General features: G+C 40.0%; 2 protein-coding genes and 1 long non-coding RNA gene across 3 annotated transcripts; 2 read left to right on the forward strand and 1 right to left on the reverse strand.

Moving 5' to 3' along the window:
• Positions 1-1,297: 1,297 nt before the first annotated feature.
• LOC122129042 (tenascin-N-like) lies at positions 1,298-18,886 on the forward strand. The gene is made up of 12 exons (XM_042704062.1): positions 1,298-1,429; positions 3,843-4,117; positions 6,170-6,436; positions 7,872-7,928; positions 8,433-8,702; positions 10,269-10,331; positions 12,148-12,234; positions 13,745-13,801; positions 15,879-15,953; positions 16,431-16,619; positions 17,321-17,514; positions 17,771-18,886. Exons 1-12 carry the CDS (start codon positions 1,326-1,328, stop codon positions 17,840-17,842), a joined length of 1,710 nt encoding a protein of 569 aa, XP_042559996.1. The 5' UTR covers positions 1,298-1,325; the 3' UTR covers positions 17,843-18,886.
• Positions 18,887-23,640: 4,754 nt separating this feature from the next.
• On the forward strand, positions 23,641-33,442 carry LOC122129045 (fibronectin-like). The gene is made up of 7 exons (XM_042704066.1): positions 23,641-23,763; positions 24,144-24,329; positions 25,001-25,275; positions 30,456-30,719; positions 31,858-31,911; positions 32,751-33,020; positions 33,426-33,442. The coding sequence occupies exons 2-7, from the start codon at positions 24,193-24,195 to the stop codon at positions 33,440-33,442; spliced, it is 1,017 nt and encodes a 338-aa protein (XP_042560000.1). The 5' UTR covers positions 23,641-23,763; positions 24,144-24,192.
• Positions 33,443-62,992: 29,550 nt separating this feature from the next.
• On the reverse strand, positions 62,993-63,879 carry LOC116221599. Its single transcript, XR_004164202.2, has 2 exons — positions 63,543-63,879; positions 62,993-63,069 (listed from the first exon to the last, which is right to left on the reverse strand). It is a non-coding gene; the product is annotated as an uncharacterized LOC116221599 (long non-coding RNA).
• Between the last annotated feature and the right edge of the window lie 8,210 nt (positions 63,880-72,089).

Below are 72,089 nucleotides of genomic sequence, written 5' to 3' on the forward strand. Positions count from 1 at the left end.
AATATATATGCTACAGTGGGTTAGTTGTTCAGTAGTGAGACGGCGAGGGGGAAGAAACTGTTTTTGTGTCTGGAGGTTTTGGCGAACAATGATCTGTAGCGTCTACCAGAGGGGAGGAGTTTGAATAATTTGTGTCCGGGGTGTGAGGGGTCTGCAGTGATTTTTCCTGCCCGTTTCCTGACTCTGGAGGTGTACAGGTCTTGGATGGTGGGCAGGTTGGCACCGATGATCTTTTCTGCAGACCTGACTGTCCGTTGGAGTCTGTTCTTGTCCAGTTTGGTGGCCGATCCAAACCAGACAGTGATTGAAGTGCACAGAACAGACTCTATGACTGCGGTGTAGAACATGATCAGCAGATCCTGAGGCAGGTTGTACTTCCTAAGCTGGCGCAGGAAGTACATCCTCTGCTGGGCCTTCTTGATGATAGTGTTGATGTTGGGTTCCCACTTCAGATTTCGGGAGATTGTGGATCCCAGAAACCTGAAGGATTCCACAGCCAACACAGTACTGTTGTGTATGATGAGGGGGGGCAGTGCTGGGGGGCTCCTCCTGAAGTCCACTGTCATCTCCACGGTTTTAAGCGTGTTCAGCTCTAGGTTGTTGCGACCGCACCACAGGACCAGCTGTTCAACTTCCCGCCTATATGCAGACTCATCATCAACATAATAACAAATATATGCATAATTTGTCATGGTATTCGCGTGCGCAGGTCGTGGAAGTTGATCTAAAGTTGGTTGGAAAATCGATAGAGTCGTGCCTGAATGTCGAATAACGAATGTTGAATATAAAACTAACTTCACCACTGTGACGTCATCAAACTGAAAGTGGAAGTGTTTGTATAGGCTTGGGATTGACGGCGTAGCTAATATTTAGATCCTAGCGACCAATACTGCGATCAAGGAGGTAAGTTTCGGCCATTCAGTTTTATTCCGTAAATTATTTGTTGATGGTTGTTACATAACAACCAAGAACACTCGTAACTTCCAAATCGGGTGATTGCCGACTAGAAGGCTATTTAGACCATCCGGACAATCTCTTTCGGCTACGTTGTCAGCTAGTTCTGAATGCTGTGGGTAAAGCAACGATAGTTCCGAATTTCCAGCAAAAGGGAATATTTCTCAGTTGAAGACATAACAATCTTAATATTACTGTTACTGATTTTTTTGAGTTTTTAAACTTAAAGTAGGCCCCTATGCTTGACGAAGCTATCTATAAACCTGTGAACTTATCTGTGTATCGTAGCCTGTGTGCGTGTCTCGTGAATATTGAATCATCTCCACTTTTGTTCAGGTGAAAGGCAACCGGCACCAGATAAACGATTTATCATGAGTGACAGTCAGAACACAGGAGGTACTGCTAAACATCAACAGGGAGACCGTAATGACTGCCAGGCGGAGTGTTTGGACGTTGGGCCACACATAACAAAACAGTGAGTAAACCACAGCCAATGCACAGCACATTAAAGGGGAACTAAGGGATGTTTTTAACCTGTTCCCGGTTTCCCCATATGTTTAGGTCCATATTTTCAATTGGGACAAAAACGATCAAAATCGGTTCAGCATTTAGTTAGAACGTTATAACCGGTGTTCCAGTTTAACAGGTGGCCATGTCAGGTGAGATTTGTATGCGTATTCCATCGCCAGATGTCGTTCGCAGATTCGTAATTTTCACGAATAGTAGCTAGGCCTATCTGTGTGTCCGTGACGACAAGATGTTTAAGACCTCGCCGAAAAAAGAAACATCACCAGTTAATGTAAAATGCATATCCGTCTCAATATCATCTACAGACAACAATACAAAACATATTGGACATATAATAATGACGTGATTAGAAACGATGACGAATGTAACGCTCTTGTTTACTCTGTCAGCTGTTTACTCTACCTGTGTCCGTTTAGCTCAGGGGTACTCAATTAGAAACCCAAAAGGTCGCCAAATTTCCATTCAGTCCAGGGTCCGGAACAGTGACGGTCAAAATCCAAAAACATAACTCCAACAAAAACGTTCAAACTAACGTATGCACAAACGGTTATGTGGTCTGGCCTTATTTGTGTGAAAGGTGACACTTTTTTGTGGTTTAAACTTGGGCATAAAAGGTGTGACGGCCAGGCGGAGGCACTGATGTAAGTGTTCATTGGGTGTGCTCCTGTATTTGTTTTTCACCATATTCATGGTTGAAAAGGCAGACTCACAACAGTATCTCTATCCTAAACTGTTGTGTTATACTGCATATTTTCAGTTTAAGTACATTGAGAGCAACTAAACCCAGAAAAAATTCCTTGTATATGAAAATGTACTTGGCCAATAAACATGATTCTGATTCTGATATATGTTGAGGTATGCACGCTCTTGTTGTGTGGCTGATCTAACTATTACACTGCATGTTGCTTGGTATGATTGCAGATGGTTTATTTTTCTGCCCCTTACCTCAGAGTTCTGCGGGTATTTTTGTTCGAAGTGTGCATGCTTTGTTTCATAGTGACGTTTCACGTTACCACTTTTGACAAGGGCAACCGTCTCGTTACAGATTAAACACATCGGTTTTGTGCTCCACACAGGCAGCACAAATGCATAGTTGTCAGTCCACTCTGTCTTAAATTTGCGATTTTTGGAATCAACTTTTCTCTTTTTGTCGGGTTTAAAGCACGCCATGATTTTCGTTCGCTGAGAAAAAAATACCGTTCACATATCTATCTGCCGGCATTGTTGCCATTGACACACACAGCCTGCGTGACCCACAGAGCTCGCGGCCAACATTGAGTAAGTGATTGAGTTGTCATAGTGATGTTGTTATATTACAGCTCCTGATTGGACACGGAAGATAGAAACCACATCGAGTAGGAAAAAAATATATAGCGCGAAATCACGCACCAATGAAACCTCGCTTGATCATGATTAAATTAGAATTTTGATTTAGGCTTCGGTCCAAATTTGATTGCGTCTGGGTCCGGATCCGGACCGCGGTCCGCCTATTGAGTACCCCTGGTTTAGCTCAATAACTGTACATAAACTGTATAAGGTGACACAGGTCTATCTCGGTACGGATCCTTTCTATGTAGTCAGACAAAGTAAGCCAGGCAAAGTAACCCATTTTGGAGCCAAACATATTTTTTTCAGCATAGATCATTTCTATGAGGTGTCCAGAACAACATACTAAAAGTCCTAAGAAATCCTAGTTGAGGAAATATGTTAAAATTCTCATCAATCTGAGATGTGTGCTAATAATGCATGGCAAAAATACACCTCAAAAAAGGACAAAATTAAGCCTATTTGGGTGTATTTTGGGCATATTCGTGTATAGCTCATTTGCATATTCAAATTCATTTTCAAAGAAACTTGTAATACAAAAACATGTACTTTTCATGGGTACTTTCATTGTGTAAAGTTCCATTTTAATAGGAGTAAAGGAAAAAATTACATTTTTGAGGTGTATTTTTGCCATGCATTATTAGCACACATCTCAGATTGATGAGAATTAAACATATTTTCTCAACTAGGATTTCTTAGGACTTTTAGTATGTTGTTCTGGACACCTCATAGAAATGATCTATGCTGAAAAAAATTATTTTACAATTAGTCTGTCGTAAAACGCTACTTTGCCTGGACTACAAGTATAATTACATTATGAGCCTGTCAGTGGCGGATATAATCGGTTTACTTTGACGCGGATGCATGCCCCATATGATTATTAGCCGTTTTGCGGTTAGGTAATAGCGATTTCGAAAAATTTTGTCACTAGTAAAACGTGGACCCAAAAGGTGGGGAAATAGGGCCCAGGTTAAACAAAAAGTCTATGTTTCCTTTCAAGGGAACGCCAGCTAACAGTGGCTAATATATTTCAGATATTTTGTCGCTCCTCCTGGGTCAATCAACATCACGTCCGTGACACATGACGCTGTGTCTCTGAGCTGGGACCCTCCTCAAGGACTGACTGAATCTATGAGATTCAGAGTCACCTGGAAATGTGAAAGCACAAGAGATCTGCTCTGTTCTGAAGTGCCAGTTCCAAATCTTTGCATTCAAGGCCTCACTCCAGGAATGAAATATGAATTTACTGTAGTCACCATCAATGACACGGGAGAGCAAAGTCTGAGTGTTTCAACAACCAAAACAACAGGTAAAGCCTCATCATTTTAATTATATTACATTGTACATGCAGTGGTATATGAAAGTTTTAGCACCCATTTGGAATGGACACAGATTTGGTTGATTTTCAAAGTAAAAGAAGTCAAATAGAACCCAGCCAGAAAATAAACATTAAACAATGAGGCTTTCTTGAATTTGAATGTTGTGGTACCTTTTAAGTTGTGAACTTTAAACAATAAAAAATAAATAATAGCAATTGTGTGTGGCCTGTGCACCCTACTAAGTCTAACACTTATTTGTCAGGCATCACAGCTTGCAAATTATTTTTGTACTCTGGGTTATTCAGATTTTACCTTGCATACTTCAGACATTACCATACACTTTGAGGTCGTTGGTGAAGTTTCCCTCTTATGGCTCTTGTAGGAAGACAGTGTTTACCACAAGCAGCAGTGGAATGGTGCACCACCATACCTGTCTCAGATAAATCTTCCTGCAGGTCTTCTGAGTCACATGAGGGGATTGGTTGGCCTTTCTGACCAGCAGACATGCAGTTTTATTTGAAAGTTGTTGACTTCCACAGTTACCCTTGACAACCATTTCTTAATAATATGTCCTCATGACTTAAATAAGGCTTAACAAGGTAATGTTATGTTCTGAGACTTTAAAGTGTAAGGGTGCCCAAACTTTTTCACATGCCATAATTACTGGGGGGTATTCGTTGTAGCTCGCTAAGCGGTTTAGCGAGCAAATTTTCAGGCTAAGATAAAAACGCCCCTCTTTTTGGTTCGTGGAAGCAACTTTTGATAAATCACCATAGTAACATATCAATTAGCACTAACCTGCTCCCGCGCAGGCTAACTTATGTGTAGCTGGATAAGCTTGCCACACCCCCGGAAAAGGAGGGATCCCATTGACCAAGGACTGATATTAGATAGTTAGATTAGGGTAGGGAGAGAGTTCTTTGCGATCGCCAAGATCCATTATTCCATCATGATGAGTTCTTGTATGAGCGCTACCGATTCAGCCGACAAGGAATAATTCATTTACAGGACCTTCTCGAGTCATTTATTGCAAACACCACAGTCGAACATTGACTGTCTTGCGCTTTTTTGCGAGTGGTACATTTTTGTAGTGTCGGTGATGCGGAGAACAAAGAACTCATAATTATATGACAGTGTTATTAGTACACCATAGCATATCATTATTGTAGAAAATTCAAATTCAAAGCGACTTACAAGGAAATGTAAAACTACACCGAGGAAGGAGGTGAGGGGAATCAAACTAGCAACCTTGCAGTTACTAACCGGTAGCGGTATCCTCTGTACCAGGTCACACTTGCCGTCCCTCATTCATACATAGATATCAACCAATAGACATCCTCACACACCGCTTCTTGTATTGTTCTCACAGCGGTGGCGAATTTTGCCATGATTATGGTCTTGTATTCTTCATAAGCGTTCATATTCATCTCCTGCTCGCCAGCGGAGAAAAAAAGAGCCCTTTTCTTTGAGTTTAGAACCATTATACCGTTAGAAAATCATTGTTTTGGTGATCGACCTTTCCTGCCTTTTGAAGTAGGACGTGCACACGCAATTGCCCTGATAAGTTTAGCCTGGTTGAAATTAACCACATGATTTGGATACGGATCAGCCGTTGACGACCCGATATTTCCTGTTCTCAATCAGCTCGCTAATGTTAACGGGCTAAAAGGACAATTGATTAACTTAGCTTCAGCCCTACGCAGACGGGGCCCTGGTATTTTTGGTTCTATTTTTAACTATGCCATAAAAAGTGCAGAAGCCTTTGAAGAAATCCTCATTTAAAAAATGTTCTTCGCTGCAGGGATTGTATTTACTACTTTTCACTTCAAAAATCAACAAATTACGCATCTTGCTCAGTGGTGTCCAAACATTTGCATACAACTGTATATTAGAATGGTCCCAGCACTGATATTGGTGAATTAAACATGCACTCAAAAGTTAAAGTGCAGTGTATTTTCATGTTCCTGAAAACTGAGCAGTTTTGGAAAAAAACATTATTCATTATAATATATATTATTTGTAACTGCATTCCATTCTTCCAGATGTTCTTGCGCCAAAGGAACTGACGGTGAACGAAGTCACCACAACATCAGCTCACCTTAGCTGGACTCAGCCATATGAGATGGACCTGACTTCTCATAGTTTCCGCATATCTTACTCCAGTACAGAGAAAGATGAAGAGTTTATCTCCACTTCCTCGTACCGCACAGTCATCACAGGCTTAAAACCAGACACAGAGTACACTGTCAGTGTCTCCGTTGTGTGCCACAGTGGAATTTGCCAGCCTGCTACAACTACCTTCCATACTAGTATGTCAATTACACTATTATTTAATTAATTAAGTGGAACCGTTTCCACCGTATTGGATTCTATGAAAATGTTGAGAAATGGCAACTTGTAATGTAAACCTAACTGATGTTGTGGTAATATTGTATTTTACCAAAAGGTTTTAAAAATGTTCAAAGGCCAATTTTTTTTGCCCATTTTCACCAAATGCTTGCTACAGATCTTCAGACCAATCCTCACCAAAATTATCAGATGGATTTTAGATTTTTAAAAGCGTTTGTCCAATATAGCAAATCGAATTCAGCAGCAAAGCTGCTAAACAGGACGTGAGGTCATATCTGAATTAATTGACACTAATCTTCGTATAAGGACTCTTTGGTAGCTTTGGAAAAAAAGATTTTTGCCATTTGACTACTGGGGAGTGCTGCAATACGGCATATCGAGTTTGGACAGGAAGTGATCATATATCTTGGCTTACCTTTGGTCAATTAACATACAATTGCAAACTATGCTCTGCTGGGCTGCTGTGCCCCCTCATTGCTGTTTGCAGCTGTATTTGTGTGATTGCGATTATCTTAAATGCCTTCAAACTGCGGCATTTTTTAAGGCAGCATCGATGTATCCTTGATACTGCCCATTACCCATGAATCTGTGCAGCAACTCCCTCAAGCAACTGTAAATTGTAAACAAAGATGGTGGACCAAACTCTGATGGCCATGTTTGGTATGTAAATGTCATTTTTTTTGCATTTTCTCACTCAGATTTTTCAAAAGTTACAGAGAAATGCACTATCCAATTTCCAAGGTGTCTGTCAGCCAACTATATAACGTTGGCAAATTAGCTCACGTTAGCTAGCCTAACGTTCTTGCGACGTGCTAATATCATAAATTACTGTAATTGTTATCTTAATACACTGTTCAAAAATAATGTTTTTGGAGGATGCCTTCACCCAAGTTGTCTTATGAGACACCTGTCTATCACAGCAGCAAGGCCGCAACCTTTTGTTTCGTATGCACCCATAGTCTTGCAGCGTCACAACATGGCAAGGTGGGGACAAGATAGCTGACTTCATGAACATAAAATAGGCCTACACATCAGAGAATGTCGGGCTCTGGTAATATTATGTGATGAGCGAACTCCATAACTGCTAAACTAAGTTAGCCAGTTGATCATATTTAGACTACAGTACAATCCAATTATGAAATAAACCAATTGTTTACCTGAATGTTCCAACGTTTTCCTGGTGATGTTTGGGGATATGCTATTGCTGGGATAGATTGTTTGGGGGTAAAATTAAACTTCTTCTTTAGTTCTTATTCAGCATTTAAGCCTTGGCCAGGAAAGTCGGCCTAATGAGGATGATGGTATATTCCACTCATGAGAATGAACTGATTCATGCTGTCATGTTTATGTAAAATTATATGTACAATATCTTATGGCATTTTCTGACCTGGCCAGATGGTGACGAGAGACCTCTTAAAGACAAGCAAGACTCCATCACCTCTGCCTCTAAAGGTACAGTTTAAAGTATGACAATTACGCTGCAGTTAGTCTGAAGTTATTATAAAGGTGTATGTGTCCGTACACATACAGTACATGCATGTACAATCACATCAATGCAAAGATTAAAATGATAAAGAGGATGTTAATAGTAGCGTATATACACCTGCCCCTGAGTGTTTTGTTTGTTTCTCCAAAGACCAAAGCCTGATGTCTTCCAGGCACAACTTGAAGCAGGGGAACGTGGACCCTTTTCTCTTACTCTGACTGCGGATATAACAAAGAATTATTGTGTTTCATTATAGTCAGATTTGGTCAGGGTCAATTTGGTGTACCAGGCATACAACACAAGATACAGTACAGCCCTGCATGTAGACAACATAGATGTTTGCAAATGATGCCGTAAAGTAACTATGTTGATGTGTCAGTCTGTCTGCCTGTTAGCCTTTGTCATGTTTTGTCCACTACGGACTGCCTGTCCCCATGACTTACCTTTGATTTGGCCTCTGTTTTTCCAAGATCTCCCTCCTCCTGGGCCAATCAAGATCACGACCGTTGCACATGGCGCTGTGTCTCTGAGCTGGGAACCTCCGAAAGGACTGACAAAGTCTATGAAATTCAGAGTCACCTGGAAAAGTGAAAGGGAAGGAGATCTGTACCGATCTGAAGTGCCAGTTGCAAATCATCGCATTCAAGGCCTCACTCCAGGAGTGAAATATGAATTTACTGTAGTCACCATCAGTGACAGTGGTGGGCAAAGTACGAGTGTTTCAACAACCCATACAACAGGTAAAGCCTCATAATTTTAATTATATTACATTTTTATAGTTTACTATGACCATATTTTTCAGCAGATATAGCAGGTTCAGAATTTTAAATGCAGTTGAATGTAAAAGTTTGGGCACCCCTATGGGGAAAAAAACAGTCTGTTAATTTTCAAAGTGAAAGAAGTAAAATAGAACCCCTCCAGCAAAGAAACATTCACCAATGAGGCAAAACTGGAAGGAAAAACTGAAAAAGTACTTTTTCAGTTTTTAAAGAATTAATAGTAATTGTGGCCTATGCAAAACATGTCAAAACAGGTCGTGCCGCTTTGCGCTATACAACATCCGCAAAATCAGGCCGTACCTAACCCAGTATGCCACCCAGCTGCTGGTGCAAACCTTGGTGAGTTCCCGCCTGGACTACTGCAACGCCCTCCTAACGGGCCTGCCGGCTTGCGTGGTGAAACCACTACAGATGATCCAGAATGCGGCGGCGCGTCTGGTGTTCAACCAACCGAAAAGGGCACACGTCACCCCGCTACTCATTGAGCTCCACTGGCTGCCGGTAGCTGCTCGCATTAAGTTCAAGTCACTTATGCTTGCCTACAGAGTGCTTGCTGGTTCTGCTCCCACCTACCTAAATGCTCTTGTAAGGGCAAATGTTACACCCAGGACGCTGCGCTCGTCTAGTGAGCGCCGTTTGGCACTGCCGTCTGTGCAAGCACGGCAATCCAGACTATTCTCATTTGTAGTTCCACGTTGGTGGAACGAACTGCCTAGTACTACCAGAGCAGGGGCGTCCCTCTCTACCTTCAAGAAGCTTTTGAAGACCCAACTCTTCAGAGAGCACCTCCCTTCCTAACTGGCACCTGACTAGCGCTTAACTTGCACTTCAGCAGTTACATTCCTGCACTTCTTTTTCCTTTTTTCTAGGTTGTTGTTTTCTAATTCTCATGTAAAGTAGTATTTATTGTTACACCATGCTTTTTATTGCTCTTAGCTTGACTGTTCTCTCCCTTGTACGTCGCTTTGGACAAAAGCGTCTGCTAAATGACTAAATGTAAATGTAAATGTCTGCACTTAATAACATTCCTTGGTCAGGTATCACAGCTTGCAAATTATTTTTGTAGACAGCTAAAAACAGACACTTCACATATTGGGATACATTTAGGCTGTCTTGCATGCACATCCTGTTCCAGATTTACCTCCAGATGTTCAATCGCAGACAAGTTTAGGGCCTGCAGGTTAAAGCTACTGTTAAAAAAGCTACATAATTATGTCGTTGGTGAAGTTTCCCTCTGATGGCTCTTGTTGTTTCAAATGTTGTAAGACAATGTTTAACACAAGCAGCACCACATCCTGGTGATGTTTGGGGATATGCTATTACTGGGCTTGATTGTTTGGGGTAAAATTGCACTTCTTCTATAGTTCTTATTCAGCGGAATTTAAGCCTTGGCCAGAAAAGAAGACGGCCTAATGAGGATGATTGCATATTCCACTCATGCGAATTAACTGATCTTGTTGCTTCATGCTGTCATGTTTATGTAAACTAAAATGTACAATATCTTATGGCATTTTCTGACCTGGACAGATTGTGATGAGAGATCTTCTAAACACAAGCAACACTCCACCGCCTCCGTCTCCGCCTCTGAAGGTAAGGTTCAAAATATGACAATTACTCTGCAGTTAGTCTGAAGTTATTAGTAAAGGGGTGTATTTGTCCATACACATATAGTACATGCATGTACAATCACATTAATATAAAGATAAAAAGGATTAAGAGGATGTTAGGAAAAATGACTTACCTTAAAAACTATAGACTGCAAAATACCTGCATAATGTGACCAGTGTTTCAGTTGAACCAAATGTGTTTCCGTCTGACCTAAAATATAGTGTGATTGACGTCCATATTAAGGGGCAAATGTTTCATGTTAGCGCCCGTTATAGGCGTAATTTAATCTCAGTGTGCAACTAAAAACATGGCATGGTCTGTATGAACAGACCACACATGGCTAAAACCACATTCTGCCTGCTCCATTTGCAAAGGCATTTGTGGGAAAAGTGGTGGTTTTGGGCACAATTATGGGAGGAGAAACTTTATCCGCATTTAAAAGTAGGTGTAATCTAGATTGCATGGACAGGAGAAACTTCCACAACCAATGGAATCGGTATTCTGACCACCAGCTCATTTGTACCATGTTATAAGTAACCTTTACTAACGATTGCCTTTTATTTGTCTTGCCATCACTTGTTCACTGCATCCACTTCCCTATACGTAGATGCCTGCCACACTATTAGATTAGTTTGTCAAAGCTGCACAGGTGGTGTAGAATTACTGGCCTGTATTATCTCTGTTTGATAAAGCCTTATTAGCATGTATTCCTGATCACAAAACTCTTGATTCATTTTAACGGTGGTCTGCGGTAGCATGATTCCATTCAATTGTACCTGTGATGGAAGGATACCGTTCAGTTGCAGGCACAACCAATTAGGATTGTGGTTAGAGGGCAGTGACATGCATTGATTGCACGATCAGCTGCAGGTTTAGTACATTCAGCAGAAAATGAAAAGGCACAGTGTGCTTTTTGTGGACCTGCCAAGTTGCTGTTGACGCTGGGTTCTCTAGTGTATGTACACTACGGGCCGCGTTAGTCTAGCGTACAGTACCAGTCAAAAGTTTGAACACACCTTCTCATTCAATGGCTTTTCTTTATTTAAATGTTTTTGTACATTGTAGATTAATACTGAAGAAATCAAAACTATGAAAGAAGAAATATGGAATTATGTAGTAAACAAAAAGGTGTTGAACAAATGAGAATGTTTTAGATTTTAGATTCTTCAAAGCAGCCACCTTTTGCTTTGATAACAGCTTTGCACAGTCTTGGCATTCTCTCAATCAGATACATGAGGTAGTCACCTGGAATGGTTTTCAATTAACAGGTGTGCCTTGTCAACAGTTAATTTGTGGAATGTCTTGCCTGTGTTTGGGGTCATCAGTTGTGTTGTGCAGAGGTATGGTTGGTATACAGTGAATAGCCCTATTACTACTAGTACGACTACTTCACTAATCCATATTATGGCAAGAACCACTCAACTAAGTAAAGAGAAACGACAGTCCATCATTACTTGAAGACGTGAAGGTCAGTCAATACGGAAAACTTTGAATGTATCCTCAAGTGCAGTTTGCGAAAACCATGAAACGCTATGATGAAACTGGTTCTCATGAGGAACGCCCCAGTAAAGGAAGACTAAGACCAAGTTCATTAGCGATACCAACCTCAGAAACCGCCAATTAAGAGTACCTCAGTTCAGAGCCCACATAAATGCTTTTGTTTAAACATCTGCATGCTGCTCTCTTAGTTGTTGTACACTGCACAATCATCTCTCACTCAAATGTTTTAATGTGATTAAGCACAAACTTTCCTCACCTTTACAGGTACAGTTACTAATCCATCACACTTTTTTAACAGGCCTTGTCAATGGGAAACAAAGTGGTTCGGACAGGGCCATAAACAATTCCAGCCAATCAGCACTGTTGTCCAGGAACACGAAGGGAGGTGTGTAATTTGATTATCTTTTTAGCTCAAATATCAACAAACTTTTTTCCAGAATCACAAAAGACAAATATTTCTTTTTGTAAGGTTCTATATTCAGTTCTGACTAGCTGTTGGCAGCGTGTGGTCTCCCACAGGGGAAGCAACCATAGGACTAGCGCCCTTGATGGTGTGCTTCAGCACAATTTATAACTCCACCCATCCCCCTGTGTTTCAAAGCAGCTTATTCTCCATGTCACTTTTCTCATCTAAACTGTCTTTCCATCGACAGTGTGTAATTCAAACAGTTAGTTTTCCCTATGCTGATATCTGCACATTTTAGTTTGGTGTAGTTGTGGTAAAACATAATTCTACTATATCGTAAGGAGGAGTGGATACACTTCGGAATTAAGTGATTGACAGCCTTCTTTGGAAGAGACAGCCGCAGAACCTGAATCATGCCCTTGCTTGCTCATTATGTGGAGTACCTGAGTTTGTAGGCTAGTCAAGTATGCCAGACAACTGTTAAATCTAAAGGTTTAGATAATCATATCCTTTTGTTGTGCCTTCGTTCGTTCATTTACAAAGTTTTCTGACAAACCAATATATAATTTTAGCGACATTATGAATTGTATCCGTTTCCTGCTTTTACAAGCTAATTGGGAATAGCCTAAGACAAATGACACTGGTAGTTCTGGTTTTGATTGCATAGGAAATTGTTTTTGTGCCACACACTGCACCTTGACATCAGGACAACAAGACGGGTCTACCAGATAAGTAGGCGTGGTGGACTTCTTGTCATTAGGTGTACCTGATTTTGACTCTTGTCTCTACTGTGCAAACTCTTGCTCCAAGTGACAACATGGCGGAGGGATTTTAGCTTATTTTCTATAGAACGGAAGGGCATGAAGACCTCCACCTCTATATACAGTCATTGATTTAACCAAAAACAGCTGTGCTGATGAGACACAAAGGTGAACATGGTTATAGTATTTAGAGGATGCTTTCATCCAAAGAGTCCTACAAAACAAATTAGAAAAAAAGCCAATATTAACAACAACCAAAGTAGTACGAACCATATCCGAAAATGCATATAACAGCATTGTGTATCAGAATTAACAATAATAACTATAATAGGCATAATATGAATATTGTAGGGCTTGTAGAACATAGAATGTTCACAATTAGAGAATTATGAGTTCTAAAGAGGTGAATCTTTAAACTTTGTGATACTCCATGAATGTGCCATGGCTGTCAGGTGATCAAACAGCACTAGGTAGGTCATTCCACCATTAAACCAGTTGTTTACCTGAATGTTTCAATATTTTCCTGGTGATGTTTTGGGATATGCTATTGCTGGACTTGATTGTTTGGGGTAAATTGCCCTTCTTCTATAGTACTTATTGAGCAGAATTTAAGTCTTGGCCAGAAAAGTCTGCCTAATGGGGATGATAATGTATTCCGCTCATGCAAATGAACTGATCTTGTTGCTTCATGCTGTACAATATCTTATGGCATTTTCTGACCTGGACAGATGGTGACAATAGACCTCCTGAACACAAGCAATACTCCACCAGCTCTACCTCTGAAGGTATGGTTTAAAATATGACAATTACTCTGCAGTTAGTCTGAAGTTATTATAAAGGGGTGTATTTGTCCGTACACATATAGTACATGCATGTACAATCACATTAATACAAAGATAAAAATGATTAAGAGGATGTTAGGAAAAATGACTTGCCTATGAAAAACTATAGACTGCAAAATACCTGCATAATGTAACTTCAGTGTTTTAGTTGAACCAAATGTGTTTCCATCTGACCTAAAATATTGTGTGATCGATGTCCCTAATAAGGGGCAGATGTTACATCTTAGCGCCTGTGTAGTCACCCCACCCGGACTCGAGCCCGGGTCTACAGGGTGCCAAACATGCACTCTGACCGCAATGCCAAAGAACCAGGATCGATGGCATGGCAGTCAGATCACATACGCATCTGTAGTGACGATCACATCGTCACACTGCCCTCACCCTCGGGAAGCGCACCCTTGTGCTTCACGCACACAGGCATTCCTCGCGCATCCACCAACTGTACTTCTCCCATCCAGAGCGCCCCACACACAAGTGCTTCACTCACACAGGGGTCAACCTAGGGGTCCCTCACACAGTTTTACGGGCATGCCTCCAATGACCTCACAGCGAGCCATCCCACTTCTGACACCATTTGTAGCGGAGGAAGAGTGTAATCACCCCACCTGGACTCGAACCCGGGTCTACAGGGTGCCAAACATGCACTCTGACCGCAACGCCAAAGAGCCAGGCTGGATGGCATGGCAGTCAGAGCACATTATCATCTGTAGTGACGTCACATCGTCACAGCCTGTTAAAGGCATTATTTCATCGCTGTATGCAACAAAGAAAACATGGCATAGACTGTATGAACAGACCGCACATGGCTAAAACCACATTCTGCCTGCTGCAGGAGCGCAGAATGACACGTTTCTGACATTTTCACATGCATTTGTGGGAAAAGTGGGAGTTTTGGGCACAACTATGGGAGGAGAAGCGCAAGGAGTGACTGATTACAGCTGTTTCTCAAAGTCAAGGATGCTTCCCTGGTAGGACAGGTCCTTCCTAGTTTTGATCTTCAGAGGCTAGGCAACACTCCTTCCGAGTAGTCGACCGATATGGGTTTTTCAATGGCCGATGTCGATGCCGAAGTTCAGAAACATTATGATAGCTAGAATAACCCATAGCATTCGTTCCCCATAACGTTGTTGGTAAGCTGATTACATTAACACTAGCTTTCGGACTGCTGACACTCCAGCGGTATCCTTGGAAATTCTCTGAAAGAAGGACTTAATCCTTGGTAGAATTAAAAGGATCCTAGACATTGGAACAGTCCTTCGGCGGGATTCGATGACGTTACATCTTTGAAACATAATCGTTAAGCATCCTTTCTTGACTTTGAGAAACAGCCAATGTATTCTGTTGTATGGATGAAAACTGCAGGGCAGCACACGTCTGAAAATGTTCAGCCTTTTAAAAGTAGGTGTAATCTAGATTGCATGCTATGCGTGGATAGGAGAAACTTCCAGAAACAATGGAATCAGTATTCTGACCACCAGTTTTGCTCATCTGTACATGTTAAAAGTAACCTTGACTATCGATTGCCTTTTATTTGTCTTGCCATCACTTGTTCAACACATCCACTTCCCTACACGTAGATGTCTGCTACACTATTGAGTTTGTTTGTCAAAGCTGCACAGGTGGTCTCTGTTGACACCTTATTAGCATGAATATCTATTTCCTGATCGCTAAACTTTTGATTCCTTTTAATCGTGGTCTGCAGTGCCATGATTCCATTAAATTCAACCCGTGATTAAAGGATACCATTCAGTTACAGGCACAGCAAATTAGAGGGCAGGTACAGAGTGTGCTTCCTGCAAGTCGCTGTTTAAATTACATCTGCCCCTAAGTGTTTTGCTTGTTTCTTCAAAGATCAATGCCTGATGTCTTTCATATTATTTCAAATGTTGTTTTGTTTAGACATCTGCTTGCTGCTGTTAGTTGTTTTACACTGCAGAATCATCTCATCATTGAACACAAACTTTCCTCACCTTTTTAAAGGTGCAGTTTGCCTTTCTAATCCAATACACCTTTTTCACAGGCCTTGTACATGGGAAACAAAGTGGCTTGGACAATTCCAGCCAATCAACACGCTGGCCCTGGAGCACGAAGGGAGGTATGTAATTTGATTATCTTTTAAGCTCAAATATCAACAACTTTGTACCAGAATGACAAATATTGACATCAGGACAAGATGACGGGTCTACCAGATAAGTAGGTGTAGTGGACTTCTTGTCATTGGGTGTACCTGTTTTTGACTCTCGTCTCTACTGCACAACTCTGGCTCCAAGTGACAACATGGCGGAGGGATTTTAGCTTGTTTTCTATAGAACAGAAGGGCATGAAGTCACATCGTCCACCTCTATATACAGTCATTGATTTAACCAATATCAACTGTGCTGTTGAGACACAAAGGGGTGATGGTTATGGTATTTAGAGGATGCTTTTATCCAAAGTGACCCACAAAATGAATTCGGACAAACTGTTATTTCTTCACATTCTGTTGATATGTTTTGTTCATTTTTGAATGTTTTAAACTAAAATTCCTACATATAGGACCTTTTAATAACTACTGATGGAATTTGGATTCTAGTGCCTTCAAGGAAGACATATTACACTCTTGCTACTGGAATGTCGGCGAAATACTCTCTGGGCATCAAAAAATATCTCACACATCTGTCTGAGGTGAAATCGGAACAGACTTGTGATATGATCCTGGCTGCCTGCATAGTTGTGTCTAATGCTGGAAGGGATGTTGAAGCAGCACTGAAAGACATCCCTGGTATGAAGCACAACATTTGGTATTGTTATTACGTTTGATTTAATGTGCTGACCTTCATATGAGCTGCCATAACACATACACTGCTTTTAGTCTGGTCTTGAAACATGCATTTGTATTAATTTGGGCTTGGGTTATTGAAATGGACTTAAATTCAATTGATGCTGAAAGGCTCACAGTTCATGTGGTGATCACAGGACTCCTGGCTAAACAGGCAGTTCCCATATCACACACACAGGCATTTCCCATATCACACACACACATAGGTGGCTGCTCGGTTTCCCAATATTTCATCTACTGTACATAGTCAACAGGTCCAAAGATTTCTAATATTTTGTTATTGTCAAATTTCAAATTAAAATCAGTCCTCTTTCTCAACACTTCAACCATCTCCACAGCGCCCTAACTGGAGACCAGTTAACCTGGCCTGACAAGCCCTTCTTATTGGAGAATTACTAGAATTACAGCCTAGCTGATGGTATCCACATGCTGATCCGGTATAGAGTTGTAGATGTTAGATCACCAAAAGTGTTACCTGAGTTGAATAGATAATTTCGGGCCAAAAGGTGTTAAGAAGTCTTAGTCTTTTTAGTTGTTATATAGCTGGTTAGTATTAAGTGTGTGATACTTATACCCCTTAGTGACATGTATGTGCAGTTTTCTCATCAGTCTTTTATCGTTCTCCTGTTTTACTTTCTGAACAGAAGCCAAGCCGACCATTCTGGTGGTTCTGCACCATACCATTGACCCTGATCATGTAGTACGAGACAGCAGTAAGTTTACCAAAAGGGATGACATGCTCATTGTGGACTGTCTGTTTAATGAGGATGATGGATTATTGAGATGTGAAAGAAATGACATTGCACAATCTACAATGCTGAAATGGATTGACACAAAGGTAATTCCTGCATCGTGAACTACAAGCAATATAAACAAGTATTGTTAAAACCTACAACATTACAATTAAAACATTATAATTATAAACTTGTAATTTTGAGGACAAAGCAGACTACACAGAAAATACCTTCAACAATATCTGGCATTTGATCCAACATGTCAAGCCCTCTTCATTTTGACAAAACACCCATTTGAATTTCACTTTAATACTTCATTTTAAGTCTTCATCAAAAATCTTTGTTTTTTACCCGGAGCAGGTACAAAACGGAGCACAAATCCACCAACCACAAGTATGTAATTCCACTTCATATTCACATTCTCAGTATTAGTTTTTGGTTTTATATATTCACATATTCAGTATTGCTTTAAATATATAAGGCATCTTGTTTTTTCATCGTTTAGCATTTGTCAGTCAGTGACTGTGTGGATTGTGTCTGTACCTTTGGAGAGATTACATACAAACTGTTTATAGACAGATGGATGGATGGACATGCCACAACTAAACACTCTGATATTCCAGGTGTCCACTAAAGAAACATCATGGAGTCTTTCCTCATTTAAGTGGTCCTGATGTCTATGAGGTGATTTGAAGTCGGGCCTTGGAGAATCCCATGATCATCTTGTTCTTATGTTGTTCTTATTTTAAATAGTTTGGCATGAATGTCCGAAGCCCACTCTAAACACAATAATCTTAAACAAATACAAGTACCTACTAATCTTGATTAAATGTTCAAAAGAATGTCTCATCCTTAACTTTCTTAAACATCTTTAACAATGCCTTTTGGAGATCAGTTCATCTTCTACTTGCTTAACTATTCACAGTAATATATATATTTGTTTTGGCATATCACTGTCAAGCAAGGTATCTAAAATTGTGTATATTGTGTAGTGGAACAGATGAACAGCTACACAGTTATCTTGCATACAGACCACGACCCAGAGCGGTAACATGTCCTATGATAGCCATTTCTAATGACTTTGCATTATATCATGTTACGATTGTATGCATATCATAAAGTATTATAATAATGGTTATACTCACAAACAAGTGTTAGACTCTATAGCAATGTACATAATGCATTATGAGGTGTTGATTTGATGTATTATAACTAATGGTAATACCAGACTATATAATCTCAGACCATGGTGCATAGTGCATTATAACCACCAATCCTGCCTAGTTATAAATACACACCAGTCACTGTGCTGATACATTTTAACAATTTATGATTATAGACTGCACATGATGGAATAATACCCTAGTCATTTTGTATGTAACATAGCAGGTCTCTGCTAGCTTTAAGTAAAGTATGAAGATGTTCTTACCAGTATTAAATAGCATAGGCAAGTGTAGGATCATAGACAAAGAGTAAAGCAACCAACACATTTTGTGCAGAAGTTTGTACATTCTTTGCAGAAAATAAAAACCAGTGCAATAGTGGTTTCCAAATTACTTGTGCATCTGTCTTATTAATGTAACCTCAATTTCAATACACCTTAAATGAAACTGCTTTTCAATAGTTCATGCTTTTGAAAATAAAGCTGACTGAACATCACTGTAGCAGCACCTGAACAGTCAAGAGAAAAGTACTGAAACCAATTGAGGTTTTAGTTAGAAATTGGCAAGAGATTACAGCAATTTCAATTACAATCTTCACAAAAGGCAAAAAAACACAACTGTAACTGGTCTCCAGATTAATTGTAACGCATTCTATGTTACTACTGACTACTAGTTACACCTTTATATTTAAACATTATACAACAATACACATATGACCTAAAGAGATACAATTTTGTATTGAAAAAATTACAGCAGATGGACACTCTTTTTAACTTACTCCCTAAATTCTCCAGACATGTCAGTAGAGGAAATAATATCAACCACATCCCAGCAAGGCAGCCCTTAGCTCAAAACTCTGCAGCCTGCTCTGTCCCTGCCTCTCTCGATCAACAAAGACGAGCCCCATATATCCATTCCCCCATTAACAAATAAGACGAAGGGGCGATGCCTCGTCCCACACAGTGGAATTCGGTGCGACATCCTGGCCCGTAAAACATCCCACAACAAAACTCCCCTTGCCACCAGCTTACACTGCTCTACTCTGTGCTAACACAACATGAATCTCCGTGCTTTAGCTATATGATAGACCGATATAATATTATTTATTGTATAAGTATTTTCCAAATATTCATATATGAAAAGTATCTCATTAGTGCTATGTTACAAATAGTGTCCACTAATTCAAAATGAATATGTTGTTATGATGTGCATAACTTGAACTGTAAAATGAATTGGGTACTGTATTGTATACAAGGTAAGTCGGCTTCAGAGAAAACGGAATCTGATTCATGAGGAGGGATTTTGAATCGAGGGAGGGAGAGAGAGGTGTGCGATTTGTTAAACTTCTGAGTTTGTTCAACTTTGTAGAAAAACTGTTAAAGCTCTGTTTCTGTGCATTTGAAGTGTGTGTGTGTGTTTTAAGTTGAGGGCAGGGGGGATTAACTGTGACACCACCCACCAGCTCCAGCCCATCAGCTTCACCTTCCCCACCACAGCAGAGGCCTACGCCTCTCCACAGCTGCCCACCTCAGAGCACCCCCCCTTCTCCCCCACCACAGTGACGACTCTATCCATTATGGAGAGGGACGTCTTCAGACTCTTTAGGAGACAGAACCCCCGCAAAGCAACCGGGCCAGACTCTGTCTCTCCATCCATCCTAAAGCACTGTGCTGAACAGCTGTCACCGGTGTTTACAGACATTTTTAACTCCTCACTGAAGTCATGCCACGTACCAGCCTGTTTCAAAACCTCGACCATCATCCCCGTCCCCAAAAAAACAAAGATCAGTGGACTTAATGACTACAGACCCGTTGCTCTGACCTCTGTTGTGATGAAGTCATTTGAGCGGCTTGTGTTGCGGCATCTCAAAGCCATCACTGACCCTCTACTAGATCCCCTCCAGTTTGCCTACAGAGCTAACAGGTCTGTAGACGATGCAGTAAACATGGCCCTTCACTCCATCCTCCAGCACCTGGACACCTCAGGAACCTATACCAGGATCCTGTTTGTGGACTTCAGCTCTGCCTTCAATACTATCATCCCGGCTCTGCTACAGGACAAGCTTCTCCGGCTGAGTGTGCCTGACTCCATCTGCAGGTGGATCACAGACTTCCTGTCTGACCGGAGGCAGCACGTGCGGCTGGGAAAACATGTCTCTGACCCCCGGACCATCAGCACCGGTTCCCCTCAAGGCTGCGTTCTTTCCCCTCTTCTCTTCTCCCTGTACACCAACAGCTGCACCTCCAGTCACCAGTCCGTCAAGCTCCTCAAGTTCGCGGACGACACCACCCTCATTGGGCTCATCTCTGGTGGTGATGAGTCTGCCTACAGGTGGGAGATTGACCATCTGGTGACCTGGTGTGGACAGAACAATCTGGAGCTCAACGCACTGAAAACAGTGGAGATGGTTGTCGATTTCAGGAAGAACCCAGCCCCTCCCAACCCCATCACCCTGAGTGACGCCCCAGTTGACAGTGTGGAGTCCATCCGCTTCCTGGGCACCATCATCTCCCAGGACCTCAAGTGGGAGCTAAACATCATCTCCCTCACCAAAAAGGCACATCAGAGGATGTACTTCCTGCGGCAGCTGAAGAAATTCAACCTGCAAAAGGCAATGATGGTGAACTTTTACACCTCCATCATTGAGTCCATCCTCACCTCCTCCATCACCATCTGGTACGCTGCTGCCACTGCCAAAGACAAAAGCAGACTGCAGCGTGTCATTCGTTCTGCGGAGAAGGTGATTGGCTGCAATTTGCCATCTCTCCAGGATTTGTATGCATCCAGGACCCTGAGGCGTGCAGGGAAGATTATGGCTGATCCCTCCCACCCTGGACACAAACTCCTTGTGCCACTCCCCTCCGGCAGAAGGCTGCGGTCCCCTGAGCAGCTTCTTCCCGTCTGCGGTTGGCCTCATCAACAAGGCCCGGGACCCCCGCCCCCCAACACGGACTCTAATCCCTTTTTTGCACACTCCTGCTGTAACCTAATATGTGTATTGTTTATTGTTTATTGTGTATGTTTATTGTTTGCACCATTGTACCACAAAGAATTCCTCGTAGGTGAAAACCTACTTGGCAGTAAAAACCTTTCTGATTCTGATTCTGATTCTGATTCTGATTCTGATTAGGTTAACACCAAGCTCTGCCTTAACCTGGATGTGCAGGGATCGGTGAGGGAAAGCCTCCAGGTCTTTTTCACTGTATGTATTACCAACACACTTATTATTCTTAAAAATTACACACACACACACACACATTTTACAAACAAATCAAATGTGGAGTTCCGGTGTGAGTGCTGTGAGGGTCGGGTGTCAACCTTGAGGTGTCATTTCCACACTGCCTCAGTGAGTCTGAAACCTTCACTGTCACTCCATTATAAATGTTTATTTTTGATACAGGACAAAGTTTCCACCTTCAGGTCTTCATCAGAACCTTCACTGCTAGCCCACATTCATTAACCAATATGATTTCATACCAACTTTAATCACAACTTTATGCATTTTTTCATGTTGTCATGTTTTCTTCCGTTTTCTGTTCCCTTTCTCCTCTCCTCTCTCTCTTGTTTCCCTTCTCTCTTCTCCCTTTTCTACGTGTTTATCAGTAGGGTGTTGATCCTCCACCTCAAAAACAACACCAGGCGCTCACACTGGACCCAATTCTGGACCTGAGGACACTATGGGGAAGGTGAAAATGCATATAATGGAGACACACACACACACACTCTCACACACACACGAGTAGACTCAAATACACACATAGAAACACCAAGACAGTAATTATTGTGTTTTAACAGGACTGAAGATGTCCTTAGGACGCCTCCTCCAACCAGAGGTACGTCATTTCACTTCAGTCCCATCCTGCTCATCATAGCTTTCGTGGTCTCACTAGACACATTATAACCTCAGTACTTGACACTTGCAGCACTTGGTAGATGTTAGATAAAATATTAGCAATTTTCATACCTTTTGACAAGCATTTCATGTGTATGATTACTCAACTAGCATGCGTCACGGAATAGATCACACTGAGTAGTTTGAGCACTGGCTGCTGTGTAGATGAAGCTCATCCTTTAACTTTTTGCTCAGCAGTGTCCAGCATAGGTGGAGAGACATGGACAGAGACCCTGGTGAGAGAGAGGGAGGGAGACTCGCATAAGGACATTAAGGCTGTTTGATCTTGTGGGAATGAATGCTATGTGCATGTGTGCGTTTTCTAAATGTCACAAGCAATAGTTGGAGTAATAGTGGGGCGTGTTTGCATCGTGTATTAATACGAAACTTCAAATTGTCATTTCAGGAGGGAAACGAACATTATGCATTAATAAATGTCCTCCGCCACATTAGCTCAGATGCTACCAGCGGTAAGACACACAAACACATACACACATGCAGAGAGAGAGAGAATATTGAGTATGTAAATGTTAAGAAAGGCAGGCATGTCTGACTTCCCAATTATTTTTGATTGGACGATGGCTGGCCACTTCATAGCCGACTGTGAGGAACAGCCAGGCCAGTGGGTCACATACAATGACCACTGTCACAGTGAGAGCTGAGGAGGTCGTCCTCAAAGACAGGGAACATCAAAAAGGTAATTTACACCATCAGCCACAGCTTAACACTAACATCTGTACACACAACCTCTCCAGCGTCCTAATAATAAATAATGACCATATTTAAAACATTCCCTTCCCATGCAGGTGTATAGTATAGTCCATCACACAATGTCTTTAAAGCCTCTACCTAACTCCTGTCTTCCTGCATAAGAGACACACTGTAACTTGGAAACAGTTTTCTTCACACTCTTTGTGTTTTTTATGTCATTTTAGTGAGGCGGATTACCCCCCTCCCCACCCCGTCTGCCTTCTGCCCTCCCCCATCATCAGGGCTAAAAGCACCACTCCAGCGGGCTAGATATCAAATATATGCATCATTTGTCAATGTCATGGTATTCGCGTGCTCAGGTTGAGGGTTTCACACCGAAGTTGATCTAAAGTTGGTTGGAAAATCGACAGACTCGAGGCTGAAATACGTTTTTTGAATGTCGAATAACGAATGTTGAATATAAAACTAACTTCACCACGGTGACCCTGGCCACGTCATCAAACTGAAAGTGGAAGTGTTTGTGAAGGCTCGGGACTGACAGCGTGGCTATTACTTAGTTCCCACCGACCAATACTGCCATCGAGGAGGTATGTTTCGGACAGACCATTCCGTTTTATTGCGTAAATTATCTGTTGGTGGTTTCTAAATAACGACCAAGAACACTCGCGTCTTCCAAATCGGGTGATTGCCGAGTAGTAGCCTATGCTATTTAGACCACCCGGTCAATCCCTCTCGGCTACATTGTCAGCTAGTTTTGCACAGTGGGTAAAGCAAAACATTTCCAGCAAAAGGGAATATTTCTCAATTGACGACATAACATTCTTAATCTAACTCTAACACTTTGAAAATGAAACTTAAAGCAGGCCCCTATTCTTTGCGACGCTGTTTATAAACATGTGGACGTATCTGTGTATCGTAGCCTATGTGCGTGTCTCGTGAATATTGAATCATCCCCACGTTTGTTCAGGTGAAAGGCAACCGACACCAGATAAATCACGAGTGTCAAGAACATAATCATGAATGACGGTCAGAACACAGGAGAAAGTACTGAACAAGCTGTCAATACTGCTGGGCAGCGAGACCTTAATGATTGTCAGACGAACGCCTATTCACTTCAGGAGTGTGTGGACGTTGGGCCACACATAACACAACCGTGAGTAAACCACAGCCAATGCACAGCATATTAAAGGGAAACTAAGGGATTTGTTTAATCTGTTCCCGATTTGCCCATATTTTTGGGTCTACATTTTCATTTGGGACAAAAACGATCGAAATCGGTTCAGCATTTAGTTAGCACGTTATAACTGGTATTGCAGTTTAACAGGTGGCCATGTCATCTGGTGAGATTTGTATGCGTATTCCAACTCTTGAGCGCCAGATATTGTCGTTCGCAGATTCGTAATTTTCACAATAAGTAGGCCTACCTGTGTGTCTGTGTCAGTGACGACGAAATGCTGAAGACCTCGCGGAAAAATACATGCTTGATAAGTGTCCTACCGTTTACCTGTGTCTGTTGACCTCAATAACTGTAAAGAAACTACAAAATGACACAGGTCTATCTCGGTGCGGATCCTTTCCATGTAGTCTGACAGTTTGACAAGTAGCCTACATTATGAGACTGTCAGTGGCGGCGGATATAATCGGTTTATTTTGACGCGGATGCATGGCCCATAGGATGATTCATTAGGATTAGCGTTATAGCGATTTCGATAATTTTTTCCCATGTAAAATGTGGACCCAATATAGAAAAAAGGGCTGAGTTTGGAAAAAACCATATTTCCTTTTAACTGAACAGCAGCTAACACAAAAAATGTCTTCGGGCAGATATGTTGTCTCTCCTCCTGGGCAAATCAAGATCCCGTCTGTGACACATGATGCTGTGTTTCTGAGCTGGGACCCTCCTGAAGGACTGACTGAGTCTCTTAGATTCAGAGTAACCTGGAAATGTGAAAGCACAGGAGATCTGCTCTGTTCTGAAGTGCCAGTTCCAAATATTTGCATTCAAGGCCTCACTCCAGGAATGAAATATGAATTTACTGTAGCCACCATCAGTGACAGCGGGAGGCAAAGTAAGAGTGTTTCAACAACCAGAACAACAGGTAAAGCCTTATCATTTTAATTATATTATATTGTGCATGCAGTTGTATGTAAATGTTTGGGCACCCTTGTGGACAAAAATAAATTTGAATGTTGTGGTACCTTTTACGTTATGAACTTTAAACAATTAAAAAAATAATAGTCATTATGGCATGTTTGGACACCCCTAGTTCGCATTTAATAACACTCCTTTGTCAGAACAGAACAGATCCACTCACATGCCTACCATTTCTCAAGGGGTTCTTTATATCAAATGCTGCTCTGTCCAACACAGCAGTTATTTCCAAAATGACTATGGGTTATTTAGATTTTAGCTTGCAAACATTCCCATTCATGATGAGGTCCTTGGTGAAGTTGCCCTCTGATGGCTCTTGTAGAAAGACGATGTTTACCCCAAGCAGCAGTGAAGTGGAGTACCCTTAAAGGCCCCGTCACACCATAACGTTCTGGTCAACGTTCTCTGAACTTTCTAATCGTTCAATTTCGAGCATTCTAGGGCGAGGTGGACAAATCTGGCGTGTGACTTAACGAAAGAATAGCGTAGGACTGACGCATGACTACTAGCGTGGGACTCACGCATGAGGAGCATATAACAGCGACTTGTGACGTGTCACTGGTGCGCGACAAACGTGTGCTGACTAGAGCAGTGGTTCTCAAACTGGGATCCGCGACGCCTTGCCTGGGGGTCCGCGAAAAAGTCTGGCTTCCAAAAGTTTTTTTATTTATTGCAATACAGTATATAAAACGTATAGACTAATGTTGCACGGTGTACCGGTACTAGAAAGGTAACCTTACGTAAAAAACGATACGGATTTGCATATTTTTAGTATAGGTACTTCATTAAAAAAGCACGCAATCAGAGCGCACTCACTGTTCCACTCCCTGGCTGGCTGCCTGCACGCATTGACTGCAAGGGCGGGGCTTCCCTGCTCTCACACACTGCGAGTGATCTCAGGGTAGACATGGCCTCATGTGCAGGAGCTCTTGCCGACCGTCCTCGGCTTGTATTAAAAAACAAATATGTCAGAAATAAGATCTGGAACTACTTCGGATACGAAGCAGAATGCGAAGGAAAGCCATCGACACACAGAGACCCGTCTGTAAAACATGCTTCAAAGTCACTCTGGCAAAGGGAGGCAACACGTCAAATATACCTCTCAGACAGACACCCTGAACTTTTCAGAGAGTTCAAAGAACGACAGGTTAGCAAATGTGATTATAAACATGAACACCCCCAAGCTCACCCATATAGGCTACAGCCTAACACTAGTAGTTTTAGCCTAGTTTAGCGACAAGCGATTTTCCCCATCACAGAATTTTGACGATGCGTAGTACAATGATCATAGTGCAGTGTGGCTAACGTAACTAAACGCTAGTAATGTTAACTGCCATAATCTGCAAGTGATGCATTTAATCTTCCATCAGTACGGGTCTTGTTTATTGTTGCAGAAGGCCCTTTTTAAGGATAGGTTAGCCGAAGGCATATCGGATGGCCCTATTGCATGTATTCTCGTTTAAGACGTTGATCTAGCTTTCAATTTGGCTGCAAGAACGTAGCCCAGTTCATTGTAAAAATTAAACTCTAGGAAGAACACGCTATACGTGTACAATCAATGCTATGATGTCACCATGTAGTTTTCATTAAAATCTTGCTGGAGGCTAATACTAATATTAATGCCATTTGTTAAGTGTTCGTGACAACCTTAATACAGACAAGTGCGCATCACATCAGCCATAAAACAACAGCAGATATCTGGCTCGCAAAGGATGCCATCGTTCAGTGACAACAAGACCGGGTAAATAAACTGGACTGGACAAACTATGAGCTGAGAGACAGGCAAACCCTTCTCATTGATCACACACATCATATTTTTTGTACCGAGATTTGTACGGAGTGTCAGTCGGGGATACACGTTTTTGATAACATTAGGTGGATATTTCATGTTTGTTAATGTCTTTGTTAAAAATAAATCTTCAGAATCATCTCCGTTGGAAAACCCTACAATCTGCTTTGATAAAAAAAAAATTCCATCAATATGTTTTTATGTAAGGTAAACATTATTTAGCTTCTCAGCACATTTTACAAAAATATAATTTAAAAATCTATCCTACATACTGTCAAGTAATGCCAAATGTAATACAATGACTATCTAAAACTCTTGTGATATTAGTACTATATGATTTTAGAGTAAAAGAGTCCAAAAGCATATAACATTACAAATAGCTATAAGCCTATATGGATTAATTTGGGATGCGATTATGAGGGGGTCCTCGGAAAATGTTCTGCCCTTTCAGGGGTCCCTGGCCCCATAAAGTTTGAGAACCCCTGGACTAGAGCATGGATCGGGCCGAATGTTTCTGTCCAAGCCCGACCCGCGTCCGACAGAGTAGTAACCGAGCCCGGGCCGAGTCCGACAGCCATTCAAATATTTTTTCCCAAACCCGAACCCAGCCCGACGGAATCAATTTCTCAACTGTTCATACTAATGCCACATCTACGTAAGTTTTTTATGAATAGCCTGGCTTTATTAAACTCAGGCATCAACAGATAAATGCTCGCTCATACAAACAAGCGCTGTTAAACGCATAAGCGTGCACAAGAAGGCCAATAAGCATATTTAAATTAAATGATTCACATTGCAAGAACGTGTTGTAAAATGGCGCGGCTCCTTTAAGAGCAGCACGTACAGGGTGGGTGTGCTAGAGAGAGAGAACGGTGATGCTTATGAATAGTTTGGATTTAGCGAAAGTAGCTAAAAACGTATGTGCTGTAACAGTGTTAACCAGTGTGTGAATAATAAATCCTCAGAAAAAATACAGTGGGCATTTATTTACTAACAAGCAGCAGATGGAAAGGGAATTAACCGCGAAGTTAAAAACATGTAATACTAGTCTCCCCTGCAATCTCCAACTACGGTCAGAGACAGACAGCAGGAAAGGTTAACAAACGGAATGAAATAGCCCACACATTACACACGCTATGCCTTTAATAAAACTCACGTTGTATGCTAAACCAAGGAGGCACAACAGACAAGTCTTACCATTGAAGATCTTTTTTTTTCTTGAAAAACTATCTACATAGTCCAACCATCGAGGTTTAATCCATGTTGTTGTGGAGACAGAGGATTGCATCAATCATATTTCATTCAAACTTCACACTTCTTACATTGGACATATCCAACAGCCTAATTAGAATCTGCATCGACTACTAAGCAGAAATATCTCCATATAGATTTCCCTTCGTTTAGTAGCCTATCGTTTTAAACTCTCCAGATGACAGTTTCTCTTTAACTTCCTCCTTGATGCCATTTTGCCACCTGTAATTGCATTGTCACAGCTAGGACATAAGCAAATTCCCGCCACGGGAAGAAGGCTGTTATCCTAAATTGATTTATTTTATTCTCAAAAACAAACTTCTGCATACACGTTGACTTCACTATTTAATAAGATATTTTAAAATATGGAATGTTCAAAGCATTATGGCGCTGATGTGTCCGAGCCCGACCCGAGCCCGATTATAATTTCTAAATATTTGTCCGAACCCGGCCCGACCCGTCGGGTCCCGACGGGTTCCGACGGGCTCGAGTCGGGTATCCATCCTCTAGTGCTGAGGTGTCTGCTACTAGCGCTGCTGCAAGTAAGAAGATGATAAATGCTGCTGAAAGAAGAATACAAAGCCTCTTTCACTAGCAATGTGTTTCTCAATGTTTATTATCAGAAAACATCAACACATCCACACACATTGTCCATGTCACAAGAGTCTTCATATCATATCCATCTGCCATGGAACAGCATCAGCTATAACAGTGCTCAGCTATGTTCAAGTTCAGTACATCTACTTCATGCTGGGCTCAAGCAAGCATATATACCCTCCACTCCGCTTTTCGCTAGATTATGCAATTACCTTGCATGACATGATAGCATGGAATATGTAGATTTATAGTGCACAGAATAACGTTTGCAATGATGTAAGTTGCGTTTGTTGATCACGTATGGTTAATAACATATTAATTGTAGAAGGGACATGATAAAATCAAGATCTTCCCTTGGTGAAAAAACTTTTGCCGATATCTTTGTATGAGAGATGGGTTAGGTGCTCAAATTTCCCGGGATCAAAGAGGACGTTAGTAGGCATGTCCAAACAAAAAATCACTTCTCAGGATTGCTGCGCACATAAGTTATTTCGGGTGCATCAACTGTACTCAGTCTACCCTACCCAACGACTGACTACGATAGCCAAACGCGTGCAAAGTTAATAAAACGTTCCACGAAAGTTCTGGTCTCCATGAAAACTTTTGTGCATGTTCAAAAATGTATTTTCGGACCAGCGTTCTCCGCCGATCACCGACGATTACTGACGATTACAGCGTTCACCAGCTTTCACACAACGCTCTTCTGGTGCTATACCAGCGACCATGGATGATTACCAACGTTTCCTCTAACTTCATAGAACGTTGACAAGAACGTCATGGTGTGACGGGGCCTTAACAGCCATTTCTTAATAATATTTCATTGGAAATTTCAAGCTGGAAATGCTTTGATATCTTATAAAACCATCTGCTGCTTTGTGGGCATCAGACAGGTTCATTCAGATCCTCTGTCAATTGCTGAGAGAAGAACTATGTTTGACTGTTGCCAAGACATTTGAGGAAACAGAATTCATTGACATGAGCTGACCATACCGAATGGAAACTATTGATCTTTTTTACAAGTCCTAACGACTTAAATAAGGCTTGACAAGGTAATGTTATGTTCTGAGACTGGTGGAAGTGGAATGATGCCCAAACTATTTCACATGCCATAATTACTGGTATTTTTTGTTCTATTTCTAACTATGTCATAAAAAGTGCAGAAGCATTTGAAGAAATCCTTATTTTCTAATTTTCCTTTGCTCCACGGATTTTATCAACAAAAAAATATGGATCTTGCTCAGGGGTGTCCAAACATTTGCATACAACTATATATTAGAATGGTCCCAGCAGTGATATTAGCGCCTAGAGACAATTGTATTGTTATGGCGCTATATAAATAAAATTGAATTGAATTGAATTGATATTACTGAATTAAACATGCATTAAAAGTTCAGTGTATTTCCATGTTCCTGAAAACTGAGCAGTTTTAACAAAAAAAATATGATTCATTATCCATATATATAATGTGTTACTGCAATCCATTCTTCCAGATGTTCTTGAGCCAAAGGAACTGAAGACTGAAGTGACCACAACATCAGCTCGCCTTAGCTGGACTCTGCCATATGAGATGGACCTGACTTCTCATAGTTTCTGCATATCTTACTCTAGTACAGGGAAAGATAAAGAGTTTATCTCCACTTCCTCGTACTGCACAGTCATCACAGGCTTGCAACCAGACACAAAGTACACTGTCAATGTCTCCATTGTGTGCCACAGTGGAATTTGCCAGCCTGCTACAACTACCTTCCGTACTAGTATGTCAATTACAATATTATTTAATTAATTAAGTGGAACCGTTTCCACTGTATTGGATTTTATGAAACGTTTCAAAAATGTTCACAGGTCACAATACTTTTCCAATCTTCACCACAGCCAATTTAAATGAGTGGCAAAGCTGGCAAACAGGAAGTGAGGTCATACTGTATCTCGGCAATGCTTTGATGTATACAAAAATAGTTCTTCTAATGCTGTGGGAGGTACCAAGGTTGAGAAATGGCAACTTGTCATGTAAACCTAATTGATGTGGTGGTCATATTGTATTTGACCAAAAGGTTGAAAAAATGTTCAAAGGCCACACATGTTTTCCCATTTTCACCAAATGTTTGCTACAGATGATCTTCAGACCAATCCTTACCAAAATGATCAGATGGATTTAAGATTTTCAAAAGCGTTTGTCCAATACAGCCAATCTAATTCAGCAGCAAAGCTGCCAAACAGGACGTGAGGTCATATCTGAATTAATTGACACTAAACTTTGCATAAAGACTCACAGACCCCTTCCTGAGCTTTAGAAAAAAAATATAATGCCATTTGACCACTGGGGGGTGATGCAATACAGCATATCGAGTTTGTACATGAAGTGCCCTCATATCTTGGCTTACCTTTGGTCAGTTAACATACAAAATTGTTGTGAGTGCTTATGGCAATGTCCTTGACATAGTGACATCAAGTTCCCATGGAAACTGTGCTCTGCAGGACTGCTTGACCCCCTCATTGCTGTTTGGAGCTGTATTTGTGTGATTGCGATTATGCAATCACATATTGTTCTTCTTACGTTTAAGTTGTCTCCTAAAATGCCTTCAAACTGCCACCGTAACAGTCATATTTTATGGCGTCTCTAGGTAGGCCATTCCACCATTAAACCAATTGTTTACCTGAATATTTCAATGTTTGGGGATATGCTATTACTGGGCTTGATTGCTTGGGGTAAAATTGCACTTCCTCTATAGTTCTTAGTGAGCCGAATTTAAGCCTTGGACAGAAAAGAACTTGGCCTAATGAGGATGATGGTATATTCCACTCATGCAAATTAACTGATCTTGTTGCTTCATGCTGTCATGCTTATGTGAACTATAATGTACAATATCTTATGGCATTTTCTGACCTGGCCAGATGGTGTTGAGAGACCTTCTGAAGACAAGCAACACACCACCTCTACCTCTGAAGGTATGATTTAAAGTATGACAATTACTCTGCAGTTAGTCTGAAGTTATTATAAAGGGGTGTATGTATCCATTCACATTCAGTATATGCGTGTACAATCAAATTAATACAAAGATAGAAATTATTAAGAGGATGTTATAAAACATTACTTACCTATAAACAATTATAGACTGCAAAATATCTGCATAATATGACTGCAATGTGTTTCCATATGACCTACAGTGGTGCTAGAAGGTAGAAGAACTGGGTCCACTTTATCAAGTTTTAGGACGTAGATGAAGATATGATCACATGTTAGATTAAATTTATGCAGATATACAGAAAATTCTAAAGGGTTCACGAACTGTCTAGCACCACTGTAAAATATTGTGCGATTGAGATCATAAGGGGCAGATGTTACATGTTAGCGCCTGTTATAGGCGTCATGTCATCGCTGTGTGCAGTGAAGGAACGGTAGAATTCAAAGGATCCTAGACATCAGAACAGTCGATGTTTCGGGATCGACTAGATCCTAGACATCAAACAGTCGGGATTCGATGACAAAGCATCCTTAGCAGTCATTAAGGATCCTTTCTGCCAACGTGTTCTGTAATATGTATATAAACTGCAGGGGACAGCACACGTCTGAAAAAAAGCCTTTTAAAAGCAGGTGTAATCTAGATATCATGGATAGAAGAAACTTCCATAAACAATGGAATCAGCATTCTGAGCACCAGTTTTATTAATTTGTACCATGTTAAAAGTAACCAGACTGTTAACTTTCGTCACGTAAGAGCTATTTTGTCTACTGTGGACTGCCTGTCCCCAGGACTTACCTGTGATTTGGCCTCTGTTTTTTCAAGAGCTCCTTCCTCCTCGGCAAATAAATATCACGTCAGTGGCACATGATGCTGTGTCTCTGAGCTGGAAACCTCCCGAAGGACGGACAAAGTCTCTGAAATTCAGAGTCACCTGGAAAAGTGAAAGGGAAGGAGATCTGTACCGATCTGAAGTGCCAGTTGCAAAACTTCGCATTCAAGGCCTCACTCCAGGAGTGAAATATGAATTTACTGTAGTCACCATCAGTGACAGTGGTGGGCAAAGTACTAGTGTTTCAACAACCCAAACAACAGGTAAAGCCTCCACATTTTTATTATATTACATTTTAATAGTTTACTATGACCATATTTTTCAGCAGATATAGCAGGTTAAGAATTTTAAATGTAGTTGAATGTAAAAGTTTGGGCACTCCTGTGGGAAAAAGTCTGTTGATTTTCAAAGTGAAAGAAGTAAAATAGAACCCCTCCAGCAAAGAAACATTCAACAATGAGGCTTTCCATTTCAATGTCGTGGTACTTTTTCAGTTATGAACTTAAAAAAAGATTTTAAAGAATGAATAGTAATTGTGGCCCGTGAAAGAATGTTCTGCACTAAGTAACATTCCTTGGTCAGGTATCACAGCTTGCAATTTATTTTTGTAAACAGCTAAAAAAAAATTTTTTCTTGATTTATGAATTTTCACCCACACCTCCCTATAGATAACTTCACATATTGAGATACATTTAGGCTGTCTTGCATGCACATCCTGTTTAAGATTTACCTACAGATTTTCAATCGCACACAAGTTTAGGTCCTGCAGGACATAACAAAAGCTACTGTTTGCATTTCTTGAAGTACTTCATGTTGTATTTTGAGGTATGCTTTGAATCATTGTCCTGTTAACAGACCAACATCTCTTAGGCTTCAGTTTCTTGACTGATTGAATGACATCTGCATTCTGAATTTGCTGATATTTAGAAGAATCCATTCCTCCCTTCATTTGTATGATGTTTCTTGTGCCACTGGCTGCTAGAAAACCCCAAAACAGAATAGATCAACCCAAATGCTTACCATTTCTCAAGGGGTTCTTCATATCAAATGCTGCTCCGTTTTTCTCCAAAAACACCTTTTGTGATGGTGGCCAAATAATGCAATTTTAACTTCATCTCCTCACAGCACTTATTTCCAAAATTATTCAGATTTGACCTTGCATACTACATTACCATTCATGATGTCATTGGTGAAGTTTCCCTCTGATGGCCTTTGTAGGAAGACAATGTTTACCGCAATCAGCACCACACAGTGGAATGGTGTGGGGTAAAAAAAACTTTCAGGCAACGTAGGTGTGAGACTGCAGCTTTATTCTCGGCACCAGGGAAAGTTACAAGCACCACAAGGGTCAAGCAACAAATCCAAAGCTCTGTGGGGCGAGGCCCCTTCTTATTACAAACTCAACTCATGTCACACACAAGCAGTCCCATTTTTATGACTAACAGACATATGACCAAACTAGTTTTGTCTGCTTTCTATCAAGTATCGAAAAGTGATGACTCGAGGGGGGTTTCACCATGCAATATATACATTTCATTTGTCTTTCAATTGTTGTCATCACATGCTCCATCCCATGGTGTCAATTATGTATGTCGGAATCATCCCTGCTGCTGTTTAAGCCATGTATGTTACATGGTGGCATATGACTATCTAAATGTGGTCCCCATGGTCCTGCTAACATGTTTCCCCAGTTCCTTGTGAGGACAAGAAATCTGTGTATGCACCAAAAACCAAAATATTGCAGTCGTAAGAGCTCAGGAGCAGAAAGGAAGAACATATCTTTCATTTTTTCACACAGTAAAAAAAAACTGATCTCCACCAAACACTTTAAGGTGTACTAACACAGAAATGTACCTACAGGTGCACCACCACACCTGTGTCAGATAAATCTTCCTGCAGTCACATGAGGGGATTGGTTGGCCTTTCTGTCCAGCAGACATGCACTTTTATTTGAAAGTGTTCTTGGTCCTCAAGACCTCACCTTGACTTCCACAGTTACCTTTAACAGCCTTTTCTTAATAATATTTCAGTCATTGGGAATTTCAAGCTGGAAATGCTTTGATCTCTTTATAAAACCATCTGCTGCTTTGTGGGCATCAGACAGTTTCATTCAGATCCTCTGTCAGTTGCTGAGAGAAGACCTATGTTTGTGTGTTGCCATGACATTTTAGGAGGCAGAGAATTCATTGACATGAATTGACCATATAAGGCCCAAACAAGTTAATGTTATGTTCTGAGACTTAGAGTGGAAGGGTGCACAGACTTTTTCACATGCCATAATAACATTCTATTTTTAACATTACATACAAAAATACGTGCAGAAGCATTTGAAATCCTCATTTTTAAATGTTCCTATGCTGCAGGGGTTTTATTTATCTGAAAAACCAACAAAATACAGAGGCTCAGGGGTGTCCAAACTTTTGTATACAATTGTATATTAGAATGGCCCCAGCAGTGATATTAGTGAATTAAACATGCACTCAAAAGTTGAAGTGCTGTGTATTTTCATGTTCCTGAAAACTAAGCAGTTTTGCATTTTTCACATCATTCATATATATTATGTGTAACTGCAATCCATTCTTCCAGGTGTTCTTATGCCAAAGGAACTTAGTGTGCAGAAAGTGACCACAAAATCAGCTCGTCTTAGATGGACTCTGCCATATGAGATGAAACTGACTCCTCATAGATTCCTCATATCTTACTCTAGTGCACAGTGCAAAGATCAAAAGTATATCTCCACTCCCTCGTACAGCACATTCATCAGAGGCTTGCAACCAGATACAAAGTACACTGTAAATGTCTCCGTTGAGTGCCAAAACAGTGGGAGTTGCAAGCCTGCTTCAACTACCATCCATACAAGTATGTCATTTACATTATTTCAGGAATGTTTGAAGTTTTTTCATTTCTCTTTAGCTAAAACTATCCTGAGGTTGCTGTACGTAACTGTGATTGGGGTCGAGCATCAAAGCAGCATAGGCACACATTGTGTTTCTACCTATTCTTATTCATCATCATCTTCTTCATCATCTGTATCTATGCATCCGTCATGTCAGCCCCTAGACCCGTACTGTAAAACCTTTAGAAATTTGGCACACTAATTGGGGACAGTCCCCTGATTCTTTTCACCTAGTTTCATCCCGGCGCCTTAAGCGCTCAAGTGTCACCAGTCGGTTGACATTGGAGATGTGTTTATACATATAACATGGTGTGTTTATGCGTATAGCATGGAACTTTCACAGGCCACAGTTTTTTTCCCCATTTTTACCAAATGCTTGATACAGATGATTTTCAGACCAATTCTCACAAAAGTTATCAGATGGATTTTAGATTTTCTGAAGTTATCAGATTAGATTTGTTTCAATACAAGCAAAGCCGCCAAACAGGACGTGAGGTAATACAGCCATTTAACTCATTAACAGTAAACTTTGTGTAAGGACTCAGGGACCCCTTCCTGAGCTTTTTTGGGGGGAAAATTGACTACTGGGGAATGCTGTAGTACAGCATATCGAATTTGGACAGGAAGGGACCTCATCTCTTGGCTTATCTTTGGTCAGTTAACATAAAACTTGCTGTGAGTGCTTATGACAATGTCCTTGATATAGTGACATCAAGTTCCCATGGCAACTATGCTCTGCTGGGCTGCTTGGCCCCCTTATTTCTGCTTGCAGCTATATTTGTGTGATTGCCCAATCCCAATCACATATTGTTCTTCTTACGTTTTAGCTGTCATCTAAAATAACGGTAACAGTAGTTTTTGAAGGTAGCATCAATGTATCCTTGATACTGCCCATTACCCATAAATCTGTGCGACAGCTCCCTCAAGCAACTGCAAATTGTAAACAAAGATGGTGGACCAAACTCCGCTGAGGGCCGTGTTTGGTATGTAAATGTAATTTGCTTAGATTTTTCAAAAGTTACAGAGAAATAGACACTGTACTGTCTGATAACATTGTTTTTGTAACCAACAATAATGTTTGATGTTAGTTGCAAGGCATCTGTCAGCCAACTATCAAACGTTAGCCTCTGTATCTATTCAGCCATGAAAAAATGCTTACTCCATCATGTCAGAATTGGTATATTTTTGCTACCCACTAAGGTTGCGTGGTGTAGCTCACTTTTACACCACTGTTAAATTCAAATCAAGACCGTCTAATGGACAGTGTACATGTGTATTTGTTGACAGTTGACGTTGGGCAGTGTAATTTATTACAAGCTAGCTGAGTTAGCTTTTCAAGGTTGCAAATTAAGGCTTATTGTTGTGTCATTGAGGAGGACTGATTCAACTTTTTGGCATGAGTTTAATTTATTTGGATGCTAGCCTGAGAAAGGACTAAGGTTGATGACTTTGAGCATCTGGACTTGCATTCTTTTGTAACTTTTAGCTCTAGTCAACAAGTGCAGTCCAAAACGGACTCTTTTTTGGTCTCTTGCTCAGTTATTCTCTCTCTCGATTTCTTGCCTCTGCTATGATGTCATACAGAGAATACTGCGCTAGCTTCCTCTAATCGCTAGCAGATGGGTCTAGTTGTTGTTGCGTGAGGTGATGTCATAAAGCATTACCTAGTTCTCACGAGAGGTCTTGCGCCTTGTCCACCAAAGTTACATAGAGCAATACCTGGCAGGCTGTGGCAGTGGCACAGATACCAATCTCTGTATTACAAGTCATTGTACCACCAAAATGATTTTGAAGCTGTTATTTTAAGGTGAAATTGTTACATAATATCTGCACTAGTCTGCACAATATAGCAAAATGTGTATAACAGCAATGCATATCAGACAGTAAAGTTAGTAAACAACTATAATAGGCATAATATAAATATTGTTGGGCATGTAGAACATAAAATGTTCACAATTGTAGAATGATGAGCTCTAAAGAGGTGAATCTTTAAACTTTGTGATACTCCATGAATGTGCCATGGCGGTCAGATGATCAAATACTACTAGGGAGGTTATTCCACCATTAAACCAGTTGTTTACCTGAATGTTTCAACATTTTCCTGGTGATGTTTGGGGATATGCTATTGTTGGGCTTGATTGTTTTGGGGTAAAATTGCACTTCCTGTTTAGTTCTTATTGAGCCGAATTTAAGCCTTGGCCAGAAAAGAAGTCTGCCTAATGAGGATGATGGTATATTCCACTCATGCAAATTAACTGATCTTGTTGCTTCATGCTGTCATGCTTATGTGAACTATAATGTACAATATCTTATGGCATTTTCTGACCTGGCCAGATGGTGATGAGAGATCTTCTAAACACGAGCAACACTCCACCGCCTCTGCCTCTGAAGGTAAGGTTTAAAATATGACAATTACTCTGCAGTTAGTCTGAAGTTATTATAAGAGAGGTGTATGTGTCTGTACACATTCAGTACATGCATGTACAATCACATTAATACAAACATAAAAATGATTAAGAGGATGTTATGAAAAATGACTTACCTATAAAAAAAAACTATAGACAGCAAAATACCTACATAATGTGACTTCAATGTTTCAGTTGAACCAAATGTGTTTCCATCTGACCTAAACTATTGTGTGATTGACGTCCATACTAAGGGGCAGATGTTTTATGTTAGCGCCCATTAAAGGCCTAATTTCATCTCTGTGTGCAACTAAAAACATGGCATGGTCTGTATGAACAGACCACACATGGCTAAAACCACATTTTGCCTGCTGCAGGATCGCAGACTGACAGGTTTCTGACATTTGCACTTACATTTGTGGGAAAAGTGGGAGTTTTGGGCACAATTATGGGAAGAGAAGCGCAAGGAGTGACTGATTACGGCTGTTTTCTCAAAGTCATGGATGCTTCCCTGGTAGGACCGGCCCTAGACATCAGAACAGTCCCTCGGCGGAATTCAATGACATAGCAACCCCTAAAACGCAGTCATTAAGGATCCTTCCTTGACTTTGGAAAACAGCCAACGTGTTATGTTATATCATGTATGTAAACTGCAGGGGACAGCACACGTCTGAAAAAAGCCTTTTAAAAGCAGGTGTAATGTAGATTGCAAGGATAGAAAAACTTCCATAAACAATGTCATCAGTATTCTGAGCACCAGTTTTAAAAGTAACCTTTACTATTATTATTATCACTTTTTCACTTCATCCACTTCCCTACACCTAGAGGCCTGATACACTATTGGATTAGTTTGTCAAAGCTGCATAGGTGGTGTAGAATAAGTGGCCTGTATTATCTCTCTGTTTGATGACACCTTATTAGCATGTATATCTATTTCCTGATCGCTAAACTTTTCATTCATTTTAACGTTCGTCTGCGGTACCATGATTCCATTCAGTTGACAGTAAATTGAATACAATTTTAAAGGCAGTTTTCATGATTACTTAATAAATTCAAAGCAGAAAAGTTTTGTAGGAAGTAGGGGGCTAACATTTTGGGAAATGTCATCTCAGAGTGTATTTCTCCCAAAAATGATCAGCCAAATTTGAGATGGATGCACGTACTTCAATTGACATGGAATGACCCAGTGATATCAAACTATACCTATCTTGATAGCTGGCTTATGGTAAAGCTACGTCTACAGGCTCTGGTGATATGGAATGCTAGATTAACTCATATTTCAGTGCATGACAATTTTAAGCAGTAGGAGTATGAACAGTCTGCTAACGTTATGTAGGCTACACTTCAGGGTGTCACTTTTTGTGTTTCAAAGCAAGTTACTGCTGTCCCAGTTATGAATAACCTTGTGTTATGAGTTAAACTGTTTTATATTTCTATATTCTCTTGATCAATTAAATGTTAATGTCGTTGCAACATAGCGTCGCAAATAATAACCTATTATTCACAATGATTCTGTCAGAATGTGCCCCTGACTTTATAGGTTTAAATGTTGAAAATGTTGCTTAAACATTGAGCATTAGGCTATACTTGCAAACCAAAACTGTGTAAGGGTATAGAGGTAAAATGATGGGGCACAAGCATTGCAGTAAGTCATTACCGTATGTCATTACAGTCAGTATTACCCTATAACATTACTTAGCCCATTTCTGCTCATAATGATCAATGAAGAAAGATGAAAGTTTTATCTACGTCATTGCTAGTTTGCAGTATTTACATTTTATAGAACAAAAATGCTGCATAGGGAACGGTAAACTCTCAAGTACCGGTCAAATTGACCCACAAGAGAGAAAGAGATTGTGTTCATGGTTACCCTTCATACACGTTTATGTGGCCTGATGTGCCACACACTGCACCTTGACATCAGGAAGAGAGGACGGGTCTACCAGATGAGTAGGCGTACTGTATAACATCATTGTATATCAGACAGTACAATTAACAATAACAAATAGTGCCCTGGCTGCCAGGTGATTGATTGTTTGATTGTTGATTGATTGTTTGGCCTTAAATTGCACTTCCTGTATAGCTCTTATTCAGCAGAATTTAAGTCTTGGCCAGAAAAGAAGTCGGCCTAATGAGGATGATGGGATATTCCACTCATGCAAATGAACTGATCTTGTTGTTTCATGCTCATATGTTTCATATCTAAACTAAAATGTACAATATCTTATGGCATTTTCTGACCTGGCCAGATGGTGATGAAATGCATTTTGAAGACAAGCAACACTCCACCACCTCTACCTCTGAAGGTATGGTTTAAAATATGACAATTACTTTGCAGCTAGTCTGAAGTTATTATAAATGGGTGTATGTGTCCTTACACATACAGTACACGCATGTACAATCATCACATTAATACAAACATCACTATAATGGAAGTTATGAAAAAATACTTATTTCTGCTTAATGTGACTTCAATGTTTCAGCTGAACCAAATGTATTTCCATCTGACCTAAAATATTGTGTGATTGACGTCCATGATAAGGGGGTAAATGTTACATGTTAGCGCCCTTTATAGGCCTAACTTCATCACTGTGTGCAACTAAAAACATGGCATGGTATGTGTTACGCCCCTCTGCACCCCCACTGGCCTTACAGTGGCAGTGCAACAGTGTTTGGGTGGTGCCCAGTTGCTACTTTGGTTGATGTGTAGTGCCTTTGTGGGTCACTTGTTATTGGTGTTGTGTGTTCAAGTGTAGCAACTTTGTTTTTGAACCTCTTTGTGCATGTTCATGTGTAATGGCATCCATGTATGTTTGTTGGGCCAGTCTACTTGAAATATCTGGTGAGAGCTTTTCGATTTATGGGTGTGGTTGTGTGCCTGGTTGTAGAGTGCTTTGGTCTCTGAGTGCACACACAAGATGTGACTCTGGCAACTCATTGATCAAGATCATTGTAGTGGCTATAGTGTCTGTGTTGTGCTGTTGCATTGAAGTAAATATGTGGATATTTTAGAGACAGTGTGGTAGTTTAGGGTTTACTGTTTCAGTCAGTGATTTGATGTTTTGGAGTGGCTTTGTTTTTGATCTGTGACTGCTGCACTGTAGCAACAGCTGAGTGAGCCTTGCAGTGTGCAGTGCAACAGTCTTTGGGTGGTGCATGGGCATAATCTTTTCTTGATTGTCCTCACCTGAGAAGGCTGTTTGCCTTCAGAAGGGGGCTTTCTTACCATTTTTACCATGCTCTTGAGACTGGTGCTCACTGTGGTTTTTGTTTTGTTTATATATTTATCCTTTAGATTTCAGGTCTATTAATTTATTGAAATAACCCCCTATTTTAGTAGACTCTGTGATCTGTGTCCAATTTATGTTGCGGCTCATGAGCGAACAGTATGTATGAACAGACCGCACTAAAACCACATTCTGCCTGCTGCAGGAGCGCAGGTTTTGCCAAGATAGCGGAGGTGACCATTAATGACATTTGTATGTTACCTTAACTTAGTCAAGGCAAATAGGCATGAGTCTTCTTTGTAGCAAGCTTTTGAGGTCAGTAGTTCTTAGTTGCTGTTTTCGCCAACTTTTATAGATATATCTCTGCAACACAGAACATAGAAGGACATTGACTGTTATTTCTTCACATTCTGTTGACATGTTTTGTTCATTTTTGAATGTTTTAAACAAAACTGTCTACATGTAGCACCTTTAATAACTACTGATTTGGATCTGAGTTTGGATTATTTTGCCTTCAGGGAAGACATATTACACTCTTGCTCTTGGAAAGTCGGCAGAACATTCTCGGGGCATCAAAACATGGCTCAAACATCTGACTGGCGTGGAATCAGTACAGAGTTGTGACATGATCCTGGCTACCTGTGTGGTTGTGTCTCGTGTTGGAACAGATGTTGAAGCAGCACTGAAAGACATCACTGGTATGAAGCACAACATTTGATATTGTTATTATGTTTGAGTTAATGTGCCGATCTTCATATGAGCTGCCATAACACATACACTGCTTTTAGTCTGGCCTGGAAACATGCCTTTGGATTCATTAGGGCTTGGGTTATTGAAATTGACTTAAATTCAATTGATGCTAAAAGGCTCACAGTTCATGTGGTGATCACAGGTCTCCTGGCTAAACAGGCACTTCCCATATAAAACACACATGTGACTGCCCATATCACACACACAGGCTGTTCCCATATCACACACACAGGCAGTTCCCATATCACACACACAGGCAGTTCCCATGTCACACACACAGGCAGTTCCCATGTCACACACACAGGCAGTTCCCATGTCACACACACAGGCAGTTCCCATGTCACACACACAGGCAGTTCCCATGTCACACACACAGGCAGTTCCCATGTCACACACACAGGCAGTTCCCATGTCACACACACAGGCAGTTCCCATGTCACACACACAGACAGTTCTCATGTCACTCACACAGGCAGTTCTCATGTCACTCACACAGGCAGTTCCCATGTCACACACACAGGCAGTTCCCATGTCACACACACAGGTGGCCGTTCAGTTTCCCAAGATTTCATCTGCATAGTCAACAGATCAAAATATTTCTAATATTCTGTTATTGTCAGATTTCAAATGAAAATCAGTCCTCTTTCTCAACACTCAAACCACCTCCACAGTTAACCTGGCCTGACAAGCCCCTCCTAGTTGAGAATTTCTAGTAGATAATCCGAGCCAAATCTGACCTGATGTGCAGACTGGATTGACAGCCTAGCTGAAGCTTGGTATGCACTTGCTGATCCAATATAGAGTTGTAGATGTTAGATCACCAAAAGTGTTGAATTGAATTGATAATTTAGGGCCAGGAGGTGTTAGGAAGTCTTAGTCTTTTTGGTTGTTACAGTATATAGCTGGTTAGCATTAAGTGTGTGATACGTATAGCCCCTAGTGACATGTATGTGCAGTTTTATCATCAATCTTTTATCGTTCTTCTGTTTTACTTTCCGGACAGATGCAAAGCCGACCATTCTGGTGGTTCTGCACCATACCTTTGATCCTGATCATGTAATACCAGATAGCAGTAGGTTTAACAAAAGGGATGACATGCTCATTGTGGACTGTCTGTTTAATGAGGATGGTGGGTTATTGAGATGTGAAAGAAATGACACAGCACAGTCTAAAATGCTGAAATGGATCAACGCAAAGGTAATTTCTAAAGCTTGAACTACACGCAATATAAATTATATTATTTTAACATAATACAATTATAAAGTTGTAATTTTGAGAAAACACAACCTCAGTCAGTATTTCTTAACAAGGCAGACTACACAGAAAATAGTTTACCTTTAACAATAACTGGCATTTGAACCAATATTTGTCAGGCCCTCCTTATTTTGACAAAACACCCATTTGAATTTTAGGTAACATTCTACTTTAGTGAACAAATGTTAGCCATTAACACATAATTCATTAATGTCTGTATAAGTTCCCAATAAAGTCTGCCTTAAGCATTAGGCCTGTATTCACCAATTTCCTATTCTCACTGAATGTAATTTATTCTTGGTACATCTTTAATAATCAGTTAGTTGGTCTCACCTAAGCTTGCTGATATATGAGAAGAATAAAAATAGAAAGTTTGTTGCTTCCTAACACATTGTTTGAATGTTACGTATAGGGACAGAATAATTGGAGAATAGGTTTTCCTACTGACAAACAATGTATCATTGCTCCAGCAGGTCCAAGTAATGGTCACTGTACTCACCCAGTATGTGGTTAATGGGAGACAGGGCCCCTGCAATGAGCAATGAGTGCACTTCAATCAGTGATGCCTACATAGTATATGATTACTGACCCAACATAAGTTCCCTGTTCTTAAGTGAAGGATTACTTTCCATATAATCAGACTGAAATGATTGTGTCTGTGGCCCACTATGACTACAGTCTAAAATCATCCTAAATAAACTGTAAATATTCCTTTAAAACAGGTTTCTGGTCCTAAAGTGAGCCTATTTGGTAGGTTATCACGAGGTGTGACTGCAGGATGGTGAAACAAAGTTTGCAGGTAGGAATGCTTGTTGTACTGCTATTCTGCCACTATGAGTTACATGTTTATAAATTAAACCTTCTATTTTGATCAACAGACCAACTAGTTGATTATTAAGGAAGAATAAATGAAGAATAAACGACCTTTTCAATTTGAAATTGGTGAATATTGGCCTGATAAATGATTAATGGTGCTTAATAGAGACCTTATTGGACACCAATACAAACACCAATTAGTTAGGTTTGTTCACATTTGTTCCCTAAAGTGAATACTTAATTTGATATTATATAATATAAAATATATATAATTTGATATTTAGTACATCTTTAAATATACAATAAGAGACATCTTGTTTTTTATCTCTTCGCATTTGTCAGTCAGTGACTGTGTGGATTGTGTCTGTACCTTTGGAGAGAGTTAAGACATACTGTATATAGACAGATGGATGGATGCACATGCCACAACTAAACACTCTGATATTCCAGGTGTCCACTACAAGAACACCATGGACTGTTTCCTCACTCTTTAAGTGACCCTGATGTCTATGAAGCGACTGGAAGTCGGCCTTGGAGGATCCCATGATCATCCCGTTCTTAATAATGCTCCTGTCATCAAAGAATTTGTGTTATATATACTATATATAGAAAATATGATATACATTACATATATGCCCACACTTTGGCATGATGCTCCAAGCCTTTTTTTTCACTCTAAATTATATACTAATCTTAAACTAATACAAAAATAATTAGCTAACTTTGTTTAAAATGTTGAAAAGAATGTTTCATCTTTAAAATCATGCCCTTTGTATTCTTTTTTTTGTTTTGCATGCCACTGTCTAGCTAGGTATCTAAAATTGTGTATATTGTGTAGTGGAACAGATGAATAGCTACACAGTTCTCTTGCATACAGACCACGACCCAGAGCGGTTACACCTAAGTTAGTATCACACAGTATGCCCCAAAACACATGTTGTGGCTCCTGACAGCAGAGCCTACACACAACACTTGGAGCGAGCATGGCAGACATTTAAGGTGGAAATACTGGCTCAGCAGGCACCACAGATTTAACACAATAGGCCGTCTATTACATGACGTTAGGAAATAGGCTGTCCATAAATGTTAAACTCCAATTATCTCTCAGTATTCATGCTCCACTTGCAAAAGGTAGGTTGAGTGCAGTTATAGGTTTGTTGAAGTAATTTTGATAATCTTCAGGACAACATTTAAGTCATGTATATTGTTGTGTAATGTTTAGATATAAATATTGGCCGTTCACGTGATGCTACAGTGATGATCTAGCTTTATTTAATTTTTTAAAAGCCCAAACTATTGAAATGCAGATTCGACTTGATGGATAGGAATGGGAAATCATTTACATTTAGGGTGTATTGAAATTGAGCTTACAATAATAAGATGCACAAGTAATTTGGAAACCACTGTTGCACTGGTTTTTATTTTCTGCACAAAATAATGTTATTGAAATTCATGTTGCATTAATAAAAAGAAAATTCTGAGCAAAATGTGTCTCACTTTATTTAGAGCCAAGAAATAGATCTTACAAGCTCTTATAATTTGTCTATATTATCTCACGCCGGCCTATGATATTTCATACTGGTATGGACATTTTTATACTTTACTTAAGGCTAGCAGAGATATGCTATGTAACATTAAAATGACTAAGGTATTATTCCATCTTGTGCAATATCTAATCATAAAATGCATCAGCACAGTGACTGGTGTGCATTTATTATTTAGAGTTTACACACTTGTTTCCATTCCCACAAGTCTGGTTTTGTTAAGAGACTTTCTTGTATGATTCCAGGTTTCACAATCAATTGTTTGTGCGAAGAGAAAAAAAACATATCGGCAGAAAACACTAGCAAAAGCGAAAGACTACAGCAGAGAGCGCAGTGAGGTTGTCTGGGTAGTGATTGATATGCGCATGTGTGTGGTGAGGGGATTTCTAAGTCTGTAGGTCCACATTTACCAACATTGAAAAGGTTGTATTTTTAAACCATGGTAGTTAGAAGTCTATGATGAATATAAATAAATGAGGGGTATTTAAAGTAAACAAGTAAACAATACTGATGCGTATTGGAGAGTTACATCAACAGAGGTACCAATTAATATTGTTTTGTGCTCAGCAAGCTTTCAATACCTGCCTCTTGATTGTGTGTGTGAGAGACAAACTACAATGTACAAGACCGAATATGGACCAGGGCAGCGGGGCACGGCTCGGGTGGGAGACTTGAGGTAAGACCTGAGGCTTCTCAGAGAGAGAAAGAGAGGGAGGGAGGGAGAGAGAGAGGGAGGGGGGGGGGGGGTTCTTAGACTTTGATCAACTTTGCCCACCATGACAATTAAGTTTTACACCTTAGACACTCCTCCTTAAAGGTCTGACATAAGAGGAAGGGCAGAAATAGTCAAAGTTCACATTACAGACTCCATTTTAACAGGAGGAAAAAGCTATCTACTTTCAACTAAACTCAATTTGAAAACCTTAAACTTGGTTATGTTTGATAGAACCATGTGAGTCTAATCTTGAGGAACATGTTCTGATGTGTGTACACATCCATGCAGTGATTTATTTATTTAGAAAAGGTTGTTTCCCCAGGGCACGTATTGCTACAAAATGGCGGCATAGTAAACAGGTCAGTAATTCACACTACTATTCTATAGGCTACACGTTTGAAAATTGTGCTTTGAATTTTAGGTGCATACTGATTATTATTCTTGCAAACTTGATTTTAGTAGGGTAAAACTAAACGCCTTCAGGACATATGTCTGCCTTTAGAGTTGATATACAAAGAAAACTCTCCAAGAGAGATATTTCAAATGTTGAATATTATTTCATACATCTCATTGGTGCTTATGACCCCAGGTTCTTTCATGTCTGCAGTTTTATCAGAAAGGTGTTTAAATGTAGTACGTATTTAAATGCGGGGGCAACGGAACCTCTTGACTTAGTAAGAGGGGCAACGGAATTCAATTAAATTACATTGTATCTATATAGTGCCAAAATGTCTCAATGCGCTCTACAGAGCCCAGAGGGGGCACATCTGCATGGAGCCGGCCAGGTAGAGAGGTAGAGATAGAAAAAGGGCAGGGGGGGCAGAAGGTAGAAATGGGATTATTTCAAATTATTGCAGCACAATGACAGTTTGGTAAACACTCCCCAGGGTGGGACACTACCTCATATGTTGTTGCTTCTCAGAGAGAGAGAGAGAGAGAGAGAGAGGGAGAGGGAGAGGTAGAGGGAGAGGGAGAGGGAGGGAGAGAGAGAGGGGGGGGGTGTTCTTAACTTTGCCCACCATGACAATTACGTTTTACACCTTAGACACTCCTCCTTAAAGGTCTGACATAAGAAGAAGGGCAGAAATAGTCAAAGTTCACTTTACAGACTCTATTTTAACAGGAGGAAGAAGCTATCTACTTTTAACTTAACTCAATTTGAAAACCTTAAGCTTGGTTATGTTTGACAGATACATACATAAAGATTGTATATACATGAAACATACAAAATTAATAGTGGATAAAATGGGGAGAGAGCAGAGAGAGAAAACTATATTGATGGTGGCAATTATTTACATTATGGGTAATGTGTGTACATGTATCATGAGCAGGGTAGAATTAATGCATGACAGTGTGGTGGGGATGGATAGGTGTAGGCGGAGGGCTTCTGCAAGTAGATCAAGTGGAGAGACTACAGCAGCATCCCACAGCAGAGACAGTCTAGACTAGGAGGAGAAGAAAAGAGACAAAGAGAGTGGTGTAAGAAATGAAGGAAGTTTCTTTGTTTTTAATGCAGCAAGCTTTATTCCAGTAAAGTGCAGTAACGAAGCGCGTGGAACTTACTCCGGATTCAGCGGTGTAGGTCTGAACCACAAGCATCTCCAATTCTAGCCTTATACTGTTTTAAGAAACCTCCTAGGCTGTGAATGTAAATGAGCTAGGCTTGTAATGCAAACAGGTCTGGCAACCTTTTGTTGTTCTGTATGATAATCAGGTTTCTTTGACTGAGATGGTTCTCAATGGCCTCCCCCATTCCCATACTATGATTAATTGCAGTCACTCACACCTCAGTTTGCTTCCTGACCCCAGGTGTCTGAGCAAATCCAGTGTGGGGACCTTTCCTTGGTTACCATGATAAGATTACCATTTTGTATAGCATCTGCTGACCATGAATCTCATGTTCACACACAGGATATGCTGTAAATTCTTACAGTTTCAAAATTTTCTTGGTGAAGTTTGGGGATATGTTATTGCTGGGCTAGATTGTTTGAGGTAAATTTACACTTGCTCTATAGTTACCATCATGCAGAATTTAAGCCTTGGTCAGAAAAGAAGTCGGCCTAATGAGGATGATGGTGTAGTCCACTCCACCGCCACCACCTCCGCCTCTGAAGGTATGGTTTCAAATATGACGATTATTTTGCAATTAGTCTGAATGTATTATTAAAGGGGTGTATGTGTCTGTACACCTATTGTACATGCATGTACTACATGTGTACAATCACATTAATACAAAGATAAAAATTATTAAGATAATGTTATGAAAAATGACTTACCTATAAAAAAACTTTAGACTACAAAATCTCTGCATAATGTGACTAATGTTTCAGCTGAACCAAATGTATTTCCATCTGATCTAAAATATTGTGTGATTGACGTCCATAATAAGGGGCAGATGTTACATGTTAGCGCCAGTTATAGGCCTAATTTCATCGCAGTGTGCAACTAAAAACATGGCATGGTATGTGTTACACCCCTCTGCACCCCCACAACAACCAGTGTTTGGGTGGTAAATGGGCATAATTTGCTTGATTGTCCTCACCTGAGAAGCAGGATTGAAAGCAATGTAGAGTTATCTTGTCAGCATACAGTCAGTATTACCGTATCACATTACTTTGCCCATTTCTGCTCATAATGATCATCGGAGAAGGATGAAAAGTTGCATCTGTGTTAGATTGGAGTTTTGTAATTAATAGAGCAAAAAAGATGAGTAGGCAAAAGCAAACTCTCAAATACCGGTCAAATTGACCCACGACAGAGAAAGAGATTGTGTTCATGGTTACCCTTCATACACGTTTATGTGGCTTGATGTGCCACACACTGCACCTTCACATCAGGACAAGAGGGCAGGTCTACCAGATAAGTAGGCGTACTGTATAACAGCATTGTATATCAGGCAGTAAAATCAACAATAATAACTATAATAGGCATAATATGAATATTGTTGGGCTTGTAGAACATAGAATGTTCACAATTGTAGAATGATGAGTTCTAAAGAGGTGAACCTTTAAACTCTGTGCTACTCTATGAATGTGCCATGGCTGTCAGACTGATCAAATAGCACTAGGTATACTGTAAAACATTACAGCTCAATTTAGTTATGTCCACTTACTACCTCTCTAACACAATGAGCTCTGACAAGTTTTGGATTTTGAATTCAACTGTATGAGTTTAAGAAAGTAAAACGTGCAGTTATTCATTGTGTTGACTATTTGAGACTTTTGTCAAATTGGTATGTGTTGATTGAACTTGGGTTTGTAAGTTATCAGTTGGAAAAAAAAAGAGAAGAAAAAAGGCGGGAGTGGGGGGATGGGAGCTACAGAAAAAACTATAGGTCATTCCACTATTAAACCAGTTGTTTACCTGAACTTTTCAATATTTTCCTGGTTTTGTTTTGGGATATGCTATCGCGGGGCTTGCGGGTAAAATTACACTTCCTGTATAGTTCTTATTGAGCAGAATTTAAACCTTGGCCAGAAAAGAGGTCGACCTAATGAGGATGATTGCATATTCCACTCATTTGAATGAACTGATCTTGTTGTGTCATGCTGTCATGCTTACCTAAACTAAATTGTACAATATCTTATGGCATTTTCTGATCTGGCCAGATGGTGTTGAGAGACCTTCTGAAGACAAGCAACACTCCACCACCTCTACCTCTGAAGGTACGGTTTAAAGTATGACAATTACTCTGCAGTTAGTCTGAAGTTATTATAAAGGGGTGTATGTATCCATTCACATTCAGTATATGCATGTACAATCAAATTAATAGAAAGATAGAAATTATTAAGAGGATGTTATAAAACATTACTTACCTATAAACAATTATAGACTGCAAAATATCTGCATAATATGACTGCAATGTGTTTCCATATGACCTACAGTGGTGCTAGAAGGTAGAAGAACTGGGTCCACTTTATCAAGTTTTAGGACGTAGATGAAGATATGATCACATGTTAGATTAAATTTATGCAGATATACAGAAAATTCTAAAGGGTTCACGAACTGTCTAGCACCACTGTCAAATATTGTGCGATTGAGATCATAAGGGGCAGATGTTAAATGTTAGCGCCTGTTATAGGCGTCATTTCATCGCTGTGTGCAGTGAAGGAATGGTAGAATTCAAAAGATCCTAGACATCAGAACAGTCGATGTTTCGGGATTGACTAGATCCTAGACATCAAACAGTCGGGATTCGATGACAAGGCATCCTTAGCAGTCGTTAAGGATCCTTTCTTGACTTCGAGAAACAGCCAAAGTGTTCTGTAATACAGTATGTATGTAAACTGCAGGGGACAGCACACGTCTGAAAAGAGCCTTTTAAAAGCAGGTGTAATCTAGATAGCAAGGATAGAAAAAATTCCATAAACAATGTGTAAAGGAGTGTGCCCGAGCGGTTGGTTGGTCAGACTTCAGGGAGGGATGACAGGCACAACAGTACTTCCAAAAAGGTTTTCTTTAATTTACTTGTAAGTACTACCAGTAGGTTAAACCAGACAATACAAACGAACAAACAAAACACTGAATGTAAAATAAAAAAACAAACACTGGGACAATGCCCAAGCTAGCTAGATATTCCCCTGGTTGAACGCAACCATCCACTTAAGTGTGCTCACGTCAGCAACCTCTCCCAACTGAGCTGTGCGGCACGTATTTAAACAGGTGGCAGTTACCATTAACACGCATCAATCAATTAACCGTTGCACACAGTATTATCTCTTTACACGCATACTGGCATCACCCATTACCTATGTACATGCATGTTATATTACTACCTTTGTCATTACACACTTTATCAAGACGTTATTTCGATACACTAGAAACACCCTTGCCTCAATGAGCGCTTCCCTAGCGGCGCGCGTAACAAACACAGATAATCCCTCTCAGCCCTGAATCCCCGTTTGCTTCCCACGTTCCCGGAAGACAGGCAACAGGTGAGTCCGCAGCTAACCATCTTGTCTAAACTAATCATTGCACCCAGCAATCACTTATCGCATCATACCTAAGCACACCACACAATATAATCACATAATACAACGTTCATATTTATGTCCATCAGAACGTATTTTATACTGCGTGATCATGATCTGCGGGGAAACTACCGATTCACGTGACAGTCGCCATGCGCTCTGTCACACAATGGCATCAGTATTCTGAGCACCAGTTTTATTCTTTGCACCATTTTAAAAGTAACCTTTACTATTATTATTATCACTTTTTCACTTCATCCACTTCCCTACACATAGAGGGCTGCTACACTATTGGATTCGTTTGTCAAAGCTGGACAGATGATGTAGAATAAGTGGCCTGTATTATGTCTCTGTTTGATGACACCTTATTAGCATGTATATCTATTTCCTGATCGCTAAACTTCTCATTCATTTTAACTTTCGTCTACGGTACCATGATTCCATTCAGTTGAAAGCAAATTGAATTAAATTTAAAGTCAGTTTTCATGATTACTTAATACATTCTAAGCAGAAAAGTTTTGTAGGAAGTACGAAGCTAATTTAAGTCTTGGCCAGAAAAGAAGTCGGCCTAATGAGGATGATGGGATATTCCACTCATGCGAATGAACTGATCTTGTTGTTTCATGCTCATATCTATGTTTCATATCTAAACTAAAATGTACAATATCTTATGGCATTTTCTGACCTGGCCAGATGGTGATGAAATGCATTCTGAAGACAAGTAAGGGGGTAAATGTTACATGTTAGTGCCCGTTATAGGCCTAACTTCATCGCTGTGTGCAACTAAAAACATGGCATGGTATGTGTTACGCCCCTCTGCTTCCCCACTGGCCTTACAGTGGCAGTGCAACAGTGTTTGGGTGGTGCCCAGTTGCTACTTTGGTTGATGTGTAGTGCCTTTGTGGGTCACTTGTTACTGGTTTTGTGTGTTCAAGTGTAGCAACTTTGTTTTTGAACCACATTGTACATGTTCATGTGTAATGGCATCCATGTATGTTTGTTGGGCCAGTCTACTTGAAATATCTGGTGAGAGCTTTTCGATTTATGGGTGTGGTTGTGTGCCTGGTTGTAGAGTGCTTTGGTCTCTGAGTGCACACACAAGATGTGACTGTGACAACTCATTGATCAAGATCATTGTTTTGGCTATAGTATCTGTGTTGTGCTGTTGCATTGAAGTAAATATGTGGATATTTTAGAGACTGTATGGTGCTGTGGTGGTTCAGGGTTTACTGTTTCAGTCAGTGATTTGACGTTTTGGAGTGGCTTTGTTTTTGATCTGTGGCTGCTGCACTGTAGCAACAGCTAAGTGATGACCTCCAGGGTCTATTTGGAGAGGCAACCAATGGCATCCGTGGCAAGTGCTCTGTGTTTTTTCCTCTGTCTTCCTCTCCCTTTCCCCCTTTTTCTGCTTGGTCCAGGAGGACTTAAGATTGGATGACACTGTAAAGGGACTTTGTCTTCAGTTTTATGGCTCCTAGAGGAACCCTATTAAGGGGGTGTTACACCATCTGAACCCCCACTGGCCTTGCAGTGGCAGTGCAACAGTCTTTGGGTGGTGCATGGGCATAATTTTTTCTTGATTGTCCTCACCTGAGAAGGCTGTTTGCCTACAGAAGTTTTTTTTTTACCATGCTCTTGAGGCTGGTGCTCACTATGTGTTTTTTTTGTTTATATATTTATCCTTTAGATTTCAGGTCTGTTCATTTATTGAAATACCCCCCTATTTTTGTAAACTCTGTGATCTGTGTCCAATTAATGTTGCGGCTCATGAGCGAACAGTATGTATGAACAGACCGCATATGGCTAAAACCACATTCTGCCTGCTGCAGGAGCACTGAATGACAGGTCTTCTCTAAAAAACAGTCAATCTCGGGGGGATTCGATGAAGTAGCATCCTTGAAACGCAGTCGTTAATGATCCTTCCTTGACTATTATAAACAGCCAACATAGTCTGTTGTCTGTATACAAACTGTGGGGAGCAACACGTCAAAAAAAAATGTAAGCCTTTTAAAAACCAGTTTTGCTCATTTGTACCATGTTAAAAGTAACCTTTACTAGTGTTTGCCTTTTATTTGTCTTGCCATCACTTTTTCCCTTTATCTATTTCCCTACAATAGCTGCCTGCTACACTATTGAGTTTGTTTGTCACAGCTGCACAGGTGGTGTAGAATTACTGGCCTGTATTATTATATTGTGATGACACCCTATTAGCATGTATATCTATTTCATGATCGCTAAACTTTTGATTCCTTTTAACAGTGGTCTGTGGTACAATGATTCCATTCAGTTGCACCTGTGATTGTAGGATACCGTTCTGTTGCAGGCACCACAAATAACGGTTAGAGGGCAGTGACATGCATTAATTACGGGATCCGCTGCCGGTTTAGTACATTCAACAAAAAATGAAATGGTACAGTGTGTGCTTTCTACTGACTAGCCAAGTCTCTGTTCACGCTGGGCTCTCTAGCTGCTGTTAGTTGTTGTACACTGCAGAATCATCGTTTTGTCTCCCACTGGGGAGGTAAAAATAGGTCTAGCACCCCTGTTAATCCACCCACCCCACTGTGTTTCAAAGACAAAGCAGCTTATTTTCAGCTAGTGAGCTAAATTATTTCATATTCCGCACTCGGCAGATTGGGGGCAGTGTATCCTTGGGTTTGTCCACCCCTATCTCTTGTCCCTGCACAGAAATAACCAGAAACCTTTAGTGACATTTATATGTTACCAAAAGCACTGCTCCAGTTGGGGGCTGACCAGCGACACTCACAAACATATAGGTCTTCTTTGTAGCACTCAAGCTTTTGAGCTCAGTGGAGTAGTCGCTGTTTTCACTACAGTGACTCACTATTGACTCTTTAGGTACAAAGTGGATTTACAAAAGAGTCCTGACCAATGCCAGCTGGTTAGCTTGCCAACTTTAATAGATGTCTCTGCGACGCAGAACATGGTTATTTCTTCACATTCTGTGTATATGTTTTGTTCATTTTTGAAGGTTTTAAACTAAAATTTCTATATGTCATTTCTACCTTTAACAACTACTGATGGAATTTGGATTCTAGTGCCTTCAGGGAAGACGTATTACACTCTTGCTCTTGGAAAGTCGGCAGAATACTCTCTGGGCATCAAAAGATGGCTCAAACATCTGTACGAGGTGAAATCGGTACAGACTTGTGATATGATCCTGGCTGCCTGCATAGTTGTGTCTCATGCTGGAAGGGATGTTGAAGCAGCACTGAAAGCCACCCCTGGTATGAAGCACAACATTTTATATAATTTTTGATTTAATATGCTGATCTTCATATGAGCTGCAATAACACATACACTGCTTTTAGTCTGGCCTGGAAACATGCCTTTGGATTCATTAGGGCTTGGGTTATTGAAATTGACTTAAATTCAATTGATGCTGAAAGGCTCACAGGTCATGTGGTGATCACAGGACTCCTGGCTAAACAGGCACTTCCCATATCACACACATAGCTGGCTGCTCATATCACACACACAGGCAGTTCCCATATCACACACACAGGCAGTTCCCATATCACACACACAGGTGGCGGCTTTGTTTTCCAAGATTTGATCTACATAGTCAACAGATCAAAATATTTGTAGTATTTTGTTATTGTCAAATTTCAATGAAAAGCCCTCCTCTTTCTCAATACTTAAACCACCTCTACAGTGCCCTAACTAGAGACCAGTTAACCTGGCCTGACAAGCCCTTCCTAGTAGGGAATTTCTAGTAGATAGTCCGAGCCAAATCTGACCTGATGTGTAAACTGGATTGAGAGCCTAGCTGATGGTATGCACTTGCTGATCCAATATAGAGTTGTAGACGTTAGATCACCAAAAGTTCATTTAATTGAATTGAATAGACAATTTAGGGCCAGAAGGTGTTAAGTCTCTGTGTTTTTAGTCGTTATATAGCTGGTTAGCATTAAGTGTGTGTCACACTTATAGCCCTTAGTGACATGTATGTGCAGTTTTATCATCAGTCTTTTATCGTTCTCCTGTTTTACTTTCTGAACAGATTCCAAGCCGACCATTCTGGTGGTTCTGCACCATACCATTGACCCTGATCATGTAATACGAGACAGCAGTAGGTTTGCCAAAAGGGATGACATGCTCATTGTGGACTGTCTGTTTAATGAGGATGATGGATTATTGAGATGTGAAAGAAATGACACTGCACAATCTACAATGCTAAAATGGATCGACGCAAAGGTAATTCCTGCAACGTGAACTACACGCAATATCAACAAGTCTATTATTTTAATATATTGCAATTATTTTTGAGAAAACACAACCTCAGTAAATCTTTAACAAGGCAGACTACACAGAAAATAGTTTACCTTCAACTATAACTGGCATTTGAACCAATATTTCTCAGGCCCTTATTTTGACAAAACACCCATTTGAATTTTAGGTAACACCCTATCTTGATACTTTAGGGAACAGTGTAAGTTCCCAATAAAGTCTGCATTAAGCATTGACCATGTATTAAGCCTGTATTCACCAATTTCTTATTCTCACTGAATATGTCATTTATTCTTCGTACATCTTTAATAACCAACTAGTTGGTCTCAACCCAGGCTTACTGATTAATGAGAATAATACAAATAGAAAGTTTGTAGCTTCCTAACACAAAATAGTAAAATAGGTTTTCCTTCTGACAAACAATGTATCATTGCTCCAACAGCTCCAAGTAATGGTTATTATACTCACCCAGGCTGCTAGTGGTGACTGGGAGGCAGGGCCCCTGCAATGAGCAATGAGTGCACTTCAATCAGTGATGCCTTCATAATATATCAGTACTGACCCAACATGAGTTCCCTCTTCTAAAGTGAAGGATTACTTTCCATATAATCAGACTGAAATTATTGTGTCTGTGGCCCACTATGACTACAGACACAGTCATCCTTAATAAACTGTAAATAACTCATTATTCCTTTAAAACAGGTTCCTTGTCCTCAAGTGAGCCTATTTGGTAGGTTTCTACCACGAGGTGTGACTACAGGATGGTGAAACAAAGTTTGCAGGTAGGAATACCTGTTCTACTGCTATTCTGCCACTATGAGTTACATATTTAAACAGTAAACCTTTTATTTTTGAACAGACCAACTAGTTGATTATTAAGGAAGAATAAATGAAGAATAAATGACCTTTTCAATGATAATAAGAAATTGGTGAATACTGGCCTAATAAATGATGAATGGTGCTTAATGAAGACCTTATTGGACACCAATACAAACACCAATTAGTTATGTTTGTTCACATTTGTTCCCTAAAGTGAATACTTCATTTTATATTATATAATATAAAATATATATAATTTGATATATAGTATCTCTTTAAATATACAATATAAGACATCTTGTTTTTTTTATCTCTTAGAATTTGTCAGTCAGTGACTGTGTGGATTGTGTCTGTACCATTGGAGAGAGTTAAGACATACTGTTTATAGACAGATGGATGGATGGACATGCCACAACTAAACACTCTGATATTCCAGGTGTCCATTAAAGAAACACCATGGACTGTTTCCTCACTCTTTAGTTGGTCCTGATGTCTATGAAGTGATTTGAAGTCGGGCCTTGGAGGATCCCATGATCATCCCGTTATTAATAATGCTCCTGTCATCAAAGAATTTGTGTGTTATATACTATATATAGAAAATATTGCATATTATATACATTACATATATGCCCAAACTTTGGCATGATGCTCCATGCCTTTTTTTTACTCTAAATTATATACTAATCTTAAACTAATACAAAAAAATAAGCTAACTTTGCTTAAAATGTTGAAAAGAATGTTTCATCTTTAACTTCATGCCCTTTTTTTTACATGCCACTGTCTAGCTAGGTATCTAAAATAGTCTATATTGTGTAGTGGAACAGATGAATACCTACACAGTTCTCTTGCATACAGACCACGACCCAGAGCGATACAAACTAAGTTAGTATCACAGTATGCCCCAAAACACATGTTGTGGCTCCTGACAGCAGAGCCTACACACAACACTTGGAGCGAGCATGGCAGACATTTAAGGTGGGAATACTGGCTCAGCAGGCACCACAGATTTAACATAATAGGCCTCTATTACATGACGTTAGGAAATAGGCTGTCCATAAATGTTAAACTCAAATTAGCTCTCAGTATTCATGCTCCACATGCAAAAGGTGGGTGGACTGTAGTTATAGGTTTGATGAAGTCACTTTGATAATCTTCAGGACAACATTGTTGTATAATGTTTAGATATAAATGTTTAACTAGTAGATTAACATAGAATGCTTAAGCAATATAGTACGAGTGCGAGTGGGGTAGGTAAGGGATATTCCCACGGGTGGTGTTCGGCCGTAGCCACGGAGGCCGAGTGGCGCAGGCAACAACACCCGTGGGAATATCCCTTACCTACCCCACTCGCACGAGTACTATATTGCTTTTATAAAACAATTTTATAGTCAACCAATTAACATTTAAACACGAAGTTATTGATTAAAAAATGTTTATTTCGCCATTATTTCTCTGCAACAAAAAAATAGTTCCATTGTCAACGTCTTTTGGAATTATAAGAACTTTGAATTAATGGTTATCGCTTAATTGTATCAACGTGCTATAGAATGTTTCATCGCGCAGTGATTTATTATTAGCTGTGAAAAGTCCGAGTTGGGATGTCCTGGGATATTCCAACTCATGGAACGTCTCTCGTCCAATCAGAAACAGCTAAATAATTCAATAGAACCCAATTGTTTTATAAATTACAATTAATCTGGAGACCAGTTTCAGTTGTGGTTTTGCCTTTTGCAAAAAGTGTGTAATTGAAACTGAATCTACCTCAATTGCTTTCAGTACTTTTTATCTTGGCCGTTCACATGCTGCTACAGTGATGAGCTAGCTTTATTTAGCCTGAACTATTGAAATGCAGTTGATGGATAGGAATGGGAAATAATGTTTATGTAGGCTGTATTGAAATTGAGGTTACAATAATAAGATGCAAAGGTAATTTGGTTGCACTGGTTTTATTGTGTATTGTATGTATGTATTAAATTTATTGAATTCTGAGCAAAATGTGTCTCACTTTATTTAGAGCCAAGAAATAGATCTTACAGGGGGGTATTCGTCGTAGCTCGCTAAGCGGTTTAGCGAGCTAATTTTCAGGCTAAGATAAAAAAACGCCCCTCTTTTTGGTTCGTGGAAGCAACTTTTGATCAGAGGTGTAAAGTAACGAATTACATTTACTCACGTTACTGTAATTGAGTAGTTTTTTTGTGTACTTTGTAATTTTTAAGTAGTTTTTGAAATCGGTAATTTTACTTTTACTTAAGTAGATTTTGACTGAAGTATTGTACTTCGCTACATTGGAAATTACATCCGTTACTGAGTAAAAAAAAAACATAGTTCAAGAAAGGAAACCGAAAGGCGGGAATCGCTCACGACAATTGGCTATATGCCACATACTTCCGCTCCACGGCCTCAGCCACCACGTTCACTTCCTGTCTAGCAACGCAACGACCACAATGGCTGCATCTTTTACCTGCTCCTCCTGGATCTCCCGACAATATCAGTGACAGACGTGAGCAGAATTATCTAGGCTAATTCAACCACAGCCACCGCAAGAAAGGACAAAGTATTCAACCTGTACGTTTCAAATTATGTCCATAATTTAGGGTGACCAGATTTCCCGGACCTAAAACCGGGACACTTTGCGCGCGACCGTAATGCTCGTGCACGCAGACGCTTTTTATCCAGCCCAGGTCAGACATAGACATAGATTTTGCCAACAGCACACGTAGGCCTACTGTTCACAAGATAATGGGGTATCTCAGTTATTATTCATGCATTTTCTATGTAGCCTACATATCTAAGAAAAAATATTAAAAGACATTGAGTGAGTTTTGTGTGGGACCAACTTTATTTTTCAGAATTAAAGCATTCTTTTGGAAAATGTACCCACTGAACTTGTGAAAAAGTTTGTGAAAAGGTATTTTTCATTGCATGGCAATAAACAAACTATTTTGAACTGCTGCCACAGGCTTGAACTAAAGTTATGGTGACACTTTGCAGTAAGGGTACATGAATTATGAATTATTATTGTGCTTTACTTCATTCCTTTATATCTTATGAATCATCAGGAATTGACATGAGTTCATAGCCTTTCATTCATGACCTCATGCATGAACAACACATCAACTAAAGCATTAGGTGGGTACATTTTTAGGCACAAGTTGTGTTCAAATCAGAATTTGCACAGTGATGACCACATTGTTTTGCATAAAAATAAATAATCATGATCATACTTATTAAATCACAATTCATAATGATGTGCCGTACCTAATGCTTTAGTTGTGTTGTTCATTTATGAGGTCATGAATGACAAATGAACACGTCAATTCCTGATGATTCATGGGATATTAAGGAATGCAGTAATACATAAATCATTTATGACATAATGCATAATAATACATATACTACATCAATGAATTCATGCGTGAATTCATGATAATTGTATCCTGTACCCTTAGCGTAAAGTGTTACCAGTGTTATTCCAACAACACACACACCCTATTGGAAACATTCATTCCGTATATTTGTTAGAGGAGTGAATTTGCTGAAGTATAATTGATTTCATTGGCTAACGTCCCCTCCTCAGCATCCCGCTTGAGCTCACCACTTCCAGCGCTAACATTGCTAAAATAGGTGGCTACGCTGCTAGCCCCTGCCTCTACCCACATTTTATGTTTGGCTGTTTTCACATGATCTTTCACATCTGCGCTACCACCATGGCTTACAGAAAATGAGGTTTTGCAGTGTGTGCAGAACGCTGCATAATCATCGCCCTGGACTAGCTATTGATATAGCCTGACTGTTAAAACGAGACAGATAGAAGAGGCTTTTGCAACAATGTTTACAAATATACATTGTAACGCTGGCTGCACAGATTATGCAGACACAGACCACTACGATTGACTGACACACACACACATTGTTCAAATCATACGCTGGACGCTTTATTAGTCCTTCTACATGGGTTTAGTTAATGATCGGGCTATAATAAGTAGGGATGGGTATCGTTTGGGTTTTTTCCAATACCGGTGCTAAACCGATACTTTTAAAACGATACCGTGCCTGAACTGAAACTTTTTTTTTTTTTAAAAACACAAAGCGACGATTGACGACATTAAAGAAAGGCTTTTTTTATCCCCAAGGCAATTTTTTTTCTTCAAATTGAACAATATATTAACTGTTTAAAGTATATTATAAATATAAATACATACAAAACACTTGGCTTCAAACTACAGCTTCAAACTTTTTAACTTCAAACTATGAACATTATATTAACTGTAAACAACAGTTTATAGTATACTTAAATAAATATAAATAAATACAAAAAACAGCTTCAAACTTCTTTTGCAAAAATATGAGCATATTTGCCTTTGGAGTCAAAAATGTATTCTTTTGTTTGGATTTATTTCATGAAATTTCACCATTTTATGATTTGTTTATACCTATCTTTTCTATCTTGTTTATAATCTTGTTACTTGAACACACTGAGTACGAGAAAATGTGTACTGCCCCTTTAAGAGACTACCGTAGGTTAGCTGTCATCTCCGTTTATTTTTCAGTCTTCGGTTGCTGATCTGCCGTTGACTCTTGCCTTCTCTCGCCTCTTTTCACGCAGTTGTTTTGTTGCATTTGCTGCACGTCGCGATGTTTGAATCTTTTTGTGCGAAATACAGCCACACTTTTGACCGTTTACCTTTCGGTATTTTCTCTGTTAAAAGGTTGATGGCTAGTTCTGTTTGTGCTTGCTCTGTGAAATGCTGCCTGCTCTTCACCGTCATAAGACTGTTGCTATGAAAACACCAATGAGCGTGAGCGACACAGGACAAAGTTTACATTGGGAGCAGGGGCAGTTTTACATGTGCCCCACGGAATCTGCCTAGCGACCGTGTTCAATTGGCTCAGGCACCGAAATGAAGCACCGAAATCTGCGTTGCATTTCGGTCCGAGTAGGTACCGGTTGTATTGGAACCGGTTCCATATTGGTACCGGTTCTTGGTACCCAACCCTAATAATAAGACCACATCGGCTATGTAATCGCTGACAACCGGGACAATTTCATAGTGGTTGGTGTAAACCGGGACATTTTAGCGTCCCGACAGGTTTTTGTCGGGACTCGGGACACGCAACTCAAAATCGGGACTGTCCCGGTCAAACCGGGACGTCTGGTCACCCTACCATAATTATGACGGTAAGGTTAAAATGAAGTGTTTTATGTTAGCCTAGCGTACATGTTAGCGAGTAGCTAACGACATTAACGTTAACGTTCATTGACATCGTCATTGACATCAGTTGCACTAATCATCCTTATTACTGTTGTATTTTGTCCTGTGTCTTATTGATCTAATGTATTTAACCCTAATTTTAATGTTAATCACAGTTTCAGACCAGGGTCTGACAGGGCTAACAATTAGGTGTCAGTGCTACAGATCAATGAGGAAAAGTCAACCTCCTCACAGTGTAAGGGAAAGTCATCACACAGGTTAAGTTTAGGTTCCTGAGAAAACTCAAGTATTGTATTTAAGTAGTATTGACGTGTTTGTGCTTACTATGTGGTGGGTCTGTCCATCTTTGCAATTAAATTGGGGGCTGACCTGAATTTCTAAAGTTGGGATGATTGTTGTATTTTTAACAATAAGCCAGTTGCCACCTCAAGTTTTTGCCCATTTTGTCAAAACCAGTGTCAAAGTTGGTTAAACTCGCAGGCAAACATAATTGCCATAGGGGCAGTGAACCAGCTCAAGGATCACCTCTGGAGCTGGTGGAAGTGACATCCAGTGTCATTATTCTTGTCTTTATTCATCTGTCAAACAATGTCCTCATTTCTTTGTGATTTCTAATAAATGCACATGACTTCTTACAATGTTGCATGGTCTTGTTTGTGTATCATCTAAGCCTATCATTTATCACAGTTAAGATCACCACATCATTATACATTTCAATTAAATTAAAATGGCTTTATTGGCATGACTGCATACAACACAACGTTGCCAAAGCATGTTTACACAAAATGTACAATCGCAATTAACATAAATAAATAAAAAACAAACAATAAGTCTCTCTGGTCTTATAAGAGTTTTATTATTATTTAAATCACAGGAGTAACCTGTATAGAGGAGTCACAATCACCTCTGCCTGAACCCTCTTGTCTCAATGTTGGGGTTATCTACCAGGACCTCCCTGCTTATCTGGTGCCCATGATCACAACTATGGCCATCTCCCGTGACGTGCCGTTGGTAGACTCTGTTCAGCCTGTTAAAGAGGGCAGCGTGCTGTCTTACCAAATGCCAACCAAGGCAGTGCCCAGAAACCTGCCCACACTCAGATGCCCCATCACCCCCACAGCTGCCACTCTGTGATTACAGGTTTGGGCCCTCTACCTGTTCTTTCATCTACACACTACAACAACACCATCACATGGCATCCCTTAAAACACCTCTGGAGACAGCCCACAAAATTGAAGAAGCTACAAAAGAACAGCGTTCATGTGCAGAGTGGCACCAGCTTTGGTGGTCCTGCATCACCTCAACCAAGTTCCGTGAAGTCTGCCACATCAGGGCACATAGCTCATCTGAAAATATTCCTGGATCTGCTCCTGGGGTATCCAAATCCTCACTGAGCCTCATGATGTGATGATCCGACTGACTGGAAGGATGAGCAGGTCATGTGATGCAAACCTAGGGAAACAGAATAGAGGTGTGCATCTTGTAGATATTCCCATTTTAAAGTTATTCAACTTCATTAAGTTGTAAACAAATGTGATGCATTCCCGACTATCTTTTGTTATTTATTTCACTAACATAGCAGGTACCGGGTAGACCTTATCCTGATATTAACCACAGAAGAATTTACCTGGCATGATTTTTGAAAATAAAACAAGTATCTTGGCATGTTGACTGACACCATGTAATGTCGATTCAACCTGTAGCTTCTCATGTAGCGAGCTACTTTTGTTGTGTTTGTGTATCTTAGCTTGCTACATTTACTGGTAGCTTAGCTCACTACATTTTCCAAGTAGTTTACCCAACACTCTTAATTTTAGTCTACACGTAGCCACGTACCCAATACACTGTCCTCTACAATCTAGGTAACATTAGAGACATTTCCTTGGCACGTTTTACCTTTAGTAAAAAGGCTGAAGTTGCCTTACCTGGTGAAGAAACGGATATCTTTGTCCGAGGAAGCATGGCGACTACCCATAGGAAAGCTCCTCGTCCACAGGAAAGGTTAAAAAAAAAAAAACACGAAGCACACCGTTGTACATTGAATTCTGGCATAAAGGCACCCAGCAGTGTTCAGCAGTTGTACCATATGTTCGCTGACATTTGAACTTTTTCGTCGATTCTCTTCACTTGACTAGTTTTGGACAATCAATATGGACGATGGATGCCATAGCAGCGGAAGTGAACGTGGTGGCTGAGATTTTAAGCGGAAGTACGTCAGCTCACCGTGGAGTTCCGTTCTGCTAGCAACAATAACCCACAATAACCCCAAGAAGTAAAACGAAACGAGGAAGTAAAATGAGTTTGTTGTATCAAATGAAAGGTTTTTATAACAAACAACCCTGTTAATCGACTGGGTAATATAAAAACCTTTTATATGCAACGAGTTTTATTGTTCCATTTGTCCTAATGATCGGGAAAATAGTTAAAAGCGTGTTTGAAAGTTATAGTAGCCTATTTGTCATTATAAAGTCCTAATCTGTCTACTCGCTAGATCAGACTTTATAATGGTATTTTGTTAACTGTGCATTATATTAACTTGCTTTAAAACAAGGTAAGATATAGTGAGTTAATTTTAAGCGTACAGGATACTTTGATAATGACTAAGATGTAGCTGAAAATTGACAATTAATATTACTTTCATAGTAACATCAAAATGGGTTAAAAACGATTCACTGATGTTACAAAAGTATGATTTTCTTGTTTAAATATAGGGAACACTGACTAAACAGGCATCATTGTAAATATTGTAGTAAGAAACAGTAAAACACACAACAATCTGCTGATAAAAGGATTATGTCTTCAATAAAGTTGGTTGAACATGTTCAGAACACTGTAAAGAAAGGGTAAAATATGTTTAGCAGTCATCATTCTGGTCATTCACTGTGAAAAAACACTTGACACACAGATCACACAGGCGAAAATGCATTATCTTCAATGGCAGGGTATTGCCATGTGACATGTATCACTCTTTGCTGATGAAACTAAAGATTGTGTCTCAATGAAAGGGGGGTGGAATATGTTTAGGACATTCCAAACATTAAATAAAATGTGTGAAGTAGTTGAGATTTACGTCCCTGAATGCTCCACAATACTTTAAACATAGGTGATCAGACAGGCGAAAATGCATTATCTTCAATGGTAGGGCCATGTGACATGTATCACTCTTTGCTGAAAAAACTAAAGATTGTGTCTCAATGAAATGGGGGTGGAATATGGTGGAAAGTATTGTGGAGCACTCAGGGACGTAAATCTCAACTACTTCACACATTTTATTTAATGTTTGGAGTGTCCTGAACATATTCCACCCCCCTTTCATTGAGACACAATCTTTAGTTTTTTCAGCAAAGTGTCATACGTATCACATGGCCCTGCCATTGAAAATAATGCATTTTCGCCTGTCTGATCACCTATGTTTAAAGTATTGTGGAGCCTTCAGGGACGCAAATCTGAACTACTTCACACATTTTATTTAATGTTTGGAGTGTCCTGAACATATTCCACCCCCCTTTCATTGAGACACAATCTTTAGTTTTTTCAGCAAAGAGCGATACATGTCACATGGCCCTGCCATTGAAAATAATGCATTTTCGCCTGTCTGATCACCTATGTTTAAAGTATTGTGGAGCCTTCAGGGACGCAAATCTGAACTACTTCACACATTTTATTTAATGTTTGGAGTGTCCTGAACATATTCCACCCCCCTTTCATTGAGACACAATCTTTAGTTTTTTCAGCAAAGAGTGATACATGTCACATGGCCCTGCCATTGAAGACAATGCATTTTCGCCTGTGTGTAGGCCTATGTTTAAAGTATTGTGGAGCCTTCAGGGACGTAAATCTCAACTACTTCACACATTTTATTTAATGTTTGGAGTGTCCTGAACATATTCCACCCCCCTTTCATTGAGACACAATCTTTAGTTTTTTCAGCAAAGAATGATACATGTCACATGGCCCTGCCATTGAAGTTAATGCATTTTTGCCTGTGTGTAGGCCTATGTTTAAAGTATTGTGGAGCCTTCAGGGACGTAAATCTGAACTACTTCACACATTTTATTTAATGTTTGGAGTGTCCTGAACATATTCCACCCCCCTTTCATTGAGACACAATCTTTAGTTTTTTCAGCAAAGAATGATACATGTCACATGGCCCTGCCATTGAAGTTAATGCATTTTTGCCTGTGTGTAGGCCTATGTTTAAAGTATTGTGGAGCATTCAGGGACGCAAATCTGAACTACTTCACACATTTTATTTAATGTTTGGAGTGTCCTGAACATATTCCACCCCCCTTTCATTGAGACACAATCTTTAGTTTTTTCAGCAAAGAGTGATACATGTCACATGGCCCTGCCATTGAAGATAATGCATTTTCGCCTGTCTGATCACCTCTGTTTAAAGTATTGTGTAGCCTTCAGGGACGCAAATCTGAACTACTTCACACATTTTATTTAATGTTTGGAGTGTCCTGAACATATTCCACCCCCCTTTCATTGAGACACAATCTTTAGTTTTTTCAGCAAAGAGTGATACATGTCACATGGCCCTGCCATTGAAGATAATGCATTTTCGCCTGTCTGATCACCTATGTTTAAAGTATTGTGGAGCCTTCAGGGACGCAAATCTGAACTACTTCACACATTTTATTTAATGTTTGGAGTGTCCTGAACATATTCCACCCCCCTTTCATTGAGACACAATCTTTAGTTTTTTCAGCAAAGAGTGATACATGTCACATGGCCCTGCCATTGAAGATAATGCATTTTCGCCTGTCTGATCACCTATGTTTAAAGTATTGTGGAGCCTTCAGGGACACAAATCTGAACTACTTCACACATTTTATTTAATGTTTGGAGTGTCCTGAACATATTCCACCCCCCTTTCATTGAGACACAATCTTTAGTTTTTTCAGCAAAGAGTGATACGTGTCACATGGCAATACCCTGGCATTGGAGATAATCCCTTTTCACCTGTGTGATCTGTGTGTCAAGTGTTTTTTCACAGTGAATGACCAGAATAATGACTGCTAAACATATTTTACCCTTTCTTTACAGTTCTGAACAAGTTCAACCAACTTTAATGAAGGCATAATCCTTTTATCAGCATAATGGGGTGTGTTTTACTTTTTCTTAATACAATATTGTCTGTTTAGTCATTGTTCATTATATTAAAACAAGAAAACCATACTTTTGTAACATCAGTGAATCGTTTTTAACCCATTTTGATGTTACTATGAAATTAATATCTCTGATAGTTTAAGAAAACACGGGGGTAATAATGGACTTTTATTTTGAAAAATCGTAACCGGAAGTCGCTCGAGCTCATTTGCCTATAGTTGCTCACTGAACGCTGCTTCACCGTGGCATATAGGCAATTCTCATTGCAGTGGTGGATGCTGCATAGAGTGGATGATTGAGTCGATGCAAGCCCGCCGGTGTCGAGTCACAAGAGATAGAGATGGAGAAAGATGATAGTGCGGACTACCAACAAGCTGCGGACGACCAACAAGCTGAAGCACCGAACTTTCCGCAAGTTAAAATTAAAGAAGATGAAGAAACCCTGTATCCACAACTCAGCAAGCAGTTTGCCTTCCAACCTAAAAGAGGCAACAGCTATATAATGCTGTGTAAGCTGTGCCTGCCCCGCCAGACAGAACTTTCTGCTTGTAAAAATGAATCTTCAAATCTGCGCAAGCATGTGTTGGTAAGTACAGTATTTGTCCCTTTCCATTAGTAGTTCAGACAGCGTTTTTGTTGTTTATTAGCTTTGCTACAATAAGCAAAATATGCGTGTCATGGCACTTGTAGCCTCATTTTGGCTAGCACTTGCAACCACCCTGAGTATGCTAACGTCAACTAGCTAGCTAGCTAGGCTAGCTATATACTCATATACCCATCCTTCTGTTAACTGCCGTCATCCAATAGACTAATAATAATTCCATTCCTGTCTTCCATTCGTTTCAGTTCATAGCATTATTATCTCCAGTCTCTCATATTGTGTTAAAAACTGCAGATCAGTCATCAGCAATAAGATACACCGCATAAACTGATATTAGGCTAATAATTTGGCTGCCTCCCATGCCCTGAAACAGGAACGATGTAAATGCGCACACCATCGTTGTCAGACAGTTGGACAAGTCAATGTCGATGTGTATGTCGTTATCTCGAATTTATCACGATGTGGTGGCTTTGCAACGTGCACGTCTTTCATGTTCATGCTCAGGGGTCTCGGTTAGCAAGAATTTAGGATTATGAATTGTGATGCATGTAGAAATAGAAAATAATGTTATCATTCTGTGTATATATACTGTGGGTCTGTCATCTCAAGTAGCTATTTCTGTGTTAAGATGCACTCTTGATGGCAGCTCAATACTTAATTGTCAGAATTGTTGTTTGTCATTCTACAGGTCTAGTCTGTCAGACAACATCTTGACCGGATGGTAGGGGCTGAAGCAAGTTGGACAACATTCATCAGATGAAGATGATTTATTTTCCTAAATGAAGTCCAGAAGGTACAGGGGAGTTAGAAGGGAACCTAGCCTGTGTCTCAGTCAATATGGATCTGCTGAACTCCTTTCAGAATATCAAAAAACTGTCCCTGAAACTCAATACTGGCCTACCTGCCTCGGCCGCCTGCGAGTGACTCTTCGGCTGTGCTGGATTGCCGTTTACTGCAAAGCGAGCCCGGATGAACTCTACACACCTTGAAAATCAGCTGCTGCTCTAACTCAACAAGAAGTTTGTAGACTAATGCTCTAAAGGTGGACACAAGTAAAGTAACCAAAGTTTTAAATATAGTGGGGCAGCGGCATTTTAACTTTTTTATTTTAGGTGTCATGTGGTTCATGTCTTGACATGTCCTCCCAAAAGTTCTTAAATGTTGTGTTGACAGTTTAATGTTTAATGTTTGACATGTTTAATGTCATTGCACTTATATTTCTAAAGATTTCCTTTAATTAAAAATAACTAGTTTTTGTATTGGACTTATGACCCCTTGTCCTTTTTTGCACTATATAGGAGCGGCCCGATCAAGTTGTTGAAAGTAACTAAGTAACTTTTACTTAAAGTACATTTTAAATGAACTACTTTTTACTTTTACTTGAGTACATTTTTAGATGGGTAATTTTACTTGTACTTAAGTAAAATTTCATCAAAGTAATTGTACTTTTACTTGAGTACAACATTTCAGTACTTTTTTACACCTCTGGGTGCATCACAGTGTGGTATTGGAGCTGCACAGCCAAGGACCGCAAGGCCCTTCGTAGTGTGGTCAGGACTGCGGAGTTCATCATCGGCAGGGAGCTCCCAGCCCTGCAGGACACCTACCGCACACGATGCCTCAAGAAAGCTGGCAGGATCCTTAAGGACTGCTACCACCCAGCCATCAGACTTTTTAACCCGTTGCCTTCTGGAAGGCGGTACCGCAGCATCCGGTCTCGTACAAGCAGACTGGAGAACAGCTTTTACCCCAGGGCCATCAGGCTGCTAAATGGACATTGATACTCCACCGCCACTTTTGCACTCGCCACTTACATGCACTGCCACTGTCACTTTCATATTACTGTTTGCACTACACTACATATACTGTCACTTCCTACCTACTGTTTGCACTAGCAGTAATACTTATCAGAAAATTGGACTACCTGTAACTCCCTCACTGGGTTGTATGTAGGTTAGTATAGGTTAGCATAGTTTATTATATGTGTATTATATGTTATATGTATATATGTCAGTATTATATGTATAGGCTGTTATATGTATATTTAGTATTATATGTATAGGTTGGTATATGTTTAGCACATCGTATTGTATATTTATCTTGTATATTGAGTAAGGTTATTTAGGTTATTATATGTTTATATGTGTATATGTTTATTATGTGTAAATTATGTTCATAGTACTTGTGCAGAGTGTACGTCATGGTTTGTTATGTTATAGTATGTGATGTTATGGTATGGTAGGTTTGGGTGGCGTCTTGTCATAAGAATTTCAGTGCCCAGTCTTACCCTGTGTCATTCTGTGCATCTGACAAATAAAAGACTTGTAACTTGTAACATTTCGTTGGGGTTTTAGAAAAAAAAGATTACTTTTAAAAGCTCTCAATGACACTTGCTTATCCTATTTCTCTTCACTGTTCTCAACAGATCCATTCCATAGTCAGTTGCTTACTGGTGTCTATTTCCAGAACAGCAGCTATTACCACTGTCTACTTCCAGCACAGCTGCTATTACCAATTGGCCTCAATAATGTCTGTTTTTGTGGTGATTGTTGTGCATTTTGTCTCAGTAATTAAAAAATGCAAACAAATGTTGCCACTTGTAATCGTCTGCATAAGAATGTGTTGCCCTTGTTTCCCTTTTAGGAAGGTTATAATATTAATAATATGCATAGGAATATGACACTAAATATGAGCATGAAAATAGTGTCATGTCAGTGAGATAATAATAATTAGAGAATTGACTTACTTCTTAATTTATTCCAGCGCAAGTGAGACTGTCCAGAGCCAGTGCCAGAGACAGTGTTTTCCAGACCTCAGAGGTACTGGCATGTATATTAGGCTACACAAGGGACAGTAACCAGTGTAAGGCTTGGCGTGAAGTAAATAATATAATAATAATAAAAAAAAAATCTATAAGTGAGGTTTGCAGGCCAAAGTACAGGAGATGCTCTGAAGTGAGTGAAGTGAGAGTAGCCTATATGTAACCCCTCTGAATTTGTCTGCGTTGTGTAGTTTTTTCATAGAGAAAGCCGGGAGACGTGGGTGAAGTTCTCCAGTTTATTCACCCTGCACAAACAATATCACGGGACTCCTTAGCACAGCAGCATGGGACACCTTACAGTGTGCTAATCGTGACTCTATATCCCCGAACTCTCATACATCGTTAATTCAAGTTTAATTACAAAGTAATATATCTAATTGAAATATACACAATAAAACACAAAACATGTACCTGGCACAAACAATATCACGGGACTCCTTAGCACAGCAGCATGGGACACCTTACAGTGTGCTAATCTAAGAGGGAGATTAAACATTAGCTATTCACACATGTGATTTTGAACATCGATTAAAATATACATTCAGAGGTGCATAATTCCTAAACCAAACACACTATTTACATGAGGATATAATGTGGAACACCTCTCTATAATCAGTATGGATTTAATACATTCAGTCATTGTATTCTAAAATAATAATGTAGGAGCTCTCTTTATGCACAACTCACCGTGACTCTATATCCCCGAACTCTGAGGAGAGCCACTCTGTACAACATGCATAACCCCTAGAGGCCACTATTTCCCCAACAACATGACTTATGCACATGCTCAGTGTGATTAAATAGCACAAAAAGGATGCAAGTGGAAGAAACCAAATCTTCACTGTTACATTCTCCCCCTCTTAATTCCACTTGCACATAAAAACAAACCATCCATACCCCTGCGTAGGACAATCCCTAATAACATTCAAAGCTTGTAACAAAAAAAAAACATGAAAAACATGCCCAGGTACCAACAGTATGCCTAAAACATTCCATAACACCACCTCTTCAGGCCATTATTTACAATACATTTACAATACATTCATGAATTGAAATAGGTATCCCCTTGTATACCTCTGTCAACCAAAAGGATGTTCATTTAAGAACTCACTTAGAGTCGCGCTATACACAAACTCTACAATGAAGACCTATAAAGTGCCATTTACACTTCACACATCCAATTCCCTGACATGCACACATAGTGCACCATATCAAAACCACAAAAATAACAGGCCACAGTTAAAAAATCAAAATCAAAAAATAAACAAAACAAAGGATAGGAAGTAGGAAGAGTCTACCCTAACCAATCGTCCTGACACTAAGAACTGAACCAGCCCATTTCCTGAGCCTTTGTGCTTTTAAACTGGTCTGGGCTGACATGTTGTAAATTAGCCTATTTACAGGCCTAATGATATGACCTACCCTGGACCTACGTGTAGGAGTGTCAGAAAGGTGCTGGGCCTGTGTGGGATCAAGAGGACCTAAGGGCTCAGTGTGGGTGTTTGGTGCAGTAGGGCTCAGACTGTCTACATCATGGGCAGTATCAGCATCAGTAGCACAGGTCTCTCGATCCTGCACAAGACCGGCAACTACCTCACTGTAGGACACAGACTCATGGTCGGCTGTCAACTCAGTCATTTCGTCATCCTGCGAGTGGGCATCGTTGTCAGGGCCTTCAAGTGAGTGATCTGGCTCCTCGACAGAGATTTGGGACACCCATTCACTAGTGCGGACAGTCCTGTCGACGCACTCATCGGTGTCATCATCGCATTCAACACTGCAGGTAGAGACCAAAGAGACACTCTCATCTTCAGTTTCGGGCATGACAGGGAGAAAATTGACACACAGGAGCATGTTACGGTGGACTACTTTAGTCTGTCCTGTCACTGGGTTGAGTATTTTGAAGATGTGAGTCTTTGGGTCACAGTCCGTTAC

Source organism: Clupea harengus, unplaced genomic scaffold (assembly GCF_900700415.2).
Source record: "Clupea harengus unplaced genomic scaffold, Ch_v2.0.2, whole genome shotgun sequence".
NCBI classification, from domain to species: domain Eukaryota; kingdom Metazoa; phylum Chordata; class Actinopteri; order Clupeiformes; family Clupeidae; genus Clupea; species Clupea harengus.

What these genes read in the sequence shown, in the direction of transcription:
- LOC122129045 (XM_042704066.1), top strand. Translation starts at nt 24,193, where the DNA reads ATGAATGACGGTCAGAACACAGGAGAAAGTACTGAACAAGCTGTCAAT. An exon ending in GGGCCACACATAACACAACC is followed by an intron (nt 24,330 to 25,000) that starts GTGAGTAAACCA and finishes GTCTTCGGGCAG; the next exon opens with ATATGTTGTCTCTCCTCCTG. An exon ending in TTCAACAACCAGAACAACAG is followed by an intron (nt 25,276 to 30,455) that starts GTAAAGCCTTAT and finishes CCATTCTTCCAG; the next exon opens with ATGTTCTTGAGCCAAAGGAA.
- LOC122129042 (XM_042704062.1), top strand. Translation starts at nt 1,326, where the DNA reads ATGAGTGACAGTCAGAACACAGGAGGTACTGCTAAACATCAACAGGGA. An exon ending in CATCACCTCTGCCTCTAAAG is followed by an intron (nt 7,929 to 8,432) that starts GTACAGTTTAAA and finishes TGTTTTTCCAAG; the next exon opens with ATCTCCCTCCTCCTGGGCCA. An exon ending in CTCCGTCTCCGCCTCTGAAG is followed by an intron (nt 10,332 to 12,147) that starts GTAAGGTTCAAA and finishes CTTTTTTAACAG; the next exon opens with GCCTTGTCAATGGGAAACAA.